Consider the following 71,519-nt stretch of genomic DNA (forward strand, 5'->3'; position numbering starts at 1 on the left):
CTTGTACTCTAACCAAAATACAGGGTGTGGCCCGCCCAGGTCTTACCTAGTGTGTATAGACAGTAAATACTACGGGTTATGTATGCCCGTGGGCCTCTTGGTGCCTTCCCCCCTGGGAACAAATGAAACAGAATATTACAAACAATTTTACAAAAAAAAGAGAAACACAGGACATAAAATAGGCTCTATCTGACTGAGCAACAAACTAACACAGAACCAATAGCTCTCTCAGCAACAACTAACATAGTACATCCCAATTCTCTCTTAACAACCAACACAGGACACACTAATCATATATCTCTCAGCAACCAACATATGACATACCAATTCTCTCTTAACAACCAACACATGATATAACCCTCAGCTCTCTTCTGAGCAACAGAACACTGGCTTATATAGAAGGAGTCTAATGGGATACAGCTGTATCCTGATGAGGGGGCGGGGTCAGCTCTCCAATCATCGATGTGGCCGACCAATCAGCTGCTTGGGGGGAATTTCAGGAAGCCATCCTGAAACACACACATACAAAACCACAACACAGAAACTGGGGAACATAACAGTGGGTACTTTGAAGAATCTAGAATATAAAATATATTTGTATTTGTTTAACACTTTTTTGGTTAGTACATGATTCCATATGTGTTATTTCATAGTTTTGATGTCTTCACTATTATTCTACAATGTAGAAAATATTAAAAACAAAGAAAATCCCTTGAATGAGTAGGTGTGTCCAAACTTTTTACTGGTTCTGTACAGTAACAGCTAATTACATTGTGACATTTCGATCTTTGACAGGGGATTTTCTGTGTTTCACACAGTACCCCCCGTCCCATCCCACTTACCCCACCCCCTCCCTCTTCCAGAGACAGAAATCCCCTCCCAGACCCTTTAGTCGACTTCCAACCCCGAATCCCAAGGCCTTTTCCCCCCCTCATTTATTTTTCTTGCCAAAGAATTTGAACAAATGACCTCCATGTGCGTGTGTGAAGGAGCCCCATGGGAAGCAGCCAAGAAGAATATATTGCTGACTGAACACAAACATTGACTTCATCAAAAAGCATACTCTGATGTTCTCCATATGGTCACCTGGTACTGGCCCGTCATTCACTGCCACTGACAGCAGGGACTGTTACATACGTATGTCGCTTCACTGGTGGGTTTAACTAACCATGCCAGTCACCCATCCCACATATGTAGCCTACATACAGCATCTGACATAGAAAGACTGGTGTGCGTTGTCAGTGACACCGGTTACACAACTCACGATATGTCTGTATGGGTTTCTTTGGAACGTTATGGGGGAACTTCTTTAACGAAGGAGAAAACTAAAGGAGAGTAAAACAATAACAGGTGCATAATTCCATACACGGTTTGAATGTTAGAAAAGTCTGAGCCGTAGGTTGAGAAACTTTGAAACAACATCCTCGACTGTGTAATGATGACTGGTAGACGCTAAACATTTGGAGACCATGAGCCTTGGTTTGTCTCCTCGTGTTTTGAACCCGAAACCAGAGCAGAGGGAGGGGTGAAGCAAGAGACAAGAGACAAGAGACAGACAAATTGGAAAGGAAAAGGAAAAAATAGCAAAGAGAAAAAATCCCCAGTGTTTGGTTTACTTTTAGTTTCAGGTACCACTCTCATTCTCATCTGAAACATTGGTTTTTCTTGGGAACAGCCAGAGGTATTTGACCTCATTCACGTTTCACTGCAGGATCATTCAGTCAGCGGTAATACCGCTCCCTAGGTGATGAACCCTTGGAGTATTATAAATTATTGAAAAACTCAAACACACTAACTTCCGAAGGCGTAAGGGGAAAAACCAATAATTTACAGCCATATTTCATCTGATCATCATTCAGCTCCTCTATGAAACACGAGTGGTCCCATGACACTGACCTGCACCACCAGGAATGTGTGCTTCACAGGAAGATGGGTGGATTTGGCTGCTGAAAGAAGAGAGATGTCCCCCTATCTAGATTGGACCAAGCTGGAGAACCAAGCTGGAGAACCAATCTGTACTAGCAGATCTAGAAGAATTCTGCCAACACTCTCCTCTGCATGTCAAATGGAACATGGCAGAGTTTTCAGAACTTTTGGCAATAACAACATTTCTCCATCAGAAAATGGAGAAACAAAGATCTCGAATTGCAGGGGTTTGCTAATGATATTTTCTAACGGTCCAGAGAAAATAGGGATCTTCTTACCCTCTGTGTCCTGCTATATTATGGTGATTAGCTAACAATGTTTATCCAGGGACACAGAGTCCAAAATGCAAGAGAGAGAGAGAACCATCTGGCTGGTCCTGGCTGTGGCATGCAGCGCTGAGAGACCTGGGGCCTGTTCAGGAGAGTGCAATGTTACAGAACATTCAGATGTGTTGTGTAGAACATAGAGTGCATTCGGAAAGTATTCAGACCCCTTGACTTTTTCCACATTTTGTTACGTTTCCTCATCAATCTACACATAATACCCCATAATGACAAAGCAAAAACAGGTTTTTAGAAATGTTTGCAAATGTATAAAAAAAAAAAAACGGAAATATCACAGGTATTCAAACCCTTTACTCAGTACTTTGTTGAAGCACCTTTGGGAGCGACGACAGCCTCGAGTCTTCTTGGGTATGACGCTACAAGCTTGGCACACCTGTATTTGGGAAGTTTCTCCCATTCTTCTCTGCAGATCCACTCAAGCTCTTTCAGGTTTCATGGGGACTATTGCTGCACAGCTATTTTCAGGTCTCTCCAGAGATGTTTGATCGGGTTCAAGTCCGGGCTCTGGCTGGACCATTCAAGGACATTCAGAGACTTATCTCGAAGCCACGCCTGCGTTGTCTTGGCTGTGCGCATAGGGTTGTTGTCCTGTTGGAAGGTGAACCTTCGGCCCATTCTCAGGTCCCAAGGGCTCTGGAGCAGGTTTTCATCAAGGATCTCTCTGTACTTTGCTCCGTTCATCTTTCCCTCGATCCTGACTTAGTGTCCCAGTCCCTGCCGCTGAAAAATATCCACAAAGCATGACGCTGCCACCACCATGATTCACCGTAAGGATGGTGCCAGGTTTCCTCCAGACGTGACGCTTAGCATTCAGGCCAAAGAGTTCAATCTTGGTTTCATCAGACCAGAGAATCTTGTTTAAGTACCTTTTGGCAAACTCCAAGCGGGTTGTCATGTGCCTTTTACTGAGGTGTAGCTTCCGTCTGGCCGCTCTACCATAAAAGCCTGATTGGTGGAGTGCTGCAGCGATGGTTGTCCTTCTGGAAGGTTCTCCCATCTCCACAGACGAAGTCTGGACCTCTGTCAGAGTGACCATCGGGTTCTTGGTCACCTCCCTGACCTTGGCCCTTCTCCCCCAGTTTGGCCGGGTGGGCCAGCTCTTGGAAGAGTCTTGGGGGTTCCAAACTTGTTCCATTTATGATTGATGGAGGCCACTGTTGTCTTGGGGACCTTCAATGCTGCAGAGACACAGATCCCCAGATCTGTGCCTCTACACAATCCTGTCTCGGAGCTCTACGTACAATTCCTTCGATCTCAAGGCTTGGTATTTGCTCTGACATGCACTGTCAACTGTGAGACCTTATATTGACAGGCGTGTACCTTTCCAAATCATGTCCACAATTGAATTTACCACAGATGGCCTCCAATCAAGTTGTAGAAACATCTCAAGGATGATCAATGGAAGCATGATTCACCTGTGCTCAATTTCGAGTATCATAGCAAAGGGTCTGAATACTTATGTAAATAAGGTATTTCTGTTTTTTATTTTTAATACATTTACCAAAATTTCTAAAAACCTGTTTTCCCTTGTCATTATGGGTTATTGTGTGTAGATTGATGAGGGAAAAAATTATTTGAGACATTTTAGAATAAGGCTGTAATATAACAAAATGTGGATACTTTCCAAATGCACTGTATATGGTTGTCTGTGAAGAACAATAGGACATCATGAGTTGACTCTATTTGTTACATTTCTATCTGCAGTGTTGTGAACATTTTCACTCGTGGAATTCACCCCTGGTCCTAGCTCCTAATCTGGGGCTGTGGACTGTACTGGAGGTATCCCATCCTACTCATTATTCTCTTCTGGGCATTAAAAGGAAAATCCTGCTGATTGTCTCCAGAGTAACATTCCCTGGGGTTATTTATTCAGGAATGTTAATGTGATTAGAATCTGCATGTATGGCCCTTAATGTGGCCCCTATCAGGCAGCTGATCAGACGTACCGTCTCTCTGGTTGCGGCGCTTCTAGTTAACCAACAACACTGATGCAAAAGGAATCCGTTGACGGTGTCATCTATCTGAATGATGGGTGCTTTAGAGGAGCATGGCCATTATAGATGTATGTCTTTATGTCCATCAGATGGCATCAGAAGCTCTAGAATAGATGGAAGACAAACATTAAAGTTGTAGGAAATAGCTGACGGGATGACCATTTTGGGGTAATTCTTGGCTTAATGTTTTCCCTGTTGCACTTGCTCTCATGTCTTGTTAGAGATTCAGTAGGACTTGAGTACTTCCTGGGTATGATCCACTGTAAATATTTACATGTGCATGTCTTCTTCTTCTTCAGTCTCCAGTGAAGAGGTCGTAGGGTCCTCGTTTGCTGATGTGGCGACTGAGAAGCACCTCAGTGAAGGTCGGTAAGTTGTAGGTACCAGGACACAGACCAGAGTCCTGAACACAGAGAAGAAAACATCAAACACCCATAAGCATCTGTCTGTGTTGTCTCTGTCTGTGTTGCTGCTGGTGAAAAACGAAATGTCCCCCTTATTCCCCCAATAAACCTTGTTCATTCATTCATATATTCCGTTTCCCCTATACAGTTGAAGTCAGAAATGTACATACACTTTGGTTGGAGTCATTAAAACTCGTTTTTCAACCACTCCACATATTTCTTGTTAACAAACTATAGTTTTGGCAAGTCGGTTAGGACATCTACTTTGTGCACGACACAAGTAATTTTTCCAACAATTGTTTACAGACAGATTATTTCACTTAAAATTCACTGTATCACAATGTCTTCTTCTTCTTCAGTCTCCATTGTCCTCTCAATTATCTTGTTTGTCTATCAACTGGCTCCACTGCTCTTTATGGTATTATAAAGCATAAACACCCAAAATGCAACACAATTACAAATCTGAGAGAGGTTCTCTCTACACATACGATCCATTAAGTTTTACTATCACTTCATCTCTCTGTAGGCTCCTAACTGAAACCAGCTGTATGGTCCTGGCCTGGGCCATGTAAATAAATATGCATGAGGCAGAGCTATCTATTAACAATGCTTTTCCTTTTGCTGATTTCCCCCTCTTTTCCCATTCTCTGTCAGTTAAAGCTGTGTACCAAACTTCCCCTGAGGAGAATTTGAGCAATTCTCAAATTCCTTGTGGATAGTGTATTTTCTGACATGGATATGTTGAGACCTCAACACTTGAGTGTTTATATTTTCTTCAAGAAAAGTAAACTGCCTGTTGAGTTCGTTGAGTGTTTTCTTGCGTAATTGTGCAATAAAAGTCCATAAAGCTCCCCACCCAACCCAACTGGTTTTTGTTTGCTAGTCGAGGCCCTTCCACAAATCATGTGACCCAGGAGGATTTCCTCCCTGGCCCAGTGGCCTCGTTTGTAACACCGTGTTATTCTGACCCCCGACTCGCCGCATGCAAACCCATACGCCACGCTTTGACATCATCATCATCATGGACTCAACAGGACACGGACTGAAATATATGTTCCTCTATCTATTTAAACAAACATAGATGTGTGTGTGTGTGTGTCCTGCTCTGGTCCAGTCAGGTCTAGGACAAACAGATCCTCTCCCTACTGGTGTGAGTCTCTCTGGTTGTGGTTTTATATCCACTTCTCAGCGACCTTCAATACTTCATGCCTCAACTGGTTTGGCAGAAAACCAGGGTTACTCCACAAATAACCCACACACCCATTTTATGATTCATAAATAATAAATCACAGCTAATTTCACTGACAGCTGTAGTAAAGCCTAATCTGCTTATAATGGTGGCCTTCAATGACATCCACATCTAGACCACATTTCTGCTGTTTGTTTAATTTAACGATTTCCCTGAAACTGGAAGGCAGAAGCCGAAGTTGTAAAAAATCAACATAACACTTTCAAAGTCAAATTTGAATGGACAGCCTACCTCATGTAATGCTGACCCTCAGGTCATCAGACACCACCCTGAAAGCATTCACCTGGAGACTAATATTTTACTATCCCCTGTGGCATTAGTAACTTCATTTTTATATTCACTAACTCTACTCTTGACTAACCTCTCAATCTTTGAGGAAATGTTGTGTCAACGCGTTGCTGTGCAACTGCAAGTAGTGATCTAACTTATGTTTTCCTCATATCAAATCAGAGAGACTGCTATAAGCCAACTCTGACAGTGAAGGGCAAAACATGTTTCATATTTAAGGCTTGACATGGAATACAAACATACAAACACTTCTATCTCTGATTGGACTGTGATTTCCTTGGTTTCCCAAGCAGTGAAGGTCATGAACTAATACTGCCCTCTACAGACCTTCTTCACACATAACAAGTAACTTTGAATCAGGTTACAGGATCTTTCATTTTATTTTCTCAAAAGTGTGTGTGTATGTTGGCATTGTGTTCAAGATTGAGCTGGTGCTTAAGTCTTTTCTCAACCTGAGGAGTGTAGAGCTGCAACGGCCGAAACCTCATCTGGCGGCCGATAGTAGGGCATCCTATGTGGGGGAATGTTGATGGGGTTCAGCCTCTCCCTGGAAAATCAAATTGGGATTTAACATGTGTCAGCATGGATCTACTGGTCACAGATGATGTCGAGTGTGGTGTGATCCGTGATCCAAAGGTCAACAAATAAGTATAAAAAGTTATAATACTTCTCTCACCAATCTACACACAATACCCCATCATGACAAAGTGAAAACATGTTTTTAGATTTTTTAGCAAATTTATTGAAAATGAAATACAGAAATATATAATTTATGTAAGTATTCACACCGCTGAGTCAATACATGTTAGAATCACATTTGGCAGTGATTACAGCTGTGAGACTTTCTGCGTAAGTCTCTAAGAGCTTTCGCACACCTGGATTGTACAATATTTGCACATTATTTAGTCAATTTGGTTGTTAGTCATTGCTAGACAGCCATTTTCAGGTCTTGCCATAGATTTTCAAGCTGATTTAAGTCAAAACTGTAACTAGGCCACTCAGGAACATTGTTGTCTTGGTAAACAACTCCAATGTATATTTGGCCTTGTTTTTAGGTTATTGTCCTGTTGAAAGGTGAATTTGTCTCCCACTGTCTGTTTGAAAGCAGACTGAAACAGGTTGTCCTCTAGGATTTTGCATACCCATAACATGATGCAGCCACCACCATGCTTGAAAATATGAAGAGTGGTACTCTGTGTTGTGTTGGATTTTCCCCAAATATAACACTTTGTATTCAGGACATACAATTCATTTATTTGCCACATTTGCAAAAAGGATGCATGTTTCTGAATATTTTTACTCTGTCATGTAGGTTAGTATTGTGGAGTAACTACAATGTTGTTGATCCATCGTCAGTTTTCTCCTATCACAGCCATTAAACTCTGTAACTGTTTTAAAGTCACCATTGGCCTCATGGTAAAATCCCTGAGCGGTTTTCTTCCTCTCCGGCAACTGAGTTAGGAAGGACCGCCTGTATCTTTGTAGTGACTGGGTGTATTGATACACCATCCAAAATGTAATTAATAACTTCACCATGCTCAAAGGGATATATATATATTTTTTACCCATCTACCAATAGGTGCCTTTCTTTGCAATGCTTTGGAAAACCTACCTGGTCTTTGTGGTTCAACCTGTGTTTGAAATTCACTGCTCGACTGAGGAACCGTACAGATAATTGTATGTGTGGGGTACCGAGATGAGGTAGTCATTCAAAAATCATATTAAACACTATTATTGCACACAGAGTGAGTCCATGCAACTTATGTGACTTGTTAAGCAATGTTTTACTCTTGAATTTAAGCTTGCCATAAAAAAGGGCTTAAATATTTATTGACTCTAGACATTTCAGCTTTTCATTCCAGTTTGACATTATGGGGTATTGTATGTAGGCCAGTGACACAAAATCTTAATTTAAAATGTGGAAAAAGTCAAGGGGTGTGAATACTTTCTGAAGGCACTGTATTACTGTAGCTTTCCCATCACATTGTTACTAAGCTGATGTGAACTTAAGCTATAAATGATCTTGTGAATGTATCTGAGTTTCATAAATAATACACATCAGTATTAAGTAACCTCTTGCCAGCCACAACATAAAACTAAGCCCTCAGAAGAAAGGTTGATCCTACTGGTTGAAGTTGTCCTTGTGCAGGTCATGTAGATATCTGGGCATGCGGGACTTGAAGACGTAGCGATAGCCAGCGTTAACGTTTTTCTTCAGAGTTTTCCTCGTTCGCTTCTTAGCCAGGTTGTAACGTCCCACTCCCACTGTGGTCTGGTTGAGGTGAAGAGAAGTGGGTGTCAAGATAAGATTTAAGGTCTTTCCTCAACTTAAAACAGGTCTATTTGGTCCGTATAAGAAAAAGAAAAGTAAAAGCAAGATGAAGATTGATGATGTCAACATCACTCACATAGTTCCCCTGCATCAGCCTCTCGGCCCTCAGGGTGATACGAGGAGAGGAGGAGAGGAAGGGAGGAGGGTTGCGGTTCTCCACTTTGGGCAGACAAACATCTTCATAGAATCCATGACCAGAGTGTCTCTGCTGTTATTGTTTGATGTGAGTTTGAGGTATAAGACTGGAGGTGAGCCAGCTAACTACATCTGATTACTACATCCATGCTGCTAAAAGAGCAGGAACATATTCTGAATATTACTCTAATTGCATGGATATGATCACTTGTTAGCTACTTGATATTTTAACTACGTTAGTCTACAATACGCTATATCAATGTGTTTACATTGTGGAATGAGTAGACTATGACAGGGCTGTACTGACCGCTGGCCGTGGGTACTGAGGCAGGGAACCCAGGTAGATGCGTTCTGTAGGGAGGGAAGGGTACTGCTCTAGGGTGCCAAACTTGCCGTGGTGTCTTTTCTCTGGTCGCAGGACGTCCTCACATAAGACCTTTGCTGGTTTGGCGACCATAGCCAGATTCAGATTGGCTTTTTTCTAGGGCAGGAAGGAGGCAAAATAACCCAATTATTCAGAAATAGCATGTGAAGGGATGTCCTCAAGGCAAGCAACATTCAAGCAGGGTTTTAGGTTGAAATACACATCAAACATGTAGTTTCCTTTTCAACTGCTTATCACAATAGAAAGAAAATTATGAAACATAATGTAGTATGAAAAATGATAATTTAATGAGTTCACAATGGAATGGATCAATTCTCAATCTTCACAGAGGATCATGATGACATACCATGAGATATCAATTCTCAATCTTCACAGAGGATCATGATGACATACCATGAGATATCAATTCTCAATCTTCACAGAGGATCATGATGACATACCATGAGATATCAATTCTCAATCTTCACAGAGGATCATGATGACATACCATGAGATATCAATTCTCAATCTTCACAGAGGATCATGATGACATACTATGAGATATCAATTCTCAATCTTCACAGAGAATCATGATGACATACCATGAGATATCAATTCTCAATCTTCACAGAGGATCATGATGACATACCATGAGATATCAATTATCAATCTTCACAGAGGATCATGATGACATACCATGAGATATCAATTATCAATCTTCACAGAGGATCATGATGACATACCATGAGATATCAATTATCAATCTTCACAGAGGATCATGATGACATACCATGAGATATCAATTATCAATCTTCACAGAGGATCATGATGACATACCATGAGATATCAATTATCAATCTTCACAGAGGATCATGATGATTTACCATGAGATATCAATTCTCCAATTCGTCTGGCAATTCCTCTACATGCACTTTAACAGCTCTCTTAACAACACTCAATGGCGCTCCCTTCACCCTTTTGAATATGTTATTCTTATAATTGTTCATGAATATATATTTTTTATTTAACCTTTTATACAGGTTATTCTAATTGAGATCAAATCTAATTGAAGGGCCTAGTTACCGGGGCAGCAAAATATCCACAGGTGATTGGCTTGTCTCGTCGGCCAGTGAAGAGGTCGTAGGGTCCTCGTTTGCTGATGTGGCGACTGAGAAGCACCTCAGTGAAGGTCGGTAAGTTGTAGGTACCAGGACACAGACCAGAGTCCTGAACACAGAGAAGAAAACATCAAACACCCATAAGCATCTGTCTGTGTTGTCTCTGTCTGTGTTGCTGCTGGTGAAAAATGAAATGTCCCCCTTATTCCCCCAATAAACCTTGTTCATTCATTCATATATTCCGTTTCCCCTATACAGTTGAAGTCGGAAGTTTACATACACTTAGGTTGGAGTCATTAAAACTCGTTTTTCAACCACTCCACAAATGTCTTGTTAACAAACTATAGTTTTGGCAAGTCGGTTAGGACATCTACTTTGTGCATGACACAAGTCATTTTTCAACAATTGTTTACAGACAGATTATTTCACTGTATCACAATTCCAGTGGGTCAGAAGTTTACATACACTAAGTTGACTGTGCCTTTAAACAGCTTGGAAAATTCCAGAAAATTATGTCATTGCTTTAGAAGATTCTGATAGGCTAACTGACATAATTTGAGTCAATTGGAGGTGTACCTGTGGATGTATCTCAAGGCATACCTTCAAACTCAGTGCCTCTTTGCTTGACATCATGGGAAAATCTAAATAAATCAGCCAAGACCTCAGAAAAAAATGTGTAGACCACCACAAGTCTGGTTCATCCTTGGGAGCAATTTCCAAACGCCTGAAAGTACCACGTTCATCTGTACCAACAATAGTACGCAAGTATAAACACCATGGGACCACGCAGCCGTCATACCGCTCAGGAAGGAGACGCGTTCTGTCTCCTAGAGATGAACGTACTTTGGTGGGAAAAATGCAAATCAATCCCAGAACAACAGCAAAGGACCTTGTGAAGATGCTGGAGGAAACAGGTACAAAAGTATCTATATCCACAGTAAAACCAGTCCTATATCGACATAACCTGAAAGGCTGCTCAGCAAAACCGCCATAAAAAAGCCAAACTGCGGTTTGCAACTGCACAAGGGGACAAAGATCGTACTTTTTAGAGAAATGTCCTCTGGTCTGATGAAACAATAATAGAACTGTTTGGCCGTAATGACCATCGTTATGTTTGGAGGAAGAAGGGGGAGGCTTGCAAGCCGAAATACACCATCCCAACCGTGAAGCATGGAGCACGGGGCAGCATCATGTTGTGGGGGTGCTTTGCTGCAGGAGGGACTGGTGCACTTCACAAAATAGATGGCATCATGAGGCAGGAAAATTATGTGGATATATTGAAGCAACATCTCAAGACATCAGTCAGGAAGTTAAAGCTTGGTTGCAAATGGTTCTTCCAAATGGACAATGACCCCAAGCATACTTCCAAAGTTGTGGCAAAATCGCTTAAGGACAACAAAGTCAAGATATTGGAGTGGCCATCACAAAGCCCTGACCTCTACCCTATAGAAAATGTGTGGGCAGAACTGGAAAAGCGTGTGCGAACAAGGAGGCCTACAAACCTGACTCAGTTACACCAGCTCTGTCAGGAGGAATGGGACAAAATTCACCCAACTTATTGTGGAAAGCTTGTGGAAGGCTACCTGAAACGTTTGACCCAAGTTAAACAATTTAAAGGCAATGCTACCAAATACTAATTGAGTGTATGTACACTTTTGACCCACTGGGAATGTGATGAAAGAAATCAAATCTGAAATAAATCATTCTCTCTACTATTATTCTAACATTTCACATTCTTAAAATAAAGTGGTGATCCTAACTGACCTAAAACAGGGACGTTTTACTAGGATTAAATGTCAATTGTGAAAAACTGAGTTTAAATGTATTTGGCTAAGGTGTATGTAAACTTCCGACTTCAACTGTATTGGTATATCTGATACATCTGATCTTTTCTCCAATATATACACAGCAAAAAATCACATTCACATTTAAGGACTACAAACTCACCACTATGAGGTCTGGGAAGCGTTCCACTCCAGCACTGAAGTCCATCATGGGACAGGAGCCAATCGGCTTCCTCCTCCTCTCATCCAGCAGCCCAGACGGGATGCCCCCCTTCCCATAAGCCCCTGGGCCTGGAGTAGTTTGCTTCTGTCACATGACAAGGAGAAATTACAATAATACCATTAATCAATTATCTTCTACCCAGTGGAGAAAAAGGAAACCTTTTCTTCCTTCTAGGGATTTTTTACATGCCACTGTGCTGCTGCTCGCTCCTTAATAGTCTAGTCTGGGTTACCGTAAAGCACTTGACCAATGTTCTAGTACCACAGTGACTTACTTGTATGTGAGTATCGGTATGTGAGTATTTGTCTCCCTCTAGTGACGGGTTACTGCATTACCTTCATTAAGTCTTTAAACCTCTCCTCCCTGCTGTCACACACTCCTCTCACACTGTACGGCTTCTTACAGAGCTCTGTGAAGTCCTGGATGTCATACCTCCCTGGGCCTACCCTGCTTCTCTAGGTTGTGGAACAGCTTAGCATTAGTTACACTGGAACCTTCCACCAATATAATTATGTTTCATCAGTTTAGATCACATTATATAACACATTCCATTGATTGTTTGGTTGTAATATTAATTTCACACAGCTACATTTGTGTACAGAATCAAAATATAATTAGCCTTCATACTGGCTTGGACTGGAGCTGAAAAGTCCCTAAACTGTTGCCCTCATTACAGAAGCATCAATGCATCTATATAGGACAACATGACAGACCAAACAAAAATAACAGGGTCTATTTCAGTGTCAGTTCTGTGATGTCGTGAAGTGATAGATGCTGTATGAGACAGAAATAATTTCCTAACGGATACAAGTCATCATCATTATGATGGATGCTGCTCCCTCACCAGTAGGCGGTTGGTCAACCATGTGTCTCTATACAGCAGGTGGGGCATCTGAGCCTGCTGGGCCATCTCCTGCCCCCTCTTCCACCCTGGTCCCCTGGCCCTGCTCTGGACTACCTGAGGGCTGAAGTCCCCTGTGTCCACCTCATACCGACCTGGACTCAGTTTACGCTCCTGACACAGACAGAGAGATACACAAACAGGAGTGGAATAAAATAGAATTTAATAGAAAATAAAATATTACTTTATTATTTCAGTTGTAGTTTGTTAGTTCAGCTCAAAACATGGATTGCACACACACACATTTAGGAGGAGAGTCATGCAAAGCCTTGACACATACTGTATCTTCCAAGTAAAATGTTTTGAAAATCACATCAAATCGAATGAGATACTGTAATGTGCTTTTATTTACCAAGTCACTTATCAGTCTCTTGCAGTGGTTGATTTCTGTGAACGTGCCAATCTTCTTTTTGGATGGGTAGACTCCTGAAACATCAAACCTTATGGAGAAAAAGAAGATTGAAAGAGTTTATGATTGTTATTTATTTGATGCTATAGACCTACAATGCTATAATAGATATTTACAAGAGATGTTTACAATCATTATTGATTGTTATGTTTCATAGGGGTAATTTCATGGAAATATTAGAAACAAAGAACCTTGCAGACTGTGTTCCAAATGGAGCCCCTGTGAACTTTTTGTTGCTCATCTTTGATCATAACCTATTCCCAGGCATATCCCAATCAATTACAGCAAATGTCAGATGGCTATTCTTTACCTGTCCCAGAAGTGACGTCAATGCCAACTCTGACGTCATGTGACATGTAATTAAGTCGTTATCTGGATCCATAATGTAAGCCAGTATAAGCTTGTCAATTGTTTTATTGTAGTTGGCTATACTAGACATGTGTTCATAAGTAAATTAAATAAATACATCTAACAATGTATTCGTATGAAATGGCTATTTAAGTATAAAAACGTATTTTACACATGCTCGCATATTCTGCAGGTTCCCACTATCTCTCAATTGAGCACGGGTAGGCTACTTGCCGACTGCAGTTCATATTCAGGTTCATATTCACCTACATTTACATTCCTGATGTTTTTGTGCGGACTGGGTGGACCCACGTCTAGCTGTCGACGAGTGGCATTGCCTCGGCACATATCAGGTTACCTGTTGTTGGCTGTCCACATCTGTCCGTCTCTGACAGTGATTGCGTAACAATATCGACGGCCTTTGAGAATAATTAATTAAGTTAAGCTATCGACGCATCCAGTTATTTTTCACGTTTTTGCAATAGCTCACGATTCTTTTGAAACCCGTCAGTGGAAAAGTTTGCTCCAATCTCTCAATGGAATCCTAGTTCATTATGGAGCGTTCAGGAACACAATGCGCACGTGAGGGCTTTTTTTCAAGTTGACTATGCCTGCGGGCAAGCTAACATGTTTTGTGTCACAGGTAATTTGTCAGGGCTGATTTCCAATATACTGTTTGCTTGGATCGTTGCGCGTAAGCTACCCCTAAAATTCTCTAACAATTCTATATTCAAGTAGAATTTCATAATATTTTATTATGGAAGAAGAGTCATTTCCAGATTTGAAAGAGCTGGAAAATAAAATTGGGATGAAAACTCCGGAGAGCCTGTTGAGGTGGATGCAGGGGGATGCTTCGCTCGGTGTTGAGTGGAGTTCCAATCGTCCTGAGGGGAGAGACAACCGCACCAGCGACAGTCTGACCGACAAGATCAGAAACTTGAAACTGGAGATGGTAAGGATTCCTTTGCAGAATGCAATTTTTAATAGTTCTGTACGATTTGATTATACAAACTGTGTGTGTGCATTCATTTATTCTGTTCAGTTGTTCTATGACTGGGTTTATTTTTCAAAGCTATACAAATGCTGTATAGAACTCTCCCACCAGACCATGTTTGGCTGGCATTAGTGACAACCACTTCACCTTTATTATTGACAGTCATTGACAGTTCTGTCACCACACCACCCCCCTCACCCAGCTGAGGGCCCTCATGTCATTCAAAACATTTTAGGTCTAAATTCCTCTGCTCACTACTGTCATCTCACATTCCCTCCCCACCCTCCTCCCACAGGGCTGTCTGCGTGCTGCAGACGTGCGGATCCTGCACCAGCTGGTGACGGTGCATGAGGCCATGGAGGCTGTGCGCTGGCTGCTGGAGGAGCGTGGCACCCTTACCAGCAGGGGCAGCAGCCTGACAAGCAGCCAGTGTAGTCTGGCTGAGGGGCCTGGGTCTGGCTTGTCCCCTTGCAGAGAGGGCCTGAGTCTGGCCCTAACTAGCTGGCGGAGTCCTCTAAATGATGCCAATGAAGAACCAGAAGAGTTGAAAGTACCAGATAGCATCTCTGGGGACAGCTACTTCCATATGCTCACCAATGCCGTTTCTTCTAATGACACAGGGTTGACTCTAGAGGGCGTTGTTAGCCCTCCTGAGAGGACAGGAGAAACTGGGACACCGCACTGTGGTCTCCCAGAGGAGAGACAAGGGGCCTCAGACGGTGACATCGTGGGGGTGGAAGAACAGACCATTCCCAGTTGTGAGGTTCTGTTGGGGTATGACACTCAGTGGTGCTGGGTGGAGTCTCAAGACGATGTGACGTTTCTCTAGTGTTATAAGCGCAATTCAAAAGATGCTTTATGACATGAAACCTTCCCTCTTCGCCTACCAAACTTAGATGCAATGGTGCCAGTTGGACATGAAGTGCAGTCCTGGACTAAGAGTGACATTTAAATTGACATTAAAGTGTGCATGGTGGACTGGATGAATGCTAGTAGCATTGTTCTCTAGAGGAGCAAAATCAAGGCGTACTCATATTTTGATTTAGCTACTTTGGTTTGTCAGTTGCCCTTTTGCTTTTCAATGAGTCACCGTTGCCACTTTCAACAAGATGTAAATCAGATCGATGTCAATCATGTTCTCACTATCACATGTTTTGCTAGAGAAAGCTTATGCATTGATGTTATGACATGTCATAAATGGATGCAGACATTTGACTTCTAAAAGTGAAATCTGTTCCTTCTGAAATGCCATTAAGCCCATCACAACTCCAGTGTGATACTATAATGAACCCTTATCTTTTGGATGCAAATGTGTTACTCAGAATATTATTCTGTTGAATTTTTTTTTAAAGGATAATGATGGTGCTCAATTTGACAACTTTTTGCCCAACCATACTGTCTCCAGCTGCACATTTTTATATAATAGGCCTAAGAATGCATATCATTGGTTGACTTCAAGACAGTGCTCAGACCTTTGTGTGTCCTGTTCCTGTCCGTTGGAAGTTGGTGAGCCCCAGACATTGTCCAGCAGCTTGATAGGCTGATGACGTGCGAGAATGCCAGCTATGTCGGGAGATAGCAGTAACCTACTGCTGTTTAACAATTATAGGACTGCGACCAGAACCAGGAAGTAAATCGCAGATACGGTAACGTTTATATTTATTTTATTAAACAATTATAAAATGCTGCCATCACAACAATACAATGATAATAGGACCAAGTTATTTTAATGCAGTGTTAGAGAAACAATCCAACAGAGGACCACAAGAAATAGAAACTAAACACTTGTCAATAAGCATTTGTAGATTTGGTAGTCTATTCTGGTAGGAAACATGTAGAAAAAGGCACAATACATTGCTGATGCTCAGATGTTATGCACACTGCATATATTTATCTAAATTAGTTCGCTTACAAGACATTCAAAGGCTCAGACAACTTACTACATTTTGTGATTTTGCCAAACTGTAGCATCATTTTAAGCTGGGTAACAGTTTGAGCGGCTTTACAAAAACATAGAAACAGGTTCTCCATATTTTCTTCATTTCAAACACAATCAATGGTGAGTGGTTCAAACTAAGCATTTGGAACAAAAAGAAAAGTATGTTAGCTAGCTGCTAGTGCAACTATTAGTGTGAAGGATGTCATTGGTTGTAGTGCCTAAAGGTTTGAGACTGGGCGCAGCACCCTCATTGGCTTAGTCGACAGTGGCTGGTCATCCTCCTTCAGCCTTGGGCAGAAGGCTGGTCTGAGGTAAGTTTGGCTGGCTGAGTCCTGATCCAGGGTACAGTAGAAAGTGTAGAGACACGTCATCCTCACTGCATCGTAGAAGCTCAGGATTCCACTGTCCACATCCAGAAAGACCCCGATCCGTATGGGTGGGTTGGAGTCCGGTGCATGGAACGCAAATGCCAGCCAGTCATGCTGGGCAGAGAACTGCTGCTTGCTCTTGCTGTAACTCAGACTCCACGACTGGTCATCAGTGCCGAGCTTGCAGGTCACCGCTATCTGGTATGGGCCAAGGAAGGCTATACCGAGGGCCCAAGAGGAGAGCCCCTCTACTTCCACCTCCCAATTGTGCACACCCTTGGAGGAGATAATGACTCCCATCACACAGTAAGGCCGATCCAGGTAACATGGTTCCTCATGTCGCTGGTCCTCCTCAGTCACCCACACAGAGCCAGAGTCAGGGTCCAACTTCAGTTTGGGGTGGGCACTTAATTCAGCAAATAAAATGACATCTCCTACAGAGACATAATATTAGAGATACGAGCCAAAATGTTACTTTAAAATGGCTGACAGGAACAATTAGCTGGCCAAAAACACAATAGGTTTCTAATGTACTATAGTTGTGTGAATGCTCAGATAGACTGATTGGTTCAATATTCAGCTAATAATTATATATTTTTTAACTTGTGTTAACTGCTCTTCATGGAGACGGAGTACCTTGAAATGTTTTCTGGAGAGTCTGGAATAAGGGGGTGATTCTAGATGAAGCCACAAGCTTGGTTCCACTCCAATTACTGAGCTTCTCCATCTGACGGGAACAAACGTCCCTTTGAAGCAGGTCTGCCCTGCAACGGGGAAATTTAAGATCACTAAAGTTCAGAATTTAGCGAGATGAACATAATGTGTAGCATATGTGTCTGTTGCGCCAATTATTTACATACTTGTAAAGAAATTTGTCAAATACTGTGGTGCTGGCATGACATTAAATTATTCTACTTTGAGGGAACTGTTTGTGGGTGTCTTCAGCTATAATTTAGTCATAAAAATAATTTCAACTTACCACTCCTCATTCTTCAAGAGCTGTTTAATGAAATTAAATCGAACAGTTAAAATAAATCATTATGAAATGTAGCCATACGCTTAATTAAATGATTATTAGCATAAGCGGCACTGGGTGCGCTGACTACCGTTTTTGTTATTTGTGGTGCCGAATTTCAACTCTCATTTAGATTTACGTCCCAGTACACTCCTAGCCTGGACAAACCAGATGATTATTAGCATAAGCGGCACTGGGTGCGCTGACTACCGTTTTTGTTATTTGTGGTGCCGAATTTCAACTCTCATTTAGATTTACGTCCCAGTACACTCCTAGCCTGGACAAACCAGACAATGCTGTGCTCACCATTGTTTCACGTCAGCGTTCAGTCTTTCTTTTAAAAATGTTATTATGCCCTAATCATGCTTGTGCTCTACCTGGTGCAGCACCAGGGGGTCACTGATGGTCTGAGTCTTCAGCAGGGTGTCCTGTGCCTGTGTCAGCCTGTCCTGCAGCCTCCTCAGCCCCTCTGTCCGCTGCTTCCCGGTCCTGCTCTCCTGCACCATGTCCACAGAGAACCTCTTCTGCCACGCCTGCTCCTCAAACTCAAGGAACAGCTTGATTCTGCGCAGGAAGGCTGTGCACTCAATTTGCTGCCTCTCCAGACTGGCCTGTTATAAAAATGGGTGACCGTCAGAGGTGTAGCCTGGTTAAACCAGACAAATGCTGCAGTCACGCTGGGGCGGAGTTATTGACTTGGAGGCCCCAGGCAGAAGCCAGTTTTAGGCCCCCGCCCATGTCTATTTAACAATCATGGCTACTGAACAAAGAGCTGTTTGGAGCCAGCTCTTCTAAGTGAAAGAAGAATAATTAAAATGCCCCTCACTACTAAAAGGTATTTGCGTTGCCACAGAACAAGGGCGGGCAATAATTTTGACTCGAGGGCTACATCAGGATTTCAAAAGTTCAATGGAGTCCCGCACAGATTGAAACATTTTCAGACAGATTTGTTCACCAAAAGCAATTTGCAGGCAAGAAAAAAGGCAGTAATAAAAAAAATTGCCGCTCCCATGTTTCATGAGCAGAAATAAAAGATCCCAGAGATCCCACAAAAAGCTTATTTCTCAAAGATTGTAAACAGATGGTTTACATCCCTGTTAGTCAGTATTTCTCCTTTGCCAAGGTAATCCATACACCTGACAGGTGTGGCATATGAAGCTGATTCAACAGCCTGATCGTTACAGGTGCACCTTGCACTGAGGACAATCAAATGTGCAGTTCTGTCATAACACAATGCCACAGACATTTCAAGTTGAGGGAGCATGCAATTGTCTTGCTGACTGCAGGAATGTCCACCAAAGCCGTTGCCAGAGAATTTAATATTTGTTTCTCTACCAAAAACCACGTCCAACATCATGTTTTAGAGAACGTCAGCACGTCCAAATGGCCTCAACCACGTGTAACCACGCCAGCCACCCAGATCCAGCTTCTTAACCTGCGTGATCATCCGAGACCAGCCACCCAGATCCAGCTTCTTAACCTGCGTGATCATCCGAGACCAGCCACCCAGACCCAGCTTCTTAACCTGCGTGATCATCCGAGACCAGCCACCCAGATCCAGCTTCTTAACCTGCGTGATCATCCGAGACCAGCCACCCAGATCCAGCTTCTTAACCTGCGTGATCATCCGAGACCAGCCACCCAGATCCAGCTTCTTAACCTGCGTGATCATCCGAGACCAGCCACCCGGACAGTTGATGAAACTGAACAACTGAAGCATTTCTGCACAAACGGTCAGAAACAGTCTCAGGGAAGCACATCTGCATGCTTGTTGTACTCACCAGGGTCTTGACCTAACTGCAGTTTGGTGTCGTACCCGACTTCAGTGGGCAAACGCTCACCTTCGATGGCCACTGGCATGCTGGAGAAGTGTTCTCTTCAGATGAATCCCGATTTCAGCTGTACCGGACAGATGGCAGACAGCGTGTATGGCGTCGTGCTGATGTCAGCGTTGTGAACAAAGTTCCCCATGGTGGTAGGGTTATTATGGGCAAGCATAAGTTATGGCCAACGAACACAATTGCATTTTATCGATGGCAATTTGAATGCAGAGATAGCGTGATGAGATCCTGAGGCCCATTGTCGAGCCAGTCATTTGCCGCCATCACCTCATGTTTCAGCATGATAATGCACAGCCCCATGTCGCAAGGATCTGTACACAATTCCTGGATGCTGAAAGTGTCCACGTTCTTCCATGGCCGACATACCTGTCACGTAACCGATTGAAAATGAGTGGGACAACATGCCACAATCAACAGCCTGGTCAACTCTACGCAAAAGAGATGTGTCGCGCTGCACGGGGTAAATGGTGGTCACACCAGATACGGACTGGTTCTCTGATCCACGCCCCTACCTTTTATTAAAGGTATCTGTTACCAACATATGCATATCTATTCCGTCATGTGAAATCCCTAGATTAGGGCCTAATACAGGTCAATTTACAGATTCTCATATGAACTGTAACTCAGTAAACTCTGAAATGTTTGCATTTATATTTTTGTTCGCGTACATATTGTCTGTTTTACACTTTCAAGTTAGGGATTCTGTGCCAATACCTATATCTGTTGTTTTCCTATGCAATACTGATATTTTATGGACTTAAACAATTCTAGCACAGATACAAACTGCAACCAAGTTATGTTCATGAGGCTAAAAAGGGAAATATGGCAAATGACTTGAATATGGGGAAGGAGTAAAACAAATATTTGCACCACAACATGACTGAAATGCATCAGGGAAGAGCATAGTTAATAATTGTATGCAAAGGAGATGAGTGTAGAAATGTGTGACAAAACCACAATTGAAAATAATGCACAGTAACATGCTGACCAGACCGCTCGCACACATGTTGATTTTGTCCACACACACATCAGACACGATCAAGACACGCAGGTTGAAAAATCAGAACCAACTATATTAATTTGGGGACCGGTCAAAAAGCAAACAATTATGGCAATTTAGCTAGCTTGCTGTTGCTAGCTAATTTGTCCTGGGATATGAACATTGGGTTGTTATTTTACCTGAACTGTACCAGGTCCTCTACTTCGACAATTAATCCACAGATAAAATGGTAAACCGAGGTGGTTTCTAGTAATCTCTACCGCTTCTTCTTTTTTGGACTTTATATGGCTGTTGGCAAAGAACTTTAAGGTGCATTACCACCACCAACTGGACTGGAGTGTGGACCTCAGTTCATCTTTCAATCACCCACATGGGTATATGCTCCTAAAAACCGATGAGGAGATAGGAGAGGCGGGACTTGCAGTGCATCAAGCATCACAAATAGAACTAAGTTCTATTTTAGAGCCTGGCTATGCAGACGCTCGTAAGCAGTGTGAGTGTAATGATTGCGCGTCATGTGAGCGTCAGAAGGAAGCGGAAGACACATAGGCCTGTGTCTCAAAAACAGTCATAGCTTTCAGGCATGGGGTCGTAATAGTGAAGTCGTTCAATATCTAGAGACAAATTCGGAGGAGGAAAACAGACACCAATCCATTTGTCACAAGCACTATAATAGCACACCAGGGAGATTATTCACGAGTGAAGTAGGACCTCAAGTGGAGTAGGATTGCAAGATAATTTTGTTTAATAATACATTAGTTATGCCAAGTACACGAGGCTGCCTGATGTCAGGCCCCAGGCAATTGCCTTACACGGAACCCAAACCGGCTGCGCGCATACATTTATTGCAACGCTGACGACACTGCTCACGTCGCGAGCATTGCAAAATAAATTTATGAATCTATGGTATTCATTTATTGCACCAAAACTGCTCGCGCCAACAAGCGTCTGCGTTGCTGCCAAGGGCTAAAATAGAAGTCATTCCTATTTCTGACGCAGATCGCGCTGCAAGTCCCGCCTCTCCCATATCCTCATTGGTTTATAGAAGCAGGTACCCACGTGCCATCTCCTCATTGGTTATACCCACGTGGGTGATTGAAAGACGAAGTGTTGCCGGTTGTCATGGTATTACTATGAAAGTTTAGATACCAATCACCATATAAGTTAAATGATGAAAAAGCCTGGAAGGATGAGAGCTGACTAGAAATTATTCAATTTTTATGTGTGGATTAATTGTCGGAGTAGAGGACCTTGTGCATTTTGTAATAAATACGATTTAATATAACACAAGCATATCCCTATTACATTGTTATAACTAACTTCTTTCAAAACAGGGTTTCTCACAAACTCATAAGCAGATACTGAGACCCACACACACCCAGAGACAGATGGCTGACATAGACCTTTTATAAACACTGACAAGAAAAGGGTGCTTGGTACTGAATTTCACGAGATACTGAGACACACACATACCCAAGGACAGAGGGCTGACGTAAACCTTTCATAAACACAGATAAGACAGGAACATCTACGCACACACAAAATCTCCTCTTCAGTCTGAACATTTTACAGAGACACACAGAAATGTCAAAATAGGAACATCTACGCACACACCTAATCTCCTGTTTTAGCGGAACATTTCTGAAGACAAAGAACTCTACTCAGAGCCAATGGGACAGTGATACTAGCCTGAAGGAGACCTCGCCCAACTCATCAGAACCAACCAGAGGACCAGAACTTCCAGACTCAACCTACTTTCTGTGCTGTATAAAATGTCTATGCACTCTGTTATCTGGGCTTTTTCCGACGGTTCTCTATGAGCCAGACAGAACGAGTCCGTGCACGCTTGTACCAGATATCTTTACTCTTAAATAAAACTGTCGCTTGTCATACAATTTACCACCTTGTCTGAATCGATCCTTGACCGGCTCACCCTTCTCCATATCCTATTATCAACAATTTCAAGTCAAATAACCTAATGTTTATATCCCAGGACAAATTAGCTAGCAACAGCAAGCTAGCTAAATAGGACAAATTAGCTAGCAAGTGCAATATAAATTGCCATAAATGTTTAATGCTTTTCAACCTGTCCCCAAATTAATGTCATTGGTTCAGAGTTTGTTTTGATATTTTAACCTGCGTGTCGTGATCGCGTTTGGTGTAGGGGGAAAAATAAATGTATGCACGATGGCGCACACGCGCAGCCGGTTTGGGTTCCGTGTTAGTTGTCTAATAAGTCTGCCACTACATGCACTCACTATTCAGACTAGTTTAACGGAAGTGGTGAGGGGCGCATCAACATTTGCCTAATTCCTATCATGTGGGGTTTGGGTTAATTTTCTTGCTGACATAGTCAACATGATAGGATCTGTGTTACCTTGGAACACGAAGCAGCTTCATCAATTTTTGCCAGGCCATTCTTTACTTCAGTCAGCCTCTCTTTAATACCCTGAAGTTTGACTTGACAGTTCCCCTATCAAAACAATTAAAGACATACCATTGATTAATTTGTGATTTACCAATTAACAAGATGCATTCTAATTGATTTTCTGAAAATAGCGCAAACTCAAAGTATCTTCCATGAATGCACAAGTGACCAAAATGAAAATATGAGACACCACCTCACCCTTAAAGTATCCAGCGCATCTGCTAGTTTCACGACATTGTGCCCATCCCTGTGCTTGGCCTCCGCAGGTAGCATGCAGTAGGCACACAGGGGGGTCTGGTCTGTCTCGCAGTAAAGTTCCTGTTCCTTCCCGTGCTCTTTGCAGTCTGCTAGTGTCGCCCATCGGGCTCACCAGAACGTGTTGGCGCAGTACAGCGTTCTCCAAGTGTGGTATGATGTGGACGGTGCAATATGACTCTTCGCAGGTGACGCAACTCTTTTCTGCGAACATCCTCTGATCACCTTTGCAGACAGTGCAGTCGACACCGCTTGCACGTTTACTGTGGTACTTTTCAATTATGTTGTTAAGTACCACGTTATTTTTCAAGTTTAACGTTGAATCGCAAGGTGCAAGGCAAAGAGGACAGGTGTAACATATACACAGTCTCTCGAATCCACCCTCGGCATTGATGTTTTCGACTTTCACCGCAGATCTTTTCAACTGCTTCACACAGCCTTCACAATAATTATGACCGCACGGCAAAGTCACAGGCTCGACAAATATGTCACGGCAGACGGCGCAAAGAAGCTCCTCGTCAAGAGATATGACCTCCATGCCAAACAAATGTACGGTTCAGAATATAACCAAAACGTGTGCACTCTCTTCGATAACTAGGTAAGTTAGTTATGATTTAATCGAAAATTGAGAAGAGAAACTTGTAAAAGTGCTTCGTCCAATCAAAACGGTCCGTTCCAAACTTGAATGTCACGTGACTTTACTGTCCAGCTTTTGAATCCCGTGCAGTTTCATTTACACATGTTCATTACTTTGTTGTTCCAGTTTAATTACTTTGTTGTTGATTTTTTTCATTTCGGTTTTACTCAAAATATTTTGTTAATGATGTAATATTTATTTCATATAGAAAATGCATGTGGATGGGTTAAACCAGTCCTTCTCAAATAGTGGGGGGCGCGTGTGACCCCGGGGAACATGTTTTTTTTGGCACCGAACAAGAGCAGGAGATATGAAGTGCAGATAACAAACCCTTAAGAGACACCATGGAAAAATATTTAACAGCGATGAAAAGAAAGGCGGAGAGAAGACGGAGATGAGACAAACGTAAGTCTCCCGAAAGCTAAGACGAGGAAATATGACGACGCGTATGTAGCGCTTGGCTTCACTGTGACTACGGTGGGAGACGAGGAAAGACCGGTATGTTTACTGTGTCTAAAAATGTTGGCAGCGGACAGCATGAAGCCAAATAAATTAAGGCGTCACTTAAAGACATTACACCCCAATCACGCTGATAAGCCGCTTGAGTTTTTTCAGCGAAAACGTGCCGAATATTGCCAACAATCGTCCCGCTTTGTGAATGCTACTTCAGTAAACCAGCGAGCACTGTTAGCATCATATAAGGTGGCGTACCAAATTGCTCAGTGCAAAAAACCCCACTCCATAGCAGAGGAGCTGATACTGCCTGCAGCATTAGACATGGTCTCTGTCATCAGGTCCCAGCTAAACATTGAGCAGGAGCTGAGAGTTGCAGTATCATGCTTCAAACCCCGCTTCGAAAAGCTGTGCTCTGCAAAACGTGCTCATTGTAGCCATTAATCCTGACTTCCTCATTTTGACTTTTAAAAATCAGCACAAATTGTTTTATAGGTCAAAGTGTTTCATATATTGTGCTCCTGAGTTAATGTTGCTGATCAATTTGAATTTATTATTATTTATTGATTATATTTTATTTTTCAGAATCAAATGGTCAAAAAATGTTAGTTTAATTAAGGCTTGAATTTTTTTTTACATTTCCGGCAAATTGATGCACTTTTAAGTATTTTCTGTTACAGACTAAAAAACAATGTTAATAAAGTTATTCTTTGTTGTAAGTTGATCTATATTTCTTTCTTTTTTCTTTAATGTTAATAAGGATACAATGTTATGCAGAGGTGTACTTACAACAATTTTTTTGATTTAGCTAAGAACCACGCTCTAGTAGGGTTTGTTTACGTTACGCCTTTATGCCCAATGTCTCAGCCAATCACTTATCGCGAGTAAAAAGGCGGGACTCAAATCAACCAATGGATGCAACGAACGCCAAGCATCTTACAGTACAGTAGCACAAGACAAGGGTTTCCATCAAGACAAGAGGCACGAAAGTGAATGAAGGTAAAAATACATTTAATTTGAAATCTCACCTTACCAATTTAGCTAGATACGTCTTGGTCATAGATGTTTCTTACCTCATCACCTAAACTCGGTTTGATTTTGCGTTTCATTTTAGTAATTCTAACTAACTGGCCTTTGCTAGCTAACTCAGCTAGCATACGGTATCCAGATACCATAGCTTGTGTAGCTAGCTAACTACTGTTCCTTGGCTCTGAAGGTCAAAATGGATCAGCTCAGCTAATAGCTAATGGTCAAAAGAACAAGCACTGGTTGTAGCCTAATAATCAGTGACAGTACAGGGTCGTTTGTAGAGGAGATAGTAATTGATTGAGAAGTAGAACAGGTAAATGTTGCCTTGGACAATTTCCATGTATGACACCTGTTAGTTAGCTACAATTCTAGCTATACTTGCAATACACTTGTCTGGTATTGTCTGTGTATATCTTCTCATATCATATTGTGTCAGTGCATCAATCATGTTCAGAATTTCCTTGTCATTACAGTTGTCTAGTGTCTTTTATTAGAAAATGGAAATGTGATTATGGGAAAACTGTAAGACTAACACCTATAGTCCTCTTTCATCCCCCTGCAGAAATGAGAGCCATGTCTCCTGAGGATCCCTTCCAGGACTCTTTAGACGATGAGCTAGATGGCTTCTCAGAGCATGGGAGAGGGAGCAGGATACGCAGCAGCGTCTACACTAAAACCCCTGAGATGGAGAGCAACTAGTGAGATCTATGGGCCACAGTTTTGTTTAGGGGATAGTTAGCTCTCGAAATCTCTAGGCGGCATTCTGCCTTCTCCCTACAGTTCTCAGCCATTAGCTTCGCCCACCACTGCCTTATCTGAACTTCAAATCAAACTTTATTTGTCACATGCTTAATCCTGTATTGACACTTTGCTTGTTTGATGGTTCATCTGAGGGCCTAGCGGGATTTCTTTTAAGCGTCCGGATTCGTGTCCCGTTCCTTGAAAGCAGCAGTTCTAGCCTTGATGCGGATGTTGCCTGTAATCCATGGCTTCTTGTTGGGATATGTACGTATGGTCACTGTCGGGACGACGTCGGTGATGTACTTATTGATGAAGCCGATGACTGAGGTGGTATACTCCTCAATGCCATTGGATGAATCCAGGAACATATTCCAGTCTGTGCTAGCAAAACAGTCCTGTAGCGTAGCATCCGTGTCATCTGAACAATTTTTTTATTGCCCGAGGCACTGGTGCTTCCTGCTTTATTTTTTGCTTGTAAGCAGGAATCAGGAGGATAGAATTAGGGTCAGATTTGCCAAATGGAGGGCGGTGGAGAGCTTTGTATGCATCTCTGTGTGTGGAGTAAAGGTGGTCTAGAGTTTTTTTACCTCTGGTTGCACATGTGACATGCTGGTGGAAATGATGTAAAACAGATTTAAGTTTGCCTGCATTAAAGTCCCCGGCCTCTAGGAACGCCGCTTCTGGATGCTATTTTTCTTGTTTGCTTATGGCCTTATAGAGTTGGTTGAGTGCTGTCTTAGTGCCAGCATCGGTTTGTGGTGGTAAATAGACGGCTACGAATAATATAGATGAGAACTCTCTTGGTAGATAGTTTGGTCTACAGCTTATCATAAGGAACTCTACCTCAGGCGAGCAATACCTCGAGACTTCTTTAATATTAGACATCGCGCACCACCTAGGGTTGCCAACTTTCTCACTACCAAATAAGGGACAAAAGGTGACATGCCAGTGCACGGTGCCACGGCGGTATGGGTATGGTGTTGTGTGAATGAATATACAGTGTATATTCATATTCTTATTCAATTGGAAAGGCAAAACATTTGTATTGTAATGAAACAGCAGGGAGCAGGTCTCGAACCCTCGACCTTCTAGCCCGAAGTCCAGCGCGCTATCGACTGTGCCCCAAAAGCATGCTCGTGCGGCAGGGTCGATTTCCGCGCTTATAAACCCAGGGTCGTTACACTACTCCCACCTTTCAAAGAGTGCGTCCTTGCGCTAGCTTGCGACTCAGCATCTTGTAGGAACGCGCTCACCGGCCAAGCACACGCACTGTCGTGGATGCAAAGGTTGATTACTTCTGACACCATTGTAATGAAACAGCAGGGAGCAGGTCTCGAACCCTCAACCTTTTAGCCCGAAGTCCAGCACGCTATCGACTGCAGCAAAAGCATGCTCGTGCGGCAGAGTCGATATCCGCGCTTATAAACCCAGGGTCGTTACACTATATTCAATTTTGTCTATAGCTTTACTTAAACTGTATCATTATGTAAACTTATGTGCATAACCCTCAAAATAAATTATCAAAGAAATCACAATTTGGACCTTTACAGCGAAAAAACAACCTTTCAAATGCAAAAGAGGAAATGAGGGGCATGAGTCACTCACCAAGTCTACTTATTTTTTGCTGCTCTTGACTGATTCAAGCAGTCCTTTCTCCTTTTGCATAGCCAGAGAGAAGTCATTACATGACAACTCACAGTTCACAGATATTGAAGTTCATTTTTGATCAGCTCTGTCACAGAGCCTCTGTGCTACATCTGTTTCTTGAGTCTGACCATTTAATGGTCATCAGACAGAAAATCCTCTCTACAAAGGCATTTCAGCCTGGCACACTGAGGACAAATGAGACAATCCTGAACATGTTGATCAAGTTGGCTTTCCCTTGGTTTTGGAAAACTGCCACCCAGTTCTCACTGGCGGATTTTGTGGTATCCTGCCTGGCTTTCTGTATTTCCTCCCGGCTAGCACAAAACTCTTCATAGAGTTGGTCCATACTGACCGTCTCTGTAATTTTGAGGACAACCACCACCTGCTCCAGGTCAGTGAAGGAGAGCTCCTCATAGAGGCCGATCAGTTTCACCATTTCATTTTCTGGTGAGAAATCAAACCACATGTCAATGTATGTAATGACAGTGTCATAGAACTTCAAAGTCCTGTTGCTGCTTCGACCTTTGTGCTGACAATTGTTTGTCCATCAGCTGCTTGGTCTGGTATCCAACGAAACTGTCCTGTTTCAGCTGAAGCATCTTCATTTTGAACTTTTGGACTTCCTCGTAAACATCTGTGATGCAGAGCGTTGTTTCCTCCAGCTTTTTATGAGTTGGTCAAAAAGACACCCACGTTGTGGAAAAAACACAGATAAATCTCAGCATCTTCTGCTTTTTCTTCATACTCAAAAATACTCTTCAGTGCCACAGGACAGGTCTCCCCAAGGGACTTGAAGTTTGATGTAAGAGCTGGCCAGCTTCGCAGGAGACGATCGACAGCTGGATGAAGAGAGCCATCGTGTGCAAACATGTTGCAGAATTTCACGCCACTCAATGTCAACAAAGGCAAAAAATGCACGCAGTTCCTCTCTTCGGGAAGCAGATACTGATAAGTGTCTGTAGATCTGTAAAACAATTGTCTCAATATCCACTGACAGCTGATTGCAGGCGTGCTTGCAGGCGTGCTTGCAGGCATTATGAGCTATGTGAGCTGGGCAATTAGCTTTCAGAATGCGATTGTTGGCACTGCTCAATAACTGGTAAACGGAGAGGTGTTTTCCAATTTTGTCCGTTTTTCCGCAGTAGACGTCACGAAGAATGCACCGATATTGCTAGCACCTTTAGCTAGCGTGGCCTTGTGCATTTCTGTGGATGCATGCTGAGTTAGGTCATTCTCCCCTCCATGGCCAATTGAGAATTCCCAACGCATAAAGTACAGAAAGCTTTTGTCGAGTCACCACTGACGGGCTTAACCCATGTCTTTTTTGCTTCACATTGTTTGTTGTAGCTCCACAGTCTTTTCTTTTTTGCAGGTTTATCCATATATCCTTGATATGCCAAACCGACCGAACAATAACAGAAATTACTTTGCAGTAATTGGCGAGTTTACGCTTTACTGTGATTGGATGACATTACGGGACAATGGAGGTCCAGTATGGGACAAACCAATTTAGCCCAATATAAGGGACATCCCGACTAATACGGGACAGTTGGCAACCCCCCACCCCTTGTCTTACCAGATGTAACTTCCCTGTTCTGCCGGTGCATGGAAAATCCCGCCAGCTCTATATTATCCTTGTCATCTTTTAGCTACGACTCTGTGAAACATAAGATATTACAGTTTTTAATGTCCCGTTGGTAGGATAATCTTGATCAACTAACAAAAAAACGAACAAAATATCACAGTTGGTTAGGAGCATGTAAAACGGCAGCCATCCTCTCGGGCACCATTCCTTCTGTCCTGATGCACCATTCCTTCTGTCCTGATGCACCATTCATTCTGTCCTGATGCACCATTCCTTCTGTCCTGATGCACCATTCCTTCTGTCCTGATGCTGTGTTTTAACATTTAGAAACGTCAATAAACATTGCTTGCCATACGGCTTTCAAAACATATGGCCTCTATCTTTCATCATCAAGAAAGAATCCTTCAAATGAAAAAGATACACTTACTCGAGCAGTTTTGCACAGATCCATACAGCTAGATAACTAATTAGCACAGGTGGTCGCCTCCTGTCTTCCGTCTGTTGTCCGTAAACAAGCGCTGTAACATGGAGATATGGCCGTGTGGGAACACTAACCTATCAAGTTGTGTATTAATTTAACATTGTTATTTGAAAATTATTTTGAGCTGATATGAAAGATAAGGTCCTTATGCTTCCAAAACCGCAAGTGATGCATGTTAATGTTCAGACCGAGCGTCAGGGATCACAAAAATACACTACATCTACATTATAAAACGATTGCATTTGGGAGAAACACTGCACAGACACAGCTCTAAGTGTGGATCCAACTGATTTCTAACCCTCTCTCTGTCTTTTCTTTATATGTAGTTATGGAGACTATGGTGCAACCATGGACAAAAGTCCCCTGTTGAAAACATTGATGGATGCCGAAGCAGCGGGCATTTCTGCAGCCATACAGCTCATGTCATTCAAGGAGACACTGGAGGGCGATTTTGCCGTACGTGAAGTCCTTTGCAGTTGATGTGCAGACAGTGCACCTGTCTTTATTTTAAGAGAGGCATAACATGATATCAACATCTTTAATTTGTTTACAATGTTTAAGGTGTCAAAAGCAGAATTTAATTAATCCTTCTGTTACAAAGGACTCAAGACACTCTGCTTCTGATAACCGGCGGATGTCAAGGCAGAGAGGCCTTCTACTGGACAAGTTGGAGGTTTTTAAACGGATAAACAAGTCTGTTCGACAGCAACTCCAAGACCTGAAGGATGCAGAGGTTGGCAATTCTAATCTGATGGCTAATGATTACTACTTTGAAGGACTGTCACCTAGCAATTTATAAGGGGGTCATGCTTATGACAAGTATTAGAATGCATTATACCTGAGCACTAAAGTAAAGGGTTATTGCAACTTTGTCTTCTTAAATTAACATATGATTTGACTACACTTTTTGTCTCCTGTATTAGGCGTCTCGAATGGAGACAGACAAACACATCGATCTCTTACTGAAGAAGCTTACACAGGCTGAGTGTGATAATCTGGTAAATTGCTTCTCCCTTGGTGAAAAAAATAAAACTTCACACATTACTCCAGACCTGTATTGAAACGCTTTGAAATGTTGACATAGCGGTGCCAAGGCTTAAGATTTTATAAGGTCTGCCAGTTTGTTAAGCTCCTCTTGGCAGATAATAGGGTCATTCAGTGCAGTATGGCTCAGTGGGTTGAAACATGATGCCAGCTACATTAAAGTTGGGGATTTGATTCAAACCCGCATGGGCCACATATACTGAACTTGTGTGCTAAATTTGTAAGACACTTTGGATAGAAAAGCATCTGCTACTGTTCACTATACACATTTGTCATTTCAAATGAAAATTGTACTGTGGGAAAGATTTATTTTTATGTTTGTTGTTATTTTGTTTCCACCAGCATTTGAAAGGAGATTTGAATGATAAAGAACAAATGGTAGAAGAACTGATGGGTTTGCGGAAGAAAGAAATGGTTAGCATTGGGCTTTAATTTCACATGAAATACACAAGCGATGACCACAATTTGTACATGATAAAACATTGACAAAGGTACAAATTAAATGAAGGCATTGTCCTCACACCATCTCTTTCTGCTTTGATGCTCCACAGGAGAACACAGAGAATGCGGTCCATGCCACCAAGTCTGTGGAGACCACACGTGCTCACCTGCAGGGCCAGCTACGCAGCAGGGAGGCCGACAACAACCGTCTCACTGTGCAGCTCCGGGTAACACACAAGTTCAGGCATCAGTCTATGAATATATCAATCACTTTATTGTCCCATTTGAGAACTTAGTAAGGACAAGCCATTCTATCTGTAGAATAAGACACAGAGGAAGCACAATACACAATTTCCAGTAAATATCAAGCTTCCAGCCTGTGTGTCTGATGTCTGGGAGGGTTGGGAAGAAAGAGCAAAAAATAGACGCATTTCTGTTTCACAAAGAATGGTGGACAATATTAATTTACGACCCATCCAAGATGGACGTTGTCCATAAGTGAAATCCTATTTGTTTTAAAAAGGCTAGGAATTAGTGTGTAGATATGTTTAAAGCTTAAACACTGTGCGTGTTCCCTCTCTTTTTTCCAGGGTTTGGAGAGGCAGTTGGCGGCACAGGAGCTGGAGATAGATGGTCTGAGGGGGGAGATCTCTGTTTTTTTTGGAGAAGGCAGCGCAGGAGAAAGAAGTCCTGAAGAAGGCCACCCGCTCCCAGAAACAGAGGGCCGAGAGGTTCGAAGCTGCTGTGGATAAATGCTACACGAAGCTGAGGGAAAAAGTACGTATGGGTAATGTTGGGAACCAATAAGAACACAGTTTTTACTTTAGCTACGGTGTCCCCTACTTTACACGACTTGGGTATCCCGTTCTTGGTGAGTTCATTGCCACTGCCAGTAAGGTGCGTTATGTTATGTTCTATTACATGTAGGATGTTCAGCTGGCTGAGGTTCATTCAGAGAGGGACACATGGAGGAGACATCAGGAGCAGAAGACAGATGAGAGAATACAGCTTGATGCACAGATAGGACTGCTAAAAGGGTACGTCATTTCAAGCCTTAGTATTCATTTTTTGTCCTGGACACAAAGTCTGGCATATTGTCAATCCAGGTCCTTGAGGCAATAAATAATAATCTTTTTTTTTACTTTTCAAATCTTCTCCTCACAGAAAGTATTTGGGCAAGCGGCAATTGCTTTTTTCTTAATTCCTTTCTTTTTATTTTGGGGATTTGTGTGTATTGTGGGGCAGCAGGTAGCCTAGTGGTTAGAGCGTTGGACTTGTAACCGAAAGATTGCAAGATCGAATCCCCGAGCTGACAAGGTAAAAATCTGTCGTTCTGCCCCTGAACGAGGCAGTTAACCCCTTGTTCCTAGGCCGTCATTGAAAATTAGAATTTGTTATTTTTTTATTTTACCAGGTAGGCTAGTTGAGAACAAGTTCTCATTTACAACTGCGACCTGGCCAAGATAAAGCTTCTTAACTGACTTGCCTAGTTAAATAAATAAAAAATTGTTAGGTATTACTGCACTGTTGGAGCTAGAAACATCAGCATTTTGCTGCAAAATATGTGTACATGACCCATAAAATTGTATTTTATTTAGATTTTTATTGTTGTTTCATTACAGCCAAATAGCAGACATTACTGTGAAGCTGCAGAAAGAGAGAGATGAATTCGCTGCTGCAAATGAGGCCTTACTGCTAAAATTGGAAAAACTCAACGCTGAAAACAGAAACATTGGCCTTGAGAACGCAACCCTCAAGGTAGGAAAATAAAACAGCAATATATACCTTGAAGTTGTGTGTGCACCACCCAACAATTATTGATTTATTTATTTAGTTTGACTTGGGAACTCCTTCGAGACTAGTTTGACTTGGGAACTCCTTCGAGACTAGTTTGACTTGGGAACTCCTTCAAGACTAGTTTGACTTGGGAACTCCTTCAAGACTAGTTTGACTTGGGAACTCCTTCGAGACTAGTTTGACTTGGGAACTCCTTCAAGACTAGTTTGACTTGGGAACTCCTTCAAGACTGGTTTGACTTGGGAACTCCTTCAAGACTAGTTTGACTTGGGAACTCCTTCAAGACTAGTTTGACTTGGGAACTCCTTCAAGACTGTTGGAAAAGCATTCCTCATTAAGCTGGTTGAGAGAATGATAAGAGTGTGCAAGGCTGTCATCAAGGCAAAAAACATGTATTTTTTGTTGTTAAATATAACCTTTATTTAACTAGGTTAAGAACAAATTCTTATTTACAATGATGGCCTACTGGGGAACAGTGGGTTAACTGCCTTGTTCAGGGGCGGAATGACAGATTTGTACCTGTCAGCTCGGGGATTTGATCCAGCCACCTTTCAGTTACTGGCCCAACACTAACCACTAGGCTACCTGCCGCCCCAAAGGGTGGCTACTTTGAAGTATTTGATTTGTTTAACACTTTTTTGGTTACTACATGATTCCATGTGTTTTATTTCATAGTTTTTAATGTCTTCACTATTATTCTACAATTTAGAAAATAGTAAAAATAAAGAAAAACCCTTGAATGAGTAGGTGTGTCCAAACATTTAACTGGTAGTGTATATTATTATTATTATTATTGCGTGATTTGTTCCCGTTGTGTTCAAGATTATATTGGTTTATTTATGTTCTAGGCGTCCACCGCTGGGCTGGAACTGCAGCTGGTCCATTCTGAAGCAGCCCTGAAAGAGGAGAGCACTATGTTACAGGAGAGGAAAGACCAAGCAGAACAGGATCAGAGTCAGGCAGGGATCCCACACCCCCCCATATCCAAGTTTCAATACTTACTAATCCTATAAAAATGCGTTGAGAGATTCATAGGTAAGGTAGAAGTTGTCTGTTTTTATTGACCTGTTATTGCACACCTCTCAGGTGGCAGAGCTTCAAATGGAGGTGGATGATCTGAGAATAAAGTTGGAGAGTGTTCTGAGGGAAACAGAGAACATCAGAGAAGGAAGAGAGGCAGAAGTGGAGAAGGTAAAGTCTTCTGTTGGCTACATTCAGTGTAAAGAGCTTTGTCTTAAATTGGTTTTCATCCTTCGGAAATTGAAGCAAAAAGATAGCCCATTCAACATGTGTAAGAATAAAATCAAATTGCTTGAAATAGTTATACACAAACAATATTTGGTTCAGTGAAATCAAAATGAATGTGAATCCTGTGTTTTTGATATTTGTTTGCCTCACAGTTTGCTGAAAGCCTTTAAAAGATTATCTCTGTGTAAATACACATCAGTGGTGAATGGGTGTGTCCAGCTTCCTATGGGTGTATTGTCAGTTGTGGACCAGTCAGTAAGAGCTACTTAGAGAGGTGTGGCCAATCAGTAATTAACATTTCTCTGCGCCCCTGCCCTGCTGGCCGGCGCGCCCCTCCCCCCATGGACCCCAGGTGAGACTGGAACTGGAGGGGTGTGTAAGGGAGCTGGAAGAGTACCCAGAGTTACTGAGTGCCACAGAGCAGAGTCTTGCGGAGTGCCAGGACAACCTGAAGCGCTCCGAGAAGACATGTGCAGACAAGGCAGAGGCCATTAGACAACTGCAGGTCAAGGTGTGCAATTTAGCAGTAAGACTATGGTAACCTGTAGATGGGCAAGTAAGTGCTGTTGGAGTCCGGTACAGTATGTAGAATGTGGCCGTTTACCACTTCCAACCACCAGATGGCAGTCAAACCCTATATGTGGTTTCCTTTTATAGTGTTATAATCACAATGGTTATAATGGTGTATCCCAACCCTGTCCTGCTTTGACTTGGTGTTAAGGTTTGTGACTGAATGTGCTCAGATTGCAGTGGGAAGAAAGTAAGGTCGCAACCCTATGTGCCCCTGTTAGTTGTATATAGAGCCTTGATGGTCACCTTCAACTGATTTAAGATGTGTTTCTATTCATGTTTCAGCACTGTTCAATCAATGCTTGCCTTTGAGTGTTGCTCATGTTACCTTTGTGTAGCGTTGAGGGTGCTGTGTTGATAAGTTGATAAACCAATGTAATTCCAGTCATTTCATGGTACAGATCTACTATCTTAATTTGTTCACTCTGTTGTCGCAGAGAATATTCCTGAGCAGCAGGACATTTACATTTTAGTGTATTCAAGGTTTAAAAAGGCTTCCAAAGTTTGTAATTTACACTTTAGAATTTCTGACTTGATTTCCGCAATCAAAAAATGTATCAACCCCTTCAAAAATGTCCATTCATTATAACCTCCATAATAATTCACATTTCCTGTTGCTGCAGGATTATTTTCCTGCTGTGAGAAGCAGTGTCAAATTAAGTGCATCTGTACAACTCTTTGTGTTGTTGTACTGTATGTGCTTGAACCCCAATTCATGTGTTCAATACTAATTGAAAATACATGCAGCATGTAAGATATTCAGTCAAAGAGTACATTTTTTGACTAACCCCAATTCTGAAAATGATTATTCTGAAATGATTATTCTGAAATGATTATTCTGAAATGATTATTCTGAAATGATTATTCTGAAATGATTATTCTCCATCCAGGTGGAGAGCCAAGGGGAGAAGATGAGATCGTCATTGGACATGAAAGAGTCTATCCATGAGGCTAACTCACAGCTACAGCAGAAAGTGGATGCTCTTCAAAAGTAAGTTTATCTTTCTCTCATTAGACATAATTCATACATGCTCCCATTTTATTACAAGTGGTATTTTCAAATGAGATTCTTCTATATTTCTCATGTCAAAGTACATTAGTGACATTGAAGATATATTGAATTGTTTTTAATTTAAAAAAGTTTCAAACCTGACCAGGGTGAATTCTGAAATGTGTATACAATGCTGATGGCTGTTATATGTGTAGGTTATGAATGTGTTATGAAGTCCTTATGTAGCTAGATAGGTGCTCTTCAAGTATCGTTGTGTATTCCTCAAGGCAGATGGAAGAGCTGCAAGGGGAGAACCAGGGGCTGGTCCGTAGGCTGGCAGGTCAGGAGGACGCTTTACGCTATAGCAGCAGGCACCTAGAACAGCGCTCAGCAGACTGCCAGGCTCTCAACAGAGAACTGGAGGCCGCTCTGGCCGACGTCAGGCAACAGGTACTGTATGTTAGCAGCTGCTGGATTATATAGAGTGTGGACAGTATTTCATGCTCATATGCTCAGCATATGGTTTTACTCAAACCTATCATGTGTATAGTAGCAAATGTAAATGCTCAGAATATAAAATATATATGGGAGAGGGGAAAAAAAAATATATACAGTGGGGAGAACAAGTATTTGATACACTGCCGATTTTGAAGGTTTTCCTACTTACAAAGCATGTAGAGGTCTGTAATTTGTATCATAGGTACAATTCAACCGTGAGAGACGGAATCTAAAACAAAAATGCAGAAAATCACATTGTATGATTTTTAAGTAATTAATTTTCATTTTATTGCATGACATAAGTATTTGATACATCAGAAAAGCAGAACTTAATATTTGCTACAGAAACCTTTGTTTGCAATTACAGAGATCATACGTTTCCTGTAGTTCTTGACCAGGTTTGCACACACTGCAGCAGAGATTTTGGCCCACTCCTCCATGCAGACCTTCTCCAGATCCTTCAGGTTTCGGGGCTGTCGCTGGGCAATACAGACTTTCAGCTCCCTCCAAAGATTCTCTATTGGGTTTAGGTCTGGAGAATGGCTAGGCCACTCCAGGACCTTGAGATGCTTCTTACGGAGCCACTCCTTAGTTGCCCTGGCTGTGTGTTTCGGGTCGTTGTCATGCTGGAAGACCCAGCCACGACCCATCTTCAATGCTCTTATTGAGGGAAGGAGGTTGTTGGCCAAGATCTCGCGATACATGGCCCTATCCATCCTCCCCTCAATACGGTGCAGTCGTCCTGTCCCCTTTGCAGAAAAGCATCCCCAAAGAATGATGTTTCCACCTCCATGCTTCACGGTTGGGATGGTGTTCTTGGGGTTGTACTCATCCTTCTTCTTCCTCCAAACACGGCGAGTGGAGTTTAGACCAAAAAGCTCTATTTTTGTCTCATCAGACCACATGACCTTCTCCCATTCCTCCTCTGGATCATCCAGATGGTCATTGGCAAACTTCAGACGGGCCTGGACATGTGCTGGCTTGAGCAAGGAGACCTTGCGTGCGCTGCAGGATTTTAATCCATGACGGCGTAGTGTATTACTAAGGGTTTTCTTTGAGACTGTGGTCCCAGCTCTCTTCAGGTTATTGACCAGGTCCTGCTGTGTAGTTCTGGGCTGATCCCTCACCTTCCTCATGATCATTGATGCCCCACGAGGTGAGATCTTTAATGGAGCCCCAGACCGAGGGTGATTGACCGTCATCTTGAACTTCTTCCATTTTCTAATAATTGCGCCAACAGTTGTTGCCTTCTCACCAAGCTGCTTGCCTATTGTCCTGCAGCCCATCCCAGCCTTGTGCAGGTCTACAATTTTATCCCTGATGTCCTTACACAGCTATCTGGTCTTGGCCATTGTGGAGAGGTTGGAGTCTGTTTGATTGAGTGTGTGGAGAGGTGTATTTTATACAGGTAACGAGTTCAAACAGGTGCAGTTAATACAGGTAATGAGTGGAGAAGAGGGGGGCTTCTTAAAGAAAAACTAACAGGTCTGTGAGAGCTGGAATTCTTTTTGGTTGGTAGGTGATCAAATACTTATGTCATGCAATAAAATGCAAATGAATTACTTAAAAATCATACAATGTGATTTTCTGGAATTTTGTTTTAGATTCCGTCTCTCACAGTGTAAGTGTACCAATGATAAAAATTACAGACCTCTACATGCTTTGGAAGTAGGAAAACCTGCTAAATCGGCAGTGTATCAAATACTTGTTCTCCCCACTGTATATAGTACCAATCAATAGTTTGGACACACCTACTAATTCAAGGGTTTTTCTTTATTTTTACTAGCTTCACCTGGAATGCTTTTCCAACAGTCTTGAAGGTGTTCCCACATATGCTGAGCACTTGTTGGCTGCTTTTCCTTCACTCTACGGTCCAAATCATCCCAACCATCTAAATTGGGTTGAGGTCAGGTGATTGTGGAGGCCAGGTCATCTGATGCAGCACTCCATCACAATCCTTCTTGGTCAAATAGCCCTGGAGGTGTGTTGTGTTATTGTCCTGTTGAAAACAAATGATAGTCCCACTAAGCGCAAACCAGATGGGATGGTAGCCATGCTGGTTAAGTGTGCCTTGAATTCTAAATAAATCACAGACAGTGTCACCAGCAAAGCAATATCACACCTCCTCCATGCTTCACGGTGGGAACCACACATGCGGAGATCATCTCTTCTCCTGCTCTGCGTCTCACGAAGACATGGCGGTTGGAACCAGAAATGTCAAATTTGGACTCATCAGACCAAAGGACAAATTTTCACCGGTCTAATGTCCATTGCTCGTGTTTCTTGGCCCAAGCAAGTCTCTTCTTCTTATTGGTGTCCTTTAGTAGTGGTTTCTTTGCAGAAATTTGACCATGAAGGCCTGATTCACGCAGTCTCCTCTGAACAGATGTGTCTGTTACTTGAACTCTGTGAAGCATTTATTTGGGCTGCAATTTCTGAGGCTGGTAACTAATGAACTTATCCTCTGCAGAAGAGGTAACTCTGGGTCTTCCTTTCCTGTGGCGGTCCTCATGAGTGCCAATTTCATCATAGCACTTGATGGTTTTTGCGACTGCACTTGAAGAAACTTTCATAGTTCTTGAAATGTTCCGGATTGACTGACATTCATGTCTTAAAGTAATGATGGACTGTCATTTCTTTTTGCTTATTTTAGATTTTCTTGCCATAATATGGACTTGGTCTTTTGCCAAATAGGGCTATCTTTTGTATACCAACCCTACCATGTCACAACCCAACTGATTGGCTCAAACGCATTAAGAAGGAAAGAAATTCCACAAATGAACAAAGCACACCTGTTAATTGAAATGCATTCCTGGTGACTACTTCATGAAGCTGGTTGAGAGAATGCCAACAGTGTCATCAAGGCAAAGGGTGGCTACTTTGAAGAATCTTAAATATATAATATATATTTTTTGGTTACTACAGGATTCCATATGTGTTATTTCATAGTTTTGATGTCTTCATAATTATTCTATAAAAAATAAAGAAAAACCCTTGAATGAGTAGGTGTGTCCAAACTTTTGACTGGTTCCCAGAAGGAAATGGAAAGGCACAGAAACCATTTGAAGATAGTGTATTTTAGGAGTTGAGTTTGTATCAAGAGGTCGAGGTTGACTTTTTGATACATCTCATCATCTCTATTTCTTTAATGCCAAGGTGTCCAATGTGAAAGACGAAGCTGTTTCCAGAGAAAGTTCCTTTCAGACTAAAATCCTGGAACTGGAGGCTGAGAAGAGCAGGAGAGAGAATGAGCTGAAACAGATGAAACAAAGCAATCAGTTGGTGAGTATCAGACACGATCACCTACGATAACCTACTGCATACCATAGGATGTTTCTCATATCCCTTAAAGCTAATGATAATACAGTACTTTTTGATGCCATAGCCAATCAGACAATTCTTTTTATTTTAAAGAATAGAAATACATACATTTTTCGGTTCAATGGATTGATTCCTTTGTGTAGGCTGAGAAGAAGTTTGAGGTGCGTCTGAAGGACCTGCAGCTCAGCCTGGACAAATCAGAGAGCCACAAGCAGAGCATTCAGAACTACGTAGACTTCCTCAAGAACTCTTACGCCACCATGTTTGATGAAAGACTACCACCGGCAACGTCTAGCTTTGAATCATCCTACTTTTTAAAATGATAATTACTCAGATATGTGTGTTTGTGGTGTGTTATGTGTAACTTGTGTTGTTGTGGAAGTCATATGAGCCTTACTTACAATGTATGAACCTTACTTACCAATGTTTTTAATAATATATGTGTTTTGGAAAACTAATGAATTGCACATTGATTCATGTTCGATAAAGAAGTCCATGTTTATTTTTGTATCGATCAGTAACTACTTTTTTCCCATTATAAATATAATTTCAATAAAGTTGATAATGGATATTGTACAGACAGAGTTTTTACTCAGCGTACTGATCCAAATTGGTTTTCTTAAGTCTTAAAGGGATAGGTTGAGATTTTGGCATAGACTTCCGCTAGTTAGCAATCGCATCATAAACAACCTTTAACTTCCTTCAAACTGCACGCGGAGACAAAAATGGTATCCTTGAGTTCATCTGACTCTTGGTAAGTAGAAACAAATGCTTAATTGACAAAATCTCGAACTATCCCTTTAAAGAAGGTAAGTCTTAAGCCTGTATATCACTCAGCGGTGCTGTGCAGGATATGGGAACCTCGGAGAGCCAGTTTCATGACCTGTTTGGGATCTCACTGTCTCCAGGGTGTTGCTCAGGAGTAGTCAGTCAACACTTTGTTTCCCTCCAAATGTTATGCAATCTGATTGAATGCCAACATCTGAAAACAAGGTACAGTTGCTTTAGCTGTCAGGCCTGGTTTCATCACAGGATCTCCAGATATCCAACGCAGAGCTAACACAGTCTCAGTTATGTAAAAGACAAAAACAAACAATTCAACTGATAGGTCGTGAACAAACAGGATGAACTCAGACGGACAACTAGAAAAAACTCAAACCAAGTTTATTCAACCCACTGGATGCTTCAGCTGCAAACACACTTGTACAATGATCAAACAGGCATATATACTGTATGTCAAGATGAGATTATCTGTGTGACTTCTCAGAACTGTCCATCTGTTTTCCAAACTGCCTAGATGTTAAGCGGTCTGGTAGCGGTTCCCCTTCATCAGGTCACTTCTCTGTGATGTTTACAAGGGACCTTCTGTTCAACTTACTCAACATACTTGCTGTTCCCCTTTTCTCTCACAGTAACTTTCCATACAAAAAGTTCATCTTCTCCATTCATTGACATACCATATACATTTATTAATCAGGTAACATAATCAATAAGGTCTAATATAGTGACAGGAGTAAGTATATTTCAAGTTGGAACACAACAAACGAGCAGCAACGTGAACCACATGTCCACTGATACTTCCTTACTTCCCCTCTTGGCCTCTTTGTGTTTCACTGTTGATGTGTTTATGTGAACTGGGATATTGAGTTTTAGAGGTTGTTTGGGTATACAGGCAGGCCTCCAGTCGAACTAAGGTACACTCCATAGCCTGGCCTACCAACAGGAAACTTGGCACATCTCACAATGCTTTGTTACATAAGCTTGACTTGCCACATCTGATGACATCCAGGAACATTTGTTACTCCCTGTGACAGCCAGAGATGGACAGTGTTGTTTCCATTGGGCCTAATCAACACTAATTACTGTTGTACTGTGTTTCCCCATCACTGACCATAAGATAACCATACAACCATACATTCTATGTGAGGGTATATTAGCTGGCTGCCATGAGTTGGACCAAAGAGTGTGATGATGTGATGATGACTTCATTCTGTTCTTCTTTGCCATTCGTCTTTTCTTTGCCAAAGAGACTGAAGAGGCTGTAATTTAGAAGTTTCAAACCTCTGTTACAGCGCTCACAGAAGGGAAGGTTTGACCGCAATTGATTAGTTGTCCAGAATACCCATGGTACTGGACCACCATTGATTATGGTATGATTATGGGGCTATTGGTTGAGTCATAATCCTGCCTGCATTTGTCTGGTGGTGAGCTGTTATTATGTAAACTCATCAACCCCTAGGGCCCTCAAACTCAACTCTGGACCTTGAAGCCAGTTCCACTGCATTGTTTTAATTGTTCCCCTCTAATCAGGGACTGATTTAGACCTGAGACATCAGCTGTGTGCAATGAATTATTAGGTAGGTCAGAAAACCAGCAGGCTCCGGCCTCGTAGAGTAAGCGTTGAATACCCCTGCCCTAGGGTATAGGGCATAGGCTACTAATGTCAGTCAAGTTCTCTGCCTCCCATGGTTAGCGACAGGGTCAGTTCCATTTCAATTCAGGAAGTAAATTGAAGGAGGAATATAGGATTTTTTAAAGCTCATATGTGGACCTGTTCCACTCCTCTCAAGTGTTCAAAGATAAAACTCCTTGGTACTCCTCAGACACACGATGGACGCATTTTACTTCTGTGTGCGTCAATGCCCTCATTTTCCCCCCTGTCCAAGTCTGCTTACGCAATATTGTCAGTGATGCATCTCTGTCTCTCTCTCTTTCTCATTTTACTGGAAAGCATTCTTCTTTCATGCTGATACCTGACATGTTAAGCAAATGAGAAGGTATTACAGACTTTTTTTTATTACAGACACACATACACACACATACGCACACACACAAACGTGCATGAGGGCCACTGCTGACCCAGGGGACTGGGTAATCTCACTCTCCAAGGCTGACGTGAGTATCAAATCAAATCAAATTGATTTATATAGCCCTTCTTACATCAGCTGATATCTCAAAGTGCTGTACAGAAACCCAGCCTAAAACCCCAAACAGCAAGCAATGCAGGTGTCGAAGCACGGTGGCTAGGAAAAACTCCCTAGAAAGGCCAAAACCTAGGAAGAAACCTAGAGAGGAACCAGGCTATGAGGGGTGGCCAGTCCTCTTCTGGCTGTGCCGGGTGGAGATTATAACAGAACATGGCCAAGATGTTCAAATGTTCATAGATGACCAGCAGGGTCAAATAATAATAATCACAGTAGTTGTCGAGGGTGCAACAAGTCAGCACCTCAGGAGTAAATGTCAGTTGGCTTTTCATAGCCGATCATTGAGAGTATCTCTACCGCTCCTGCTGTCTCTAGAGAGTTGAAAACAGCAGGTCTGGGACAGGTAGCATGTCCGGTGAACAGGTCAGGGTTCCATAGCCGCAGGCAGAACAGTTGAAACTGGAGCAGTAGCACGGCCAGGTGGACTGGGGACAGCAAGGAGTCATCATGCCAGCTAGTCCTGAGGTATGGTCCTAGGGCTCAGGTCCTCCGAGAGATAGAAAGAAAGAAAGAGAGAAAAAGAGAGAATTAGAGAGAGCATACTTAAATTCACACAGGACACCGGATAAGACAGGAGAAATACTCCAGATATAACAGACTGACCCTAGCCCCCCGACACAAACTACTGCAGCATAAATACTGGAGGCTGAGACAGGAGGGGTCAGGAGACACTGTGGCCCCATCCGATGATACCCCCGGACAGGGCCAACCAGGCAGGATATAACCCCACCCACTTTGCCAAAGCACAGCCACCACACCACTAGAGGGATATATCCAACCACCAACTTACCATCCTGAGACAAGGCCGAGTATAGCCCACAAAGATCTCCGCCACGGCACAACCCAAGGGGGGGCGCCAACCCAGACAGGAAGACCACGTCAGTGACTCAACCCACTCAAGTGACGCACCCCTCCTAGGGACGGCATGGAAGAGCACCAGTAAGCCAGTGACTCAACCCCTGTAATAGGATTAGAGGCAGAGAATCCCAGTGGAGAGAGGGGAACCGGCCAGGCAGAGACAGCAAGGGCGGTTCGTTGCTCCAGAGCCTTTCCGTTCACCTTCACACTCCTGGGCCAGACTACACTCAATCATATGACCTAATGAAGAGATGAGTCTTCAGTAAAGACTTAAAGGTTAAGACCGAGTCTGCATCTCTCACATGGGTAGGCAGACCATTCCATAAAAATTGAGCTCTATAGGAGAAAGCCCTGCCTCCAGCTGTTTGCTTAGAAATTCTAGGGACAATTAGGAGGCCTGCGTCTTGTGACCGTAGCGTACGTGTAAGTATGTACGGCAGGATCAAATCGGAAAGATAGGTAGGAGCAAGCCCATGTAATGCTTTGTAGGTTAGCAGTAAAACCTTGAAATCAGCCCTTGCCTTAACAGGAAGCCAGTATAGGGAGGCTAGCACTGGAGTAATATGATCAAACTTTTTGGTTCTAGTCAGGATTCTAGCAGCCGTATTTAGCACTAACTGAAGTTTATTTAGTGCTTTATCCGGGTAGCCAAAAAGTAGAGCATTGCAGTAGTCTAAACTAGAAGTAACAAAAGCATTGATCAATTTTTGTATAGAAAGTTACTGATTTTTGCAATGTTACGTAGATGGAAAAAAGCTGTCCTTGAAACAGTCTTGATATGTTCGTCAAAAGAGAGATCAGGGTCCAGAGTAACGCCGAGGTCCTTCACAGTTTTATTTGAGACGACTGTACAACACCTCCGCCTTTGCGGGATGCACTGGGGATATGGTCACTAGTGTAACCAGGAGGTGAGGCCTCATTTAACACAGTAAATTCATCAGGCTTAAGCCATGTTTCAGTCAGGCCAATCACATCAAGATTATGATCAGTGATTAGTTCATTGACTATAACTGCCTTTGAAGTGAGGGATCTAACATTAAGTAGCTCTATTTTGAGATGTGCGGTATCACGATCTCTTTCAATAATGGCAGGAATGGAGGAGGTCTTTATGAGATTGTGAGATTGCTAAGGCGAACACCGCCATGTTTAGTTTTGCCCAACCTAGGTCGAGGCACAGACACGGTCTCAATGTTTATAATCAGTAATGTTTTTAATCAGGTTAACACTCGTAAGGCCGCGAGGACGGTATTCCAGGGCGTGTTCTCAGAGCATGTGCAGAACAGCTGGCAGGCATATTCATTTTCAACCTTGTCCCAGTCTGTAATCCCCACATCTCTCAAGCTGACCTCCATCATTCCTGTTCCCAAGAACTCTAAGGCTACCTGCAACAATGATTAGCAACCTATAGCACTCACATCTGTAGGCTGGTTATGGCACACATCAACTCTATCATTCCAGATGCCCTAGAGTCCCACTCCAATTTGCATACCGTCCCAACAGATCCATAGACGATGCAATTTCACTCCATATTGCGCTCACCCACCTACAGTACCAGTCAAAAGTTTGGACAAACCTATTCATTCAAGGGTTTTTCTTTATTTTAACTATTTTCTACATTGTAGAATAATAGTGAAGATATCAAAACTATGAAATAACACATATGGAATCATGTAGTAACCAAAAACGTGTTAAACATTTCAAAATAGATTCTTCAAAGTAGCCACCTTCGCCTTAAAGACAGCTTTGCACAATTGGCATTCTCTCAACCAGCATCACCTGGAATGCTTTTCCAACAGTCTTGAAGGAGTTCCCACATATGCTGAGCACTTGTTGGCTGCTTTTCCTTCACTCTGCAGTCCAACTCATCCTAAACCATCTCAATTGGGTTGAGGTCGGGTGATTGTGTAGGCCAGGTCATCTGATGCAGCACTCCATCACAATCCTTCTTGGTCAAATAGCCCTTACACAGCCTGGAGGTGTGTTGGGTCATTGTCCTGTTGAAAAACAATTGATAGTCCCACTAAGCGCAAACCATATGGAATGGCGTATCGCTGCAGAATACTGTGGTAGCCATGCTGGTTAAATGTGCCTTGAATTCTAAATAAATCACTGATAGTGTCACCAGCAAAGTACCCCCACACCATCACACCACCTCCTCCATGCGTCACCGTGGGAACCACACATGCGGAGATCATCTCATAAAGACACAGCGGTTGGAACCAAAAATCTCAAATTTGGACTCATTAGATCAAAGGACAGATTTCCACCGGGCTAATGTATATTGCTCGTGTGTTTTGGACCAATCAAGTCTCTTCTTCTTATTTGTGTCCTTTAGTAGTGGTTTATTTGCAGCAATTCAACCATAAAGGCTTGATTCACCCAGTCTCCTCTGAACAGTTGATGTTGAGATGTCTGTTACTTGATCTCTGTGAAGCATTTATTTGGGCTGCAATCTGAGGTGCAGTTAACTCTAATGACTTTATCCTCTGCAGCAGAGGTAACTCTGGGTCTTCTTTCCCTGTGGCGGTCCTCATGAGAGCCAGTTTCATCATAGCACTTGATGGTTTTTGCGACTGCACTTGAAGAAACTTTCAAAGTTCTTGAAATTTTCGAATTGACTGACCTTCATGTCTTCAAGTAATGACGGACTGTCATTTCTCTTTGCTTATTCTCTTCACTTATTGGCTCCCGAGTGGTGCAGCGGTCTAAGGCAATGCATCGCAGTGCTAGAGGCATCACTACAAACCCTGGTTTGATACCGGGCTGTATCACAACTGGCCGTGATCGGCAGTACCATAAGGCGGCGCACAAATGGCGGCGCACAACATAAGGCATTGCATTGCAGTGCTAGAGGCATCACTACAGACCCTGGTTTGATACCGGGCTGTATCACAACTGGCCGTGATTGGGAGTCCCATAGGGTGGCGCACAAATGGGGGCACACAATTGGCCCAGCATCGTCAGGGTTAGGGAAGGGTTTGGGCAGGGTACGCTGTCATTGTAAATAAGATTTTGTTCTTAACTGACTTGCCTAGTTAAATATGGACTTGGTCTTTTACCAAATGGGGCTATCTTCTGTATACCACCCCTACCTTGTCACAACACAACTGATTGTTTCAAACGTATTAAGAAGGAAATAAATTCCACAAATTAACTTTTAACAAGACAAACCTGTTAATTGAAATGCATTCCAGGTGACTACCTCATGAAGTTGGTTGAGGGAATGCCAAGAGTGTGCAAAGCTGTCATCAAGGCAAAGGGTGGCTACTTTGAAGAATCTCAAATTTAAAATATATGTTGATTTGTCTAACACTTTTTTGGTTACTACATTCTTCCATACGTGTTATTTCATAGTTTTGACGTCTTCACTATTATTCTACAATGTAAAAAATAGAACAAATAACGAAAAACCCTTGAATGAGTAGGTGTTCTAAAACTTTTGACTGGTACTGTAGGTAAAAAGAGTACCTATGTGAGAATGCTGTTCATTGACTACAGCTCAGCGTTCAACACCATAGGCCACTCCAAGCTTAGAACCCTGGGACTGAACACCTCCCTTTGCAACTGGATCCTGGACTTCCTGATGGGCCGACCCCAGGTGGTGAGGGTAGACAACATGCTTTGTATGGCAAATGCACCGCCCTCAATCGCATGGCGCTACAGAGGGTAGTGCGGACAGCCAAGTACATCACTGGGGCTGAGCTCCCTGCCATCCAGGACCTCTATATCAGGTGACAGGTGCATCTTTTAAATGCAAACATTAGCTAGCCAAAACAGACAAGCCAACCCACCATCTGTCCTGCAACTAAGTGGGTAAAAACAACCAGACATATCCAATCAACAACTCAATGACTCATCAAAAACACGTAAAAACCTCTAATATATGTACAACATTAACAGATCTCCACTACCGTTGCAGATCATGGCCCACAGATCGGGTTATAGACACTTACTGTATGAAAATAGACTTGGGTGTATTTAGAGGTCTTATGAGTTGATGTTTGTGCAGACTGAATGACATGTAGGAGCTGGATTAGGTGATCCACGAACACAATGAACTACTAGATTATATATATATACACATTTGAGCCATCCATTCAAATCTAGATCCCCTCAGAAGTGGGTCAGCCAGAAACACAGCAGGTATCCCTTACTCTAAAATAACTATGGGCGGAGGATAGATTAAACTAGAGAAAGCAATGCCAATAAAACTAGGTTAAATATCAACTGTCCATACTGTGATATCTAGTCATTCACAACAGAGCATCAGGTTCCATAAATACATACATTTTATTAATAATATTTAAAAAACTAATGGTCAAAAATATAAGTTTCCAATATGTGTAACGGTTTTCTTCTGTGGAAGGAGAGTACCAAAGCGCAGCGTGATTAGTGTTCATCATGTTTAATAAAAGACAAAAAACAACAAACATGAAAACCGAAACAGTTCTATCTGGTGCAGACACACAAAGACTGAAGACAAACACCCACAAAACCCAACACAAAACAGGCTACATAAATATGGTTCCCAATCAGGGACAACGATTGACAGCTGCCTCTGATTGAGAACCATATCTGGCCAAACACAGAAATAGAAAAACATAGAAATACAAACATAGACTGCCCACCCCAACTCACGCCCTGACCATACTAAATAAAGACAAAACAAAGGAAATAAAGGTCAGAACGTGACAATATGGCCTATCATATCTTAGAAATAAATACAAATAATGTTGTGATATTAAAAACAATGTTTGACACAAATCTACTCATGATTAAATCATTCTAGTAGCTGCCACAAAGCAGATGTTTTCATATTTACAAATAAACACAAAAAGATAGACATGCATACAAAACTTGAGTGCATCTCATGTCTTGTTTGAATAAACAAAACAAGTTGTCATTGAACAGAAATATTACAACATAAAACGCTCCATATCGAAGCAGCCAATAACTCCAATATTACGAAGCAATTCATTAAAAAATCCTCAAAATAAATGTCTCCAGCATAGCAGTGCACATATGGAGTTATCCTTACTCCCCGTCATCTCACCCCTTTGTAATCCTAGTTTACAGACAGGGTGTGGAACCCTAAACCTTCCCCTCAGTCTCTGGATTTGCGGATATCATTGGAGACCAGAGAGCTTCTCGTTGTTATGGGAACAGTTAGTCACATGAACAGGACTCTATGACCATGACGTCCTTGCTTAAAGTGTCCGTCCTCACAGCCGAAGAGAACGGCCACAGTCTGGGTCTGCTGAGGGGTGCAGCAGCGCCCGTCCAGGCAAGAACCACAGTACCTGGAGTGGAACTTCTTCACGCTACTGCAGCCTGCATAGGTCAGCGTCACTGGACGGCTGGCCTTCGCAATGCGACTACACTTCTTACCCTTCTGTTGGTGAGAGGAGAACAAGAACATGAAACAAAATATTGATGTACTGGACATGCATGCGTTTCATCACTGTGATATCAGCATTGCTCCTGCCGGTTCGATTCCCACATATACTCAATATATCTTTAGAAGTAATTTTGGATAAAAGCATCTGAAAAATTACCGTATAATGTATAGACGCATACCTTCAGAAATGAGTAGGATGACTGGGAGCATGGGCGGACCTCACAGAGACGAGTCACCTTCACCAGCTTGCACTGGCTGTTGTTGGTGACCCTGGAGGAAACTCCTGTACCACAGGACTTAGAGCAGGGGGACCAGGCTTACTCCTGAAAGCTGTGGGGAAAAGATGGTGAGACGATTAGTCAATGTGCATTGGATGGGTCTCACAAAACTTGGACATGAGTTCAAATCTACATACACTGTACATACAGATGGGGATAATAAATAGCTTTTCCATTTAAACTCCCTGTCTGGATGTATACCGAGGCTTTACATCAATTGGAGCTCAATAATTTCACAAACTGAACCATTGGAATAAACAGAGTTCCATTGACTCACCAGCTAAAGACTTGAGTCCTCCTCTGATGTGAAGTCATCATCAGAATGTTTATCCTTGCGGCCATCTTTGCTGACCTTGTCCACTGAGGCTTTCCTCTTCTCCTCAGGGCAGACCAGCTCCTCACAGCAGCGACCGGGCACTTTGACCAGCTTGGATATGGCACAGCCCAGTTTGGACAGGGAGAGCTGCTGGGGGCACAGGGACACACACCCTAAGGCACCATCCATGCATGTACACTGGTGTTTGCAGTTGGCAGTGAAGCCCTCTCCATTCTGGTAGATCTTGCTGTTGTACTCACAGGGTCTTCCATCTGATTTGGCTGTTTGGAGAAGCAGACAGGGAGACTGTTACAATGTGAGTCAAGTGTAATATTCTAATTATATAGAATGAGCTGTAAATAAACCAAAAGCATAATTCCTCATTTGTAATAAACAAGTTCATAACTGTACATTCCTACAGCCAAACCCATTGGAGTCTGTACTCATTTGTAGAAGTTACAGTGACCACAGCAGGGTATCAGTATTTCCAATACACTTGTATCATTTTTTTAATTTAACCAGGCAAGTCAGTTAACAAATTCTTATTTACAATGAAGGCCTACCATGGAAGTGGGTTAACTGCCTTGTTGAGAACGACAGATTTTTACTTTGTCACCTCTGGAATTCGATCTAGCAACCTTTCGGTTACTGGCCCAACACTCTAACCACTAGGCTACCTGCCGCCCCAATCATACCTCGACAGATGCCTTTAGCTGTGCCATAACCAGCCCCAAAGTTGCACTCCAGTCCCTTGAGGTGGTCGCATGGCTCAGTCTTGCTGCAGTCCTCATTGAGCTGCCTCGAGCAAGTCTTGCAGCATCCACACCCATCTGGCACGAGGCTGATTCCTGGAGCGCACCTGGCTAACTCAAGAGGACACGAACATTCGGAGGGACAAGATGCAGATACCTAAAATAACAAAAACATGTTTTAAGATAAATAAATGTTCACTTAATTTGTTATTTCTTCTACAAATATTCACTTCGTTTATGTTATTTATTCTACAAATATTGTACTGTGAGATGGAGTGAGGACTATCTGAATTAATCACCGTCACCCACCCTCGGCTTTGACAATCAAGGATTTTATTGTAGGCTATGATTAATTAATATATATTTTCTTACCGAAGTAAAACTCCCATAAAGGAAAACAACAAAGGAAAGCATCAACATATTCATATCTATTGAAATAGTCTTCTTATCTTCCTTAGTAAAGAAAAAGGCTCCTTTAGATTGATTATTCCAGACACGGAGCACGCAATGTAGGCTTAACTACAGCGTGAATTACAAGGTATATATAGTCTGCTGTTTCGCTGGTGTAGCCTCTCATTTTTTATATCTGAAAGAGATCTGACTATGCGGTGAATTGTTCCAAAACTATGCGAGGAATGTCTCCCAATGTTCCATTCAAGCCAAGTACCACCCTGTCTACATTCATTTTTACAGGGATTATTTTATTTTCAATTCCTTTCTTTTTTAGGCTATTTAATGTTGGAAACTGAAGTCAAACACGTATTTAAAGTATTTATTTTAAGATATTTTTATATGTTGGCTGTTATGTTCTGTCCTAGAGTGCAGCTCAGAAAATCTGGACAAAGAAGTGAGAAGAATAAGAGCACCACATTGAAACTAAGCTAACTTTTTTGGTGAATTTAAGCAAAATTCCCCAAATTCCTGGGCTTAACTTCCCATGGAAAACCCGGAAAGTTTCCAACCCTTTGCAACCCTAGTGCTGAGCCATCACATTTAGCCCAGTCCATCCCAGGGCTGGGCAAAATAATCACATAGTGTCATCTCTATCATCATGAAAAAGGTAACATAAAATTATTATTTTTAAACTTTTATTTAACTAGGCAAATCAGTTAAGAACAAATTCTTATTTACAATGACAGCCTACCAGGGAACAGTGGGTTAACTGCCTTGTTCGGGGTCAGAGCAACAGCTTTTTACCTTGTCAGCTCTGGAATTTGATCCAGAAACCTTTCAGATTACTGGCACAACGCTTCTTCTTTGCATTAGGAGGAACCCAGGGCCAACCGCACCAGCATGTGGTCTCACAAGGGGTCTGAGGATCTCATCTCGGTACCTAATGGCAGTCAGGCTACCTCTGGCGAGCCCATGTAGGGCTGTGCGGCCCCCCAAAGAAATGCCACCCCACACCATGACTGACCCACCGCCAAACCGGTCATGCTAGAGGATGTTGCAGGCAGCAGAACATTCTCCACGGCGTCTCCAGACTGTCACGTCTGTCACATGTGCTCAGTGTGAACCTGCTTTCATCTGTGAAGAGCACAGGGCGCCAGTGGCAAATTTGCCAATCTTGGTGTTCTCTGGCAAATTTGCCAAACTTCCTGCACGGTGTTGGGATGTAAGCACAACCCCCACCTGTGGACGTCGGGCCCTCATGGAGTCTGTTTCTGACCGTTTGAGCAGACACATGCACATTTGTGGCCTGCTGGAGGTCATTTTGCAGGGCTCTGGCAGTGCTCCTCCTTGCACAAAGGCGGAGGTAGCGGTCCTGCTGCTGGGTTGTTGCCCTCCTACGGCCTCCTCCACGTCTCCTGATGTACTGGCCTGTCTCCTGGTAGCACCTCCATGCTCTGGACACTACGCTGACAGACACAGCAAACCTTCTTGCCACAGCTCGCATTGATGTGCCATCCTGGATGAGCTGCACTACCTGAGCCACTTGTGTGGGTTGTAGACTCCGTCTCATGCTACCACTAGAGTGAAAGCACCGCCAGCATTCAAAAGTGACCAAAACATCAGCCAGGAAGCATAGGAACTGAGAAGTGGTCTGTGGTCACCACCTGCAGAACCACTCCTTTATTGGGGGTGTCTTGCTAATTGCCTATAATTTCCATCTGTTGTCTATTCCATTTGCACAACAGCATGTGAAATGTATTGTCAATCAGTGTTGCTTCCTAAGTGGACAGTTTGATTTCACAGAAGTGTGATTGACTTGGAGTTACATTGTGTTGTTTAAGTGTTCCCTTTATTTTTTTGAGCAGTGTATATTGGAAGGATTTTATCATTTGCAATTATGTCTACTTATGATAAGGTCAAATGTTTCTGTCTCCGTATGATATGGTAAATGTATCCAATGTAAAAAACATCTACATTTAAATGGTATTAATATTAATTCCCATATGCTCCCATTAATTCCTGTTAATTCCCATGGAAAGTTTCCACCTCTAAATATTCCCCAAAATGCGCAACCTTACTCAGCACGAATATATTATAGCCTAAATATTAAAAGATGAGCTACATATTTATATCGATAAATTAATGGAAGAAATGTGTCTCCCTCGGATGCAGGCCAGCCCAAGTGTTTAGAATAACCCTTAATCTATTGTCAGTGTTTCTATTGAAAGTATTTTTTTTTTCCTGTGTTAGTTTCTTCAACTCCATATTTTGTCATACTTGAAATGCCTGTCAGTCACCCATCTGGATGTGGGTGGATTAGTGTTTGTCTAACCCAAATATCTTTAAAAAGACAAGTAGAGAGAGTTTGGAATGTTTGACCCCTTCCTGTTCAGCCAGAATAAGTGAGTTAGGATTGAGAGAAGACAAAAGAGATTCCAGAATGTGCTTGAGGAATGCCTGAAGGAACATCCATTCAAGATGAAACAGGAGGGTGCTTTTGGAAAATATAATTTTATAACCACATCAAAGAACAACAATTATGAAATAACAAAAATAATTTCCACACTTCATCCCTGTTCTTTACTTCAGGATGACTTGGGTGAATAGGAAACCTAGCCAACCAGATTGGCATATCTTTTCATTTAGTCCTTGTCTAACTTGAGTGCACATAGCTCAGACAGTTGCGTTAAATCCAGGCAAATTTACACAGCTTAACAGCAGACCTCATATTTGAGGAGCATGCGTCACAATGCTCTGTACTGGAAAATTGCTGACTTAGTTTTATTTCATTTTTTTTCTTTTCCTACATAGCCCCAAGGCCCACACATTGTTGAGCAATTTTACTAAAAGTACATATACTCTGGGTTCTAAACTGTGGATTCAACAGGTGGTCAGTTATGAACTAGGGTTGGACTGGTATGATAGAAGAACATTATTACATTACACTGGAATTGTGATACAGTGAAATCATCTGTAAACAATTGTTGAAAAAATGACTTGTATCATGCACAAAGTAGATGTCCTAACCGACTTGCCAAAACTATAGTCTGTTAACAAGAAATGTGTAGAGTGGTTGAAAAACGAGTTTTAATGGCTCCAACCTAAGTGTATGTGAACTTCCAACTTCAACTGTGTATATATACAGTACCAGTCAAAAGTTTGGACGCATCTACTCATTCAAGGGTTTTTCTTTATTTGTACTATTTTCTACATTGTAGAATAATTCCAAGAGTGTGCAAAGCTGTCATCAAAGCAAGGGTGGCTACTTTGAAGAATCTCAAATATAAAATATATTTTGATTTGTTAAACACTTTTTTGGTTACTACATGATTCCATATATGTTATAGTAAAAATAAAGAAAAACCCTGTAAGGAGTAGGTGTGTCCAAACTTTTGACTGGTACTGTATATTTGTTTTCACTTTCACTTACTTAGCTTGCAAATGCAGCTAACTAGTTTAGCTTGCTCAAACAGAGAGCGATGCTATGTTACCTAGCTGGCTATGGCTATCCAACATTGGAACTCTTCCAAGTCAACGTAAGCTTTTGGTTTTATTAATTTATTGGCACCGGGGCCCGCCAGGGTAGCTGCTAAACTGCTTGCCAACTGTACACTGTACTGCATGATTGTAGCAGGTTTACTAACGTGCTAGTTCTAATAGCTATGCTGACTTGATGTGAGCTAATGTGGTGACAACGATGTAGGCTGTGTGTAGCGGTTATGATATGAAGGTTTGGCTTGGAAAGGTTTTCTGCCAGGTCACAGTCAGCTGACGTGTTGTGCACTGAAGTCCACAAGCGAAGGGAAAAGGTGAGAGGAGGGCGCATTGATGTGAGAAGGAATTATCCAATAATCAAAGGGATTATGCTGTTTGTATGTGGCTGCTATGAAAGTGAGCTGTGTTTACATGTGATCAGGGGTGTATTCATTCCTCCGATTTTGTTGAAAAACATTTATTAAACGGAAGCAAACGGAGCGAAACGGGGATAAACATACCTGAATTTGTCCAATAGAAACTCTTGTTTGCAACTGTGGACTAATGACACCCTAGATCAACTAGATCCAAGGCAGATTGTGCAAGGTGTTATTGAATGTGTCAATGTCTGTCACCTTGATTACTTAAATCTCTCTCAACCTGTGCACCTACGTTGTAAACTTTCATTCATAGGCTAGGTTGTAGCAACCTCATTATGGGTATAGGGAACATGTGAGTATCATGAAGTAGCTTAAACCTATCGATGTTACATTAAGTTGGGTGAATGGAAAATGAATGACAGTCATCCAATATGCTGTAATAGAAATAAGGGCATGCGCATCAAAAAATAAATAATCCTCCCTCATGCCACTGGACCGTAGGTAGTGAGAAGGTGGCTTGAAAATACTGAACATTTTTATGGGTCTGACTGACACCTTTTATAAGGTACACAGGAATGTCTGTAGTGGCTTTGCGTCCGTTTTCATGATGTGATTGCAAATCTAGTTTTATTACATCATTTCTATAAATGAGTTTTCCTCGTTTTGGGTCCCTTTCCTTTCGCTGCATGCAATGGGCACTCAGAACAGGAACATAGTGTTCGTCTGGTCTGACATTCCCGATTGCTGACTCGTCAGTAAACATGGTCTGCCGCTAAACACATGCTGCTAATCACAATACAGTCTGGTCTCTAGGCTGTTTCCTAACACAGAGAAGAGAGCTAGTTGTGTTTTGAGGGAGTTTATTTTGTTCACTATTTTATAACCCTTGCCTGGCTTGTTCCTGTGAGGACTGTAAACTGTACTGCTCTCATGTCATGGAGGAACATATTTTCAAACCAAGCCTGTACTGTACTTGTAATATTTTATTAGGATCCCCATAAGCTAATGCCATAATGCTAGCTAATCTTTCTGGGGTCCAACACCAATTAACAAACAACCACAATCAAGACTTCACAAACATTCAACAATTAGACAATACAGATAATTAAAATACCTGACAGGAAACACATTTAACATTCAATTGATGCTTTCTATTTCCAGTCCAGTCATATGGTCTATCGCATATGGTCTATCGGCTCCATATAAAGCTGTAGATTTAAGGCGATTTGTCCTTGGCTTGGGGTTGTTTTAGCTGCACTGAATTTGCCTGTCTGGTTTGGTGGTTATGCGTGTTGCAAGAATGTACTAACTGGACTGAAAAATACTTTGGTTTTTTGAAAAATATAACATTCCTAAAGAAAATCAAAAGACTAGATAGTAATTTGTTTTTGACATGAAGCCATGAGAGATTCTGATGCATTTGGATAATATTCATACAGTTAGAGCAACGAAGAGCTAATCTGGCAGCCCTGTTTTGAGCCATTTGGAGCTTTTTTATATCTTTCTTTGCTGCAGATGACCATATAACTGGACAGTACTCTAAGTGTGATAGGACCAAGGATTGAATCACCTGATTCAGTGTGCTAAATGTTACATACTCTGAACATTTTCTTGTGACTGCAATTCCCTTACCCATCATAATAACAATATTATCTATATGTTCGGACCATGATAAAGCTGCGTCCAACATGACGCCTATTAGTTTCGTTTTTTTCACTTGCTCTCCATGCGTTCTATTTATAGACAAAATTCAATTGAGGATCATCAACAAGCATATATCTTGAACCAAATACAATACATTTAGTTTTAGAAATGTTCAACACCAATTTGTTCATATCAACCCACTCAGACCCCATTCTTAGTTTACTGCTCAGTACATCTGTTAGCTCATTACATTCTGATGCTGCGCTATACATTGTAGAGTCATCAGCATACATGACCACTCTTGCTTTGTTCATTACTGAAGGTAAATCATTAGTAAAGATAGAGAAGTGGGCCTAGGCAACTTCCTTAAGGAACACCACAGTGTATATCTTTACTGTTTGAAAAGCTACCATTTAAAGAACACTTTTTGCCTTCTGGATAGATAGCTTTCCATCCAGGATAGAGCTGCAGACTTAAAACCATAACATTTGAGTTTACCTAGTAACAGTTCATGATCAATTACATCAAAAGCAGCACTGAAATCTAGCAACACTGCACCAACTAACTTCCTGTCATCCATACTCTTTAACCAATCATCTGTCATTTGTGCTAAGGCCGTACTCGTAGAATGCCCTTCTTTGTATGCATGCTGGAAACCCGTTATCAGACCATTACATGAGAAATAATCCTTGATTTGTACAGATACAATTTTTTCCAATAATTGACTGAACACAGGCAGCAAGCTTATAGGATGACTATTAGGACCAGTGAATGCAAATGTTTTATCCTTAGGTAGTGAAATAACCTTTTGACTCTTTCCAGACTTCTGGGCACACTCCATACATCAAGCACTTGTTAAAAATATGAGCGATTGGGGTAGATATTTGGTTAGCTGTAACTAAGCAATTTGGTGTCTAGATTATCTGTACCAGGTGACTTGTCATCCAAAAGAGACAACAGCATCCTTTCTACCTCTTCCCTTTCTACTTGATGAAATTCAAACATGCAATGCCTCTCCTTCATGATACAATATTTTATAAGGGTATATGACATGGAGCCATCAGTTGGAATCATAGCATTCCTCAACTTGTCCACTTTGCCTGTAAAATATTCATTAAAGTAGCTTGCGACGTCATGTGGTTTTGTAATAAATATACCCTCTGATTCAACAAAAGAGGGGGACATGTTCGAATTCCTACCCATAATAGGCTTCAACGTTCTCTACAGCTTTTTCCCATCACCCTTTACTCTATAAATTTTGTGCTGATAGAATCCCGTCTTTCCTTTGTTTAGCTTGGTCACAAGATTTCTTAATTTACAATAACTTTGCTTATCAAACAGAGTGCCAGATTTATCTGCTACTTTTTTGGCATCATAACATTGAATCATTACATTTCTCAGCTCATCATCAATCCACGGGGCACCCAAACTTAGTGATATTTCAGGATCATCCTTACTACACACTTCTAACCATTGCACATTCTTAATCTCATCCACAAATGAGTCCTGATTGAACCATGTGTAGGACCTGCGGTAGATTATTTTAGGGCCAGCCTTTGGTATTTTAGTTTTCCTAGTGAGTGCAACCAAATTATGATCACTGCAACCTAGTGCCACTGATATAGCTTTAGAACAATGTTCAGCCATGTTAGTAAAAATGTGATCGATACAAGTTGATGATGTGATACCGGACCTATTAGTGAACGTTCTCGTTGGTAATGTCATAACTTGGGTCATGTTACATACACTGGCAACAGAAATACGTTTCTTTCTCATTGGACAGTTGGTGTTTAAAAAATCAATATTCATATCTCCCAAAAAATATATTTCCCTATTTTCATCAGATACCTTATCCAACATTTCGCAAATTACATCAAGATATTTGACATCAGCACTAGGTGGCCTATAGCAGCAACCAACTAGTATAGGTTTCAAATGTGGTAAATCCACCTGTACCCATAGCGCCTCTAATCCATTCAACATCAAGTCCTTATGTTGTTTTGCTGTAATATGACTCTGGATGTAAACAGCAACACCACCTCCATATCTATTTCTGTCCCTCCTGAACATATTGTCTCCATGTATAGAGATCTCAGCATCCTCAAAAGAAGAGTCCAAGTGAGTCTCTGATATTGCCAATACATGAATATTGTTTGACTGCACTAGACAACATATTTCATGAATTTTGTTCCTTAAACTGCATATATTGAAGTGAGCAATTAACAAACCTTTCTTTGGTAGATGTACAGTATTTACGGTATATCACAAAAGTGAGTACACCCCTCACATTTTTGTAAATATTTGAGTATATCTTTTCATGTGACAACACTGAAGAAATGACACTTTGCTACAATGTAAAGTAGTCAGTGTACAGCTTGTATAACAGTGTAAATTTGCTGTCCCCTCAAAGTAACTCAACACACAGCCATTAATGTCTAAACCGCTGGCAACAAAAGTGAGTACACCCCTACTTGCCTCAGTGGCACTGATATGATAGCCTATTGCTTAGTGTTATAGCCCCATCCCAAGGTCTCTTTATGAAAGAACATTCTATTTATTTATTTTTTGCAAGTGTTTAGTAAAAAATATAATGGTAATTAAATAATTAATTAAATTGAACCGCACATAAATTTTTATGGTAATTACATTACATTATTTGAACACTGGAATATGTGGTTTATCACCAGGGGAATTAACTGGTGGTGTGCTAGTACAGGTAGCGTTATTGAATGAAAAGCACTCACTCATTGTTCACTTGCCCGCACATGATTTGGGTAAACCCGTTCATGGAATCAGGAAGTAATAATTTGCAGCGGTTCCCCTGATGAGAAACGTTCGTGTACTGGGGCAGTCGAAGCTTTTGTTTTGTATCCGCAAATATAGGTTATTAGAGTTACACACTGGAAAATATAATATTCGTGGACGGGAGCCTATCTTTTGATGTAAGTCTTTATGGTGTGCCTTTTTATTTTCTGAAAGTACCCAGAAGACTTGAATTTGACACCTTGGCTTCGGTTGGGTAGGTAGAATGGATGTTCCTCACCTGACAGAAGATGAAATGGCAGATATTAAAAAGGAGGTAAGTTGCCTATTTGTCTGACTAACAATTCAACTGTCAGGGAGTCTGTTTTACAATAATGATTTGCCAGAATGTTGTTAACTTATAGAGATGGGAACTTTAAATGTAGAAATGCGCAAAATGAAGAAGTGAAAGTAACCAACTTATGCCCCACCCTAGCAGGGCCGACCAAACCAGGGCACTAGGGGGACACAGAGTCCAAATGTTTTATTTTATTTATTTTTAGGAAGTCAGTCAGGGTCTCAACTTAATGTTGAGAGATATCATATTAGAACACACAACATGCAATTTCGAAATTTGGTAGTTCATTAGAAATGTTCCTCTTGTTAATTCAGTCACATACAGTCAAATCAATTAGCCCATATCATCTAACATGTTATAGATTGCTAGGTAAGTTAGTGTAGCCATCCCTCTAAACCTTGTAGTGGCCAAATTACTGACGGGCCCTGACCTCCAGTGGGCCTCCATAGATTTTGTTAGTCACTCTCACTCTCACTAGTTTAGGGCTCCCAAAGCCTTCCCACTGGGCACAGATGTCAGTTTAATGTCTAGATTTGATTTACATTTGGTTGAGTTGTCAACTAACATGAATTCAATGTGAAATCAACAAAAATGTCACCATGTCATTGGATTTAGGTTAAAAGTTGGGTGAAGAAAAGATGAAATTTCAAATCCAATCAGTTTTCCACGATGATTCAACATCTTCACATATATCTTTTTGGTTGTAATTACGTGGAAACAACAATGGTGAATGTTTTAATACATATTTAATACTGGTAATCAGAATGTGTTCTTAGGTGTCAAGTTATATGGCTACGATTGGATAATGTTTGAAGTGTAATTACTTTCAAAAAAGTATTATTTCAAGACCCTAAAAAAAGCTATTGTTTACCTTTTTATAATTCTAAATAAACAATGTATATTTGTCCGGCCCGTGGCCCACAACTCGGATTATGTACGAAGCCCAAACGTTTGAGCATCCATGCTCTATAGGCTACCCAATTTTTACAGTAGCCTAAATGTGTGTATAGTGTAAATAAAGTTGAGTAATGATGTGATGTGCATGTGCATATACCTAACCCCTTTCTCATAATGATCAACAAAGGCATACCCTTCCTCTAATTATTCTTTGTCCAGACATGTTTACCTGTCCTTCAGTACAGTTACAGTATTGCCATCAGCAGTCAGTCCCCTGGTCACACACACTTGATAAAACACATATTAACAAAGTATGTCCCCATACAACATACAGATTGTCTAGAACCCAACCCTCAACACAACACAAAACACCCACAGTTTCCATCTTGCTCATCTCTGTACAGGTCCTAACGAGGCTGCGACCGTACCTCTGTGACAAGATCCGGGTCGACCGCCATTTTGACTACCTGCGCTCGCGCAAGATCCTTACGCGGGACGACACAGAGGAGATCAGCTGCAGGAGCACGCAGAGTAAACGGACGGGCATGCTGCTGGACTACCTGGCTGAGAACCCTCGGGGGCTGGACGCCCTGGTCGAGTCCATCCAGCAAGGACGTACCCTCAACTTCATCATCACCAAGATCACCGATGAGGTGCAGAAAGTGAAGAACGAGAGGATAGAGGCTCTCAGAGGTACGGTGTGTTGTTTTTTATAATTTGTTTGAATTCATATAATGAAAGTACTGCAGTGAACCACACTTGAGGGACGAGTAATCTTGCATGAGACCTGAATATTTGTGTTAGCTCCCTAAGCTAATAGGCTTTAGCTCAGTGTGCTAACACCGTCTTAGAATCATTATCATGACCATCTCCCTTGGGTCCTCTACAGCAGGGGCATCCAGTTCCTCCTCGGGCTTCCTGCCAACCCAGGACACATCCAGGGCTGCTAAAGACCTGTCCAGGACGCTGTCATATGAGACCAACCTGGCATCCACCATGCCGTACAACGGAGATGGGAGCCCATCCACCTCTGACGCACTAAGATCCCTCAACCTGCCCACTGCCTCCAGCCAAGGGAAGGAGGTGTCATCATCCATGGGAGGGGATAGCATGGTTGTGTCTTCATCCCAGGCCTCGTCCAAACTGCCCAGGCCTGGAGACCCAGGGGCTCCCCACCTGCCGCAGGAGGCCTTATCTAACATGGATGCTGGACCACACGGGAGCACAGCGATCAGCGGAGGGGACGCCAACTTCCAGCCCCTGAGGTCACGCTCCATCACCCCCACTTCCACATCATACAGGGACCTCTCGCCTCGGCCCCCACCGAAATCTTACTGAGGACCGCCCCTTGCCCTGGAATGTCTCCCACATCATTACTCATCACAAACATTCACACTTCAATTTTATTGTTTGTATGTTTGTACCAGTTTATGTGTTTTCTCAAGGGTTTTAGTTCAGTGATACATCAATCAAATAGCAACTCGTAAAGTGTATTACATGCCTTACATTATACTCTGGGTTATTAGAAAGCTGGACAAGCTTATTTTGAATTCAATGAAGAAACCATACAAGTAACTACTTACTAATCATGTCTCAATCATAAGCTGTACCTTCATGAATTTGACTCTGCTCCTATCAAGTCATCTTTCATAAGATGCCCCTTACCCACAGAGAGACGGATTGAGATATAGGTACACTTTATTCTGAACTTGGACTAAAGTTGTAGGTCATCATTCTCCATCAACACTACTGCTCATCTCCTTTCCTATGAATTATGGGTGTGTGAGTTCTTCATGAGAGACTGGCATCAACATGCCACACCATGAATTATGGGGGTATGAGTTCTTCATGAGAGACTGGCATCAACATGCCACACCATGGCAGCTACAGTAGAGATGTTTCCTTGTAAGGAGCCCAGAGCATCAGAAGACAACTTCTCTGTATTGACACATAACACTGGAATTAATGGTTCAGCATATGCTTTAAGGCACACAAACTGTAGTCACAAACTGTGGTAGACCTACGCTGAAATGGTTAATGTTTTTACTCTATAGACTAGAGTATTGTTATACTATAGATACATTTTCTTATTGTGAAAGGGCATGAATGTGTAATGTGGTACAACGGTGTTACTTATCAGAAAGTGAACTTTAATACCTGCTATTTTGATAATTGATGTCCCAGTACTTTTTATATTTGAGATCTTGAAAATGTAGGCCTTCTATAAATAAATCAAAGGAATATGAGACACAGGAGACATTTCCTGTAAAATGTGTGATTCATTGATGTTTGTTAAAGATGGCTCACAGAAATACATTCTAAAGCACTAAATAAACTTCAGTTAGTGCTAAATACGGCTGCTAGAATCCTGACTAGAACCAAAAAATTTGATCATATTACTCCAGTGCTAGCCTCCCTACATTGGCTTCCTGTTAAGGCAAGGGCTGATTTCAAGGTTTTACTGCTAACCTACAAAGCATTACATGGGCTTGCTCCTACTTATCTTTCCGATTTGGTCCTGCCGTACATACCTACACGCACGCTACTGTCACAAGACGCAGGCCTCCTAATTGTCCCTAGAATTTCTAAGCAAACAGCTGGAGGCAGGGCTTTCTCCTATAGAGCTCCATTTTTATGGAATGGTCTGCCTACCCATGTGAGAGACGCAGACTCGGTCTCAACCTTTAAGTCTTTACTGAAGACTCATCTCTTCAGTAGGTCATATGATTGAGTGTAGTCTGGCCCAGGAGTGTGAAGGTGAACGGAAAGGCTCTGGAGCAACGAACCGCCCTTGCTGTCTCTGCCTGGCCGGTTCCCCTCCACTGGGATTCTCTGCCTCTAACCCTATTACAGGGGCTGAGTCACTGGCTTACTGCTGCTCTTCCATACCGTCCCTAGGAGGGGTGCGTCACTGACGTGATCTTCCTGTCTGGGTTGGCGCCCCCCCTTGGGTTGTGCCGTGGCGGAGATCTTTATGGGCTATACTCTTCCTTGTCTCAGGTTGGTAAATTGGTAGTAGAAGATATCCCTCTAGTGGTGTGGGGGCTGTGCTTTGGCAAAGTGGGTGGGGTTATATCCTGCCTGTTTGGCCCTGTCCGGGGGTATCATCGGATGGGGCCACAGTGTCTCCTGACCCCTCCTGTCTCAGCCTCCAGTATTTATGCTGCAGTAGTTTGTGTGTCGGGGGGCTAGGGTCAGTCTGTTATATCTGGAGTACTTCTGTCTTATCCGGTGTCCTGTGTGAATTTAAGTATGCTCTCTCTAATTCTCTCTTTCTTTCTCTCGGACCTGAGCCCTAGGACCATGCCTCAGGACTACCTGGCATGATGACTCCTTGCTGTCCCCAGTCCACCTGGCCGTGCTGCTGCTCCAGTTTCAACTGTTCTGCCTGCGGTTATGGAACCCTGACCTGTTCACCGGACATGCTACCTGTCCCAGACCTGCTGTTTTCAACTCTCTAGAGACAGCAGGAGCGGTAGAGATACTCTTAATGATCGGCTATGAAAAGCCAACTGACATTTACTCCTGAGGTGCTGACTTGTTGCACCCTCGACAACTACTGTGATTATTATTATTTGACCATGCTGGTCATTTATGAACATTTGAACATCTTGGCCATGTTCTGTTATAATCTCCACCCTGCACAGCCAGAAGAGGACTGGCCACCCCTCATAGCCTGGTTCCTCTCTAGGTTTCTTCCTAGGTTTCGGCCTTTCTAGGGAGTTTTTCCTAGCCACCGTGCTTCTACACCTGCATTGCTTGCTGTTTGGGGTTTTAGGCTTGGTTTCTGTACAGCACTTTGAGATATCAGCTGATGTAAGAAGGGCTATATAAATTGATTTAATTTGATTTTATCCTTATTTTCTGAAGTTTCATTATGATTTTATGACAATTAGATTAGGAAATTACATGCATGAAACTTAAGCTGATCAGTAACATAGGCCTACTGTATTAGAGAACTTTAATTTTGTTTTGGGAAAACAGGTAAACCTCAGAATGCCGCTCGAGAATGACAGTCACAGTGATTGAGTGTCTCCTTCCCTGTTCTGTCCAATGTTGACAGAATAAATTCGATTTTTCACATGTTAAACAAGCTGCTCTGTATAGAGTGGGCAGGTGCTTCTCTGGAATACAGGTAAGTAATAAACCGTCGCCATTCCAATTATGTAAAAAGAAATTGAGTAGGCATAACCTATCAAAGTGTTACGATGATGAAGACAATGATGAAGATGTTGTTTATTTATTATTACAGCTGCTTCCCCAATCAAAAGCCCTGTATTAACACTGAGGTTGGCGCTAAACTAAAGGATAGGGCTACGTAAACAGGGCTATCGCAGACAACCCTGAGGCTACGGCTCAAGACAGGAACAAGTACAAGAAGTACCGCTATGACCTCCGCAGAGGTGCCTGCCGTTCTGTACCTTTTGGACTCTTTCGTGTTGCGAAATGCTTGTGTTCCTAGCTCCAACTGTGTAGTAATATCTAACAATACACAACAATACACACAAATCTAAAAAGTAAAATAATGGGATTAAGTAATATAGAAATATTAAGAGGAGTAATATCGGAGTCCGGAGTATAAAAAGCCTATATACAGTACCAGTCAAAAGTTTGGACACACCTACTCATTCAAGGGTTTTTCTTAATTTGTGCTATTTTTAAATTGTAGAATAGTGAAGACATCAAAACTATGAAAAAAGAGTGTTAAACAAATCAAAATATATTTTAGATTTGAGATTCTTCAAAGTAGCCACCCTTTGCCTTGATGACAGCTTTGCACATTCTTGGCATTCTCTCAACCAGCTTCATTATGTATGTGGCACCGGAGAAGATGGCTGACGTGCTCCTAAACGATTGTGTTTTTATGTTAGTTTTTTCGCAACTTATTTTTTTTACTTATTTTGTACATAATTTTGCAGCTACCGTCTCTTATGACAGAAAATAACTTCTGGACATTAGAACAGCGGTTACTCACCACGAACTGGCAGAAGCTTTTTTATCCTTTAACGAGTCCGATGAGCCCGACGTGATCGACATACTGCTTTCCGGGGAACAGGCCCAAATCCCTGTCATTTGCGTGAAGAGACGACAAAGAAAAAGAGGACGGAGGTCGGGCTGCCTTCTGAGAATTCGTAGGCGATCAAATAAACCCCCCATGCCTTCCATTCTTCTAGCTAACATGCAATCATTGGAAAATAAAATCGACGACCTATGAGGAAGATTAAACTACCAACGGGACATTAAAAACTGTAATATCTTATGCTTCATGGAGTCGTGGCTGAACGACGACATTATCAACATACAGCTGACGGGTTATACACTCTATCAGCAGGATAGAACAGCGGTGTCTGGTAAGACAAGGGGTGGAGGACTATGCATATATGTAAACAACAGCTGGTGCACGATATCTAAGGATGTTTCGAGGTTTTGCTCGCCTGAGGTAGAGTATCTCATGATAAGCTGTCGACCACACTATCTACCAAGAGAGTTTTCATCTGTATTTTTTGTAGCTGTCTACATACCACCACAGATCGATGCTGGCACTAATACTGCACTCAATGAGCTGTATTCCACCATAAGCAAACAGGAAAACGCTCACCCAGAGGCAGCGCGCCTAGTGGCCGGGGACTTAATGCAGGGAAACTTAAATCTGTTTAAGCAAATTTCTATCAGGATGTGCAACCAGGGGGAAAAGAACTCTAGACCACCTTTACTCCACACACAGAGACGCGTACAAAGCTCTCGATTGCCCTCCATTTGGCAAATCCGGACATAATTCTATCCTCCTGATTAAAGCAGGAAGCACCAGTGACTCGGTCAATAAAAAAGTGGTCAGATGAAGCAGTTGCTAAGCTACAGGAATGTTTTGCTAGCACAGACTGGAATATGTTTCGGGATTCTTCCTATGGCATTGAGGAGTACACCACATCAGTCAATGGCTTCATCAATAAGTGCATCGAGGACGTCATCCCCACAGTGACCGTACGTACATACCCCAACCAGAAGCCAAGGATTACAGGCATCATCCGCACTGAGCTAAAGGCTAGAGCTGCCGCTTTCAAGGAGCGGGACTCTAACCCGGAAGCTTAAAAGAAATCCCGCTATGCCGCCGCCGAACCATCAAACAGGCAAAGTGTCAATACAGGACTAAGATCGAATCGTACTACACCAGCTCCGACGCTCGTCGGATGTGGCAGGGCTTGCAAACCATTACATACTACAACGGGAAGCACAGCCGAGAGCTTCCCAGTGACACGAGCCTACCAGACGAGCTAAACTACTTCTATGCTCGCTTCGAGGCAAATAACACTGAAACATGCATGAGAGTACCAGCTGTTCCGGACGACTGTGTGATCACGCTCTCCTCAGCCGATGTGAGTAAGACCTTTTAACAGGTCAACATTCACAAGACCGCAGGGCCAAACGGATTACCAGGACCTGTACTGCGAGCATGCGCTGACCAACTGGCAAGTGTCTTCACTGACATTTTCAACCTCTCCCTGTCCGAGTCTGTAATACCAACATGTTTTAAGCAGACCACCACAGTCCCTGTGCCTAAGAACACTAAGGTAACCTGCCTAAATGACTACCGACCCGTAGCACTCAAGTCTGTAGCCATGAAGTGCTTTGAAAGGCTGGTCATGGCTCACATCAACACTATTATCCCAGAAACCCTAGACCCACTCCAATTTGCATACTGCCATAACAGATCCACAGATGATGCAATCTCTATTGCACTCCACACTGCCCTTTCCCACCTGGACAAAAGGAACACCTACAGTATGTGAGAATGCTGTTCATGACTCAAGCTCAGCGTTCAACACTATTGTCCCGTCCAAGCTATTCACCAAGTTTAGGTCCCTGGGACTGAACACTTCCCTCTGCAACGATCCTGGACTTCCTGATAGGCCGACCCTAGGTGGTGAGGGTAGACAACATCACCTCCGCCACGCTGACCCTCAACACAGGGGCCCCACAGGGGTGTGTGCTTATTCCCCTCCTGTACTCCCTGTTCACCCATAACTGCGTGGCCACGCACGACTCCAACTCCATTGTCAAGTTTGCTGACGACACGACAGTGTTAGGCCTGATCACCGGCGACAATGAGACAGCCTACGCACTCTTTATTTTTTGCACTGTCTCTATGCACACTCACAGGGCCCTACACACTTTTTTATTTTTTTATTTTTATTTCACCTTTATTTAACCAGGTAGGCTAGTTGAGAACAAGTTCTCATTTGCAACTGCGACCTGGCCAAGATAAAGCATAGCAGTGTGAACAGACAACACAGAGTTACACATGGAGTAAACAATAAACAAGTCAATAACATGGTAGAAAAAAAAGAGAATCTATATACAATGTGTGCAAAAGGCATGAGGTAGGCAATAAATCAAATAATTACAATTTAGCAGATTAACACTGGAGTGATAAATCATCAGATGATCATGTGCAAGAAGAGATACTGGTGTGCAAAAGAGCAGAAAAGTAAATAAATAAAAGCAGTATGGGGGGTGAGGTAGGTAAATTGGGTGGGTAGTTTACAGATGGACTATGTACAGCTGCAGCGATCGGTTAGCTGCTCGGATAGCAGATTTTTAAAGTTGTTGAGGGAGATAAAAGTCTCCAACTTCAGAGATTTTTGCACTACACACACTGATATTCCAACACACATACAAAAACTCACACAACCATTTGCTCACACACATATAATATCCACATACATTTATACTGAAACACCCACTCCCATACAATCTTCATATGCGCTGCTGCTACTCTGTTTATCATATATCCTGATGCCTAGTCACCTTACCCCTATACATATCTACCTCTATTGATCCAGTATCCCTGCTCATTGTAAATATGGTACTGGAACTGACCTTGTATATAGTATGCTTACTTACTTTATCCTGTTCTTCTTATTCTTATTTTTATAACTTGTGTGTTTTTGTTCTACCTTGTTATTTTTAGTACTACATTGTTATTGATTACTGCATTGTTGGGGTTAAAGCTTCCAAGAAAGCCATTTCACTGTACTTGTGCATGTGAAATACAAAATTCAAACTTAAAACTGTGGGGCAATAAAGTGGGATTTCACTATTATGGATGTTCCTAGAATGAGCATGTATAATTTTTTTTATTTTTAAATCAAATATAATCTGAAATGGTTTGTGTTATGCAGAATTCATTTATGTATCTATTACATGTTTGTTTTCCTCTGCATCTTTTGGATTGAGTAACGAGATGATGGAGACCTTCAAAGAGGAAAACCTGATGGTGTTTAAACACCTCTTCTTGAAAGAACATAAGGATCAGCCTGTGGACAGATATGCCATGTACACCAAAACAGATGTATATGACCACCTCTATTGCATCATCGATAGCGTAATGTAGACTTCAATTTACCTAAAGCCAGTGAAGTATTTCCCACTGTTCGTTGACTGCCAGTGTAGATTAATTGTCTTCTGCAGATTACAGTGCAGTATTTAAAGCATACTGTAGTTTATTCACCAATGTGTCATCTACATCAATTACACAGTCATGTGGGACCTATCAAACAGTGGAGCAAGGTGTTGTTTATAGTGTTGTTTATAGTGAAACTGTAAAATATGCACCCAGAGGCAGTTTGGAACTCTGTGGTGAGTGTTGCAACCAAGGACAGAATTCAGCACTCGGCAGTCCCGTTCTGTGAGTTTGTGTGGCCTACCACTTCGCAGCTGAACTGCTGTTGCTCCTAGATGGTTCCATTTCAGAATAACAGCACTTACAGTTTACAGGGGCAGCTCTAGCAGAGCAGAAATTAAATGAACACAACATAGTACGTTTCCTCATTTGCATCACCTGAAACAAATCTGGCCAAGAACATGTTTGTATATGTTGAGTTGAGTTTATTTTTTATTTTTTTTATTTTTACAGGGACAGACAATCAATGAGCAGTGAGCACACACAGAGCAACATAGGACAAGCAAGACATAGCATGCAGACAGAACAACATAGCACAAAAAGCAACAAGACAAAATCCATAAAAGCAACAAAGTGTTTCCACACCTCACAAGCTACAGACATGGAAAGCGGCAATACACAGCTAGGGATTATGTTCACAAATCTGATTGGCCTTTAGCCATGTCTTCATGTTTTTTGTGAAAGTGTGATAGATGGTGCAGTTACGTGTGTCTGATGGCAGTGTGTTCCAGACATGGGAAGCTCTCACAGAGAAAGCAGATTGACTAAAGGTGCTTTTCCTTAAGGGAACTATACAGTCACCTCTCATGGCAGACCTTGTGGAGCTGCTGCGATATGTTTGGGTTTTCTGTTTAACAACAGTACTGAGTGGATGGGGAGCCAGGCCATTTAGGATCTTGAATACAAGACATGCGTCGGTGTAATGCACAAGAAATTCCCAACTCAGGAGCTCATGCTTTCTGAGGGTGTAACAGTGATGATGGCTATTGGGCTTCCTATCAAGCACTTTGAGAGTGCGTGCCTCCTATAAGGAGGGAGGTGCAGGAATCAGGAGCAGGAGAGCAAGGAAGTCCCAGTGGCACAATCGTTTATTAAGTAGTCCCAACTCAACAACAACATGGGGGGGAACATGCCCAAACGAGGTCGCCACACACAGGGAAATAAATGCTAACGTTACACACGGAGGAGAAACCTCTACTCCTAACCACCTTCCAAAACCGTACAACTGCCGTGAGAAAAGAAATCCCCGTGGTGCAGACACGCACCCCTAACAAAGTAACCACAGCAAAACAATCCCGCACAAAGACTAGCAGGCAGCGGAGGTTAAAAAACCCACCGAAATCAACTAATAGGACACAGGTGTAAACAAAACAGACAGACACAAACAAAAAGGACAAATGGACCGTTGGCAGCTAGTAGGGCGGCGACGACGACCGCCAAGCACCGCCCGAACAGGGAGAGGAGCCACCTTCGGTGGAAGTCGTGACAGAGAGCCTGTTTGTAGACAGACTGAATGGGTTTTAATGTTGTACAGCAAGCTTGGGCCCAACTAGGCAAGCAGTATGTTTAAGTGGGGGAGTATCAAAGATTTGAAGTACAGTTTTGCTACCTCTGTAGTCAAACAATTTCGTATAAATCATAAATTAGCTAGGTTGAATTTGGTTATTTGAATGACCCTTTTCACCTACTTTTTAAAAGAGAGCTTGGAATCAAGTATGATGCCAAGGTACTTAAAATCAGATACCACCTGGAGCTTCTCCCCTGACACATAGACATCTGGCTCAGTAGCATCGGTTGCCCTCTTTGTGAAGAACATGCACATTGAGATGCAAACACGAGTCACTGAGCCACTTTGTAACCTGGACCATTACAGTAGTGAGTTCTTGTGTAGCTTGTTGATTGCTCTTTGCATGCACATATATCACTGTATCATCTGCATACATTTGAACTTCAGACCCAGTACAGACAGAAGGCAGATCATTAATGTACAGGCTGAACAGGAGGGGCCCCAGTATTGACCCTTGGGGCATGATATGTTAATCATATCATGTCTCACTATACACTATTTTCCTATTTTCAGTTCATAAACCTGCAGAACCTGACAGCAGGGAACCATGCATATGAGAAGATAGAGGGGGAGTACACCCCTCTGACCCTCAGGAATTCTACAGGAAACGCAGCATCTCTCCTGGCAACTACATCTTTGACATAGACCGATAGGTCGACAAAGGTACAAGAGCACACCATTTCATGAATTTGTATTTTTTTGTGATAGCCTCAAGTGTTCTGAACGAGAGGATAATAATATGGTATAGATAGCTTTAAAAAAAAATATATATATATATGGTAAAGGGAGAAGAATCTGGAGTTTTAATAAATGCACGCACATTGACTGCGTGCATATATTACAGTTGGCACTATGCATTGGGGCAGGTAGGGTTC

General features: G+C 42.2%; 5 protein-coding genes and 1 pseudogene across 9 annotated transcripts; 3 read left to right on the forward strand and 3 right to left on the reverse strand.

The window, feature by feature from the left end:
* Positions 1 to 892: 892 nt before the first annotated feature.
* On the reverse strand, positions 893 to 24,285 carry LOC139550532 (ciliary microtubule-associated protein 2-like). 5 transcript variants are annotated; one of them, XM_071361474.1, is made up of 12 exons: positions 23,603 to 24,285; positions 23,354 to 23,449; positions 13,415 to 13,502; positions 13,006 to 13,176; positions 12,102 to 12,245; positions 10,120 to 10,263; positions 8,980 to 9,153; positions 8,614 to 8,745; positions 8,332 to 8,477; positions 6,658 to 6,752; positions 4,539 to 4,667; positions 893 to 4,368 (listed from the first exon to the last, which is right to left on the reverse strand). In XM_071361474.1, the coding sequence occupies exons 2-11, from the start codon at positions 23,392 to 23,394 to the stop codon at positions 4,621 to 4,623; spliced, it is 1,182 nt and encodes a 393-aa protein (XP_071217575.1). In that variant the 5' UTR covers positions 23,395 to 23,449; positions 23,603 to 24,285; the 3' UTR covers positions 893 to 4,368; positions 4,539 to 4,620. The 5 variants fall into 5 exon arrangements, with proteins under 5 accessions (XP_071217575.1, XP_071217576.1, XP_071217577.1 ...); XM_071361475.1 differs by lacking the exons at positions 23,354 to 23,449; positions 23,603 to 24,285 and adding an exon at positions 14,090 to 14,460; XM_071361476.1 differs by lacking the exons at positions 893 to 4,368; positions 4,539 to 4,667 and having other exon boundaries at positions 6,565 to 6,752.
* Positions 14,429 to 16,159, forward strand: LOC139550534 (leucine rich adaptor protein 1-like). The gene is made up of 2 exons (XM_071361479.1): positions 14,429 to 14,771; positions 15,109 to 16,159. Exons 1-2 carry the CDS (start codon positions 14,577 to 14,579, stop codon positions 15,640 to 15,642), a joined length of 729 nt encoding a protein of 242 aa, XP_071217580.1. The 5' UTR covers positions 14,429 to 14,576; the 3' UTR covers positions 15,643 to 16,159.
* Positions 24,286 to 24,588: 303 nt separating the features above from the next.
* Positions 24,589 to 40,718, forward strand: LOC139550531 (outer dense fiber protein 2-like). The gene is given in 18 exon segments (XM_071361473.1): positions 24,589 to 24,794; positions 25,617 to 25,748; positions 26,341 to 26,476; positions 30,559 to 30,688; positions 30,834 to 30,965; positions 31,156 to 31,230; positions 31,619 to 31,690; positions 31,828 to 31,944; positions 32,308 to 32,373; positions 32,375 to 32,494; positions 32,645 to 32,754; positions 33,340 to 33,475; positions 34,363 to 34,473; positions 34,601 to 34,705; positions 36,223 to 36,323; positions 36,611 to 36,773; positions 39,978 to 40,103; positions 40,286 to 40,718. Coding segments are annotated over 16 exon segments (1,878 nt in total). The 5' UTR covers positions 24,589 to 24,794; positions 25,617 to 25,748; positions 26,341 to 26,342; the 3' UTR covers positions 40,466 to 40,718.
* A 7,735-nt stretch (positions 40,719 to 48,453) lies between these two features.
* Positions 48,454 to 49,779, reverse strand: LOC139551239 (CCN family member 1-like; annotated as a pseudogene).
* Positions 49,780 to 49,940: 161 nt separating this feature from the next.
* LOC139551240 (CCN family member 1-like) lies at positions 49,941 to 52,381 on the reverse strand. Its single transcript, XM_071362727.1, has 3 exons — positions 52,361 to 52,381; positions 50,672 to 50,885; positions 49,941 to 50,257 (listed from the first exon to the last, which is right to left on the reverse strand). The coding sequence occupies exons 1-3, from the start codon at positions 52,379 to 52,381 to the stop codon at positions 49,941 to 49,943; spliced, it is 552 nt and encodes a 183-aa protein (XP_071218828.1).
* Positions 52,382 to 59,340: 6,959 nt separating this feature from the next.
* bcl10 (BCL10 immune signaling adaptor) lies at positions 59,341 to 62,871 on the forward strand. Its single transcript, XM_071361480.1, has 3 exons — positions 59,341 to 59,698; positions 61,021 to 61,309; positions 61,506 to 62,871. Exons 1-3 carry the CDS (start codon positions 59,648 to 59,650, stop codon positions 61,952 to 61,954), a joined length of 789 nt encoding a protein of 262 aa, XP_071217581.1. The 5' UTR covers positions 59,341 to 59,647; the 3' UTR covers positions 61,955 to 62,871.
* Positions 62,872 to 71,519: the final 8,648 nt, after the last annotated feature.

This window comes from Salvelinus alpinus, chromosome 23, assembly GCF_045679555.1.
Source record: "Salvelinus alpinus chromosome 23, SLU_Salpinus.1, whole genome shotgun sequence".
In the NCBI taxonomy this organism is placed as follows: Eukaryota; Metazoa; Chordata; class Actinopteri; order Salmoniformes; family Salmonidae; genus Salvelinus; species Salvelinus alpinus.

Coding starts and splice junctions, on each gene's coding strand:
- LOC139550534 (XM_071361479.1), top strand. CDS start 14,577: ATGGAAGAAGAGTCATTTCCAGATTTGAAAGAGCTGGAAAATAAAATT. Junction 14,772..15,108: donor GAAACTTGAAACTGGAGATG/GTAAGGATTCCT, acceptor CTCCTCCCACAG/GGCTGTCTGCGTGCTGCAGA.
- bcl10 (XM_071361480.1), top strand. CDS start 59,648: ATGGATGTTCCTCACCTGACAGAAGATGAAATGGCAGATATTAAAAAG. Junction 59,699..61,020: donor TGGCAGATATTAAAAAGGAG/GTAAGTTGCCTA, acceptor ATCTCTGTACAG/GTCCTAACGAGGCTGCGACC. Junction 61,310..61,505: donor GAGGATAGAGGCTCTCAGAG/GTACGGTGTGTT, acceptor GGTCCTCTACAG/CAGGGGCATCCAGTTCCTCC.
- LOC139550532 (XM_071361474.1), bottom strand. CDS start 23,394: ATGGCCTGGCAAAAATTGATGAAGCTGCTTCGTGTTCCAAG. Junction 12,246..13,005: donor GGTTGACCAACCGCCTACTG/GTGAGGGAGCAG, acceptor GTCATGTGACAG/AAGCAAACTACTCCAGGCCC. Junction 8,746..8,979: donor CTCAGTACCCACGGCCAGCG/GTCAGTACAGCC, acceptor AAACAATAACAG/CAGAGACACTCTGGTCATGG.
- LOC139551240 (XM_071362727.1), bottom strand. CDS start 52,381: ATGAGGGCCCGACGTCCACAG. Junction 50,886..52,360: donor TGAGGGCCCGACGTCCACAG/GTGGGGGTTGTG, acceptor TTGTTATTTTAG/GTATCTGCATCTTGTCCCTC. Junction 50,258..50,671: donor AGCTAAAGGCATCTGTCGAG/GTATGATTGGGG, acceptor TTCTCCAAACAG/CCAAATCAGATGGAAGACCC.